The sequence below is a fragment of the Pseudorca crassidens genome, chromosome 1, assembly GCF_039906515.1.
Source record: "Pseudorca crassidens isolate mPseCra1 chromosome 1, mPseCra1.hap1, whole genome shotgun sequence".
Classification (NCBI taxonomy): Eukaryota; Metazoa; Chordata; class Mammalia; order Artiodactyla; family Delphinidae; genus Pseudorca; species Pseudorca crassidens.
This window is the reverse complement of record NC_090296.1, coordinates 127,811,524-127,872,471: the sequence shown is the minus strand read 5'-3', so window position 1 is coordinate 127,872,471 and position 60,948 is coordinate 127,811,524. Positions and strand designations below refer to the sequence as shown.

General features: G+C 37.9%; 2 protein-coding genes, 1 non-coding gene and 1 pseudogene across 3 annotated transcripts; 1 reads left to right on the top strand and 3 right to left on the bottom strand.

The window, feature by feature from the left end:
* Nucleotides 1–6,787: 6,787 nt before the first annotated feature.
* LOC137208095 (small nucleolar RNA SNORD107) lies at nt 6,788–6,861 on the bottom strand. The gene has a single exon (XR_010935457.1). It is a non-coding gene; the product is annotated as a small nucleolar RNA SNORD107 (small nucleolar RNA).
* Nucleotides 6,862–10,239: 3,378 nt separating this feature from the next.
* Nucleotides 10,240–16,140, bottom strand: SNRPN (small nuclear ribonucleoprotein polypeptide N). Its single transcript, XM_067755706.1, has 7 exons — nt 15,999–16,140; nt 14,565–14,716; nt 12,181–12,292; nt 11,576–11,728; nt 10,993–11,131; nt 10,513–10,638; nt 10,240–10,407 (listed from the first exon to the last, which is right to left on the bottom strand). The coding sequence occupies exons 1-7, from the start codon at nt 15,999–16,001 to the stop codon at nt 10,370–10,372; spliced, it is 723 nt and encodes a 240-aa protein (XP_067611807.1). The 5' UTR covers nt 16,002–16,140; the 3' UTR covers nt 10,240–10,369.
* Nucleotides 16,005–29,837, bottom strand: SNURF (SNRPN upstream open reading frame). The gene is made up of 4 exons (XM_067755713.1): nt 29,678–29,837; nt 24,970–25,065; nt 21,655–21,819; nt 16,005–16,144 (listed from the first exon to the last, which is right to left on the bottom strand). Exons 1-3 carry the CDS (start codon nt 29,689–29,691, stop codon nt 21,711–21,713), a joined length of 219 nt encoding a protein of 72 aa, XP_067611814.1. The 5' UTR covers nt 29,692–29,837; the 3' UTR covers nt 16,005–16,144; nt 21,655–21,710.
* An 11,468-nt stretch (nt 29,838–41,305) lies between these two features.
* Nucleotides 41,306–46,971, top strand: LOC137219792 (centromere protein K-like; annotated as a pseudogene).
* The last annotated feature ends 13,977 nt before the right edge of the window (nt 46,972–60,948 follow it).

Sequence of the window (60,948 nt, the reverse complement as noted above, 5' to 3'; positions counted from 1 at the left end):
TGCTCACTCTATCTATGATCAATGATTACAACTTTAACATTTAAGTGAAAAGGTATTTCCAAAATTGACAGAAATTATATATCCAAAATTATTTCATGAAATAACACGTATCTTCAATACAGAAAAGAAAGTAATAATACAATCCGGAGCAACCAAATATATCCCAAATAGACATGGTTTAGCAATTCAATTTACCAAAACAGTGTTTTCACCTTTGTCTATCAGTTTGGTACTCACAAAATATATGCCTACTCAGCAAATCCTAGGCAGATGCTATTTAAAAAAAAAACAACCAACATTTGTTTACCACATATCTAGCAGCCTCACAATATCCTCCAGCAACTAAATAGTTTATAAACTAAAACTTCCTATATCATCTGCCCTCAAGGCCAAATGGTAATTGTTTAGGCCAAAAAATAATTCCATTCTATGACTTTTAATATCACTAGTTTTATAAAAGACATACGTGCATGTATTCATGTGTGTGTATACGTATACATATGTATATGTTAAGAAATCCCTATAAATCGAGGACTAAAAGTTTAAAGCAAAACTATTATACATTCTAACTATTTTATTAACAACCATCTATAAAAACACCCCTTTAGCTGCCCAATTATTCACTAAGATAAGCTGACAGCGAGAATTTTCACTCTATATAGTTTAATATTTTACAAAATATGCAAAAATTATAGCTCATATGCCTAAAAACATGCAATAATGGTGTCTATTATATTCACATAGTACAAAAACATTCCTTTGGTCAGCCCACTATTTAATGAACTCAGGTGATATACCATCACTAACATCATCCATAAAAATTTACAAATTGCCTATACAACTAGAAATAAGCACTTTAAAACAACAATTCACTATTTTCATTAAAAGTCAAATTCTACTCACAAATGAAAACATTTTTAACCTATGCTATTTTACCACATGTGGAGCTTTCTTTAAGATGTACAAAGAGCTGTGTTCTATTTGTACACAAATATATCTGAAAACTATAAATAAAGGCAGTCCAGTGATGTTTTCACCATGATGAATCCTGTCATAAAACAATGATATATTTATATTAAATACTACACAATGTATTTCTCACAACCTAAAAATTGAGTCTAGTGATCCAATGAACACAATGAGAGGCTAAGTGGAACATTTTTTTTTGGCAAACAAAAATATTTCTATCCTATTAGGTTGGTATGTATTTACAATGATGTTTATACATGTAGAAAATTAGAGGTTAAAAAATGAAAAAGAAAATTAGCGGCTAAACAAGAAAACATTATAACACTGTTTATAACAAAGCGTTTAACAATTTCTACCAGAAATGAATACTGATAGGCAATTCCACTGGCAAAACGAAAAAAATTCTACCTGTGTTTAATATTAGAATATTCATAAAATATATGTAGATGCCCAACATATCTGAGCATGGAGTAAAGCCCGGATGCTGTTTAAGAACTGTCTCTGTGCATATGCATATAAACACACAACCCTCCAAAACCCCCTAATTCTCTATCTCCTAAATTCAGCTTTTATTTACCTAATACAAAGCGGTCTAGAAATTCCTCAGTAACCAACATTATATTCTAGTAACTGAAGTGCCCAAAATGCCACCCACCTCTATGCCTGATAGGATGGTACAGCACAGTAGTCTTTCTATTATATACAAAGCAATAAAAAAACACCCACTGAACCCTAATCATACAAGTGTTCATAGAGGCTCTTCTCCTGTGCAAAAATTCCATCATGATAAGGCAATCTCATACCATACAAATTGTAACATAAAAATCATTTACAGGATAACATCTACACCAGATAGAGCACCCTTAATAAAATTTCTTAGGTAACAACTGTATACAGAACAATCCCCCTCCCCAAAAAAACCCACCACAATAATCCAATCAAATGATTTCAAACATACATCATTCAGAGTTATTCTAACAATCCTTATTTCTATAATCATGTATTAAAAATAATTCTTCTACATATATTAGCAAACTCTTTGTTAGCATTTGCAATACATTAAGAAATATCACAAAGCAATTATATTTGGTTATTTCATACACAGTATTCTCAAAATGCATATAAATAGTAATTAGTGCTTTCTTTTGCTTTTATGATCGATGTATTAAACATTCCCATGTCCTTCTCTTTTCTGCCATCCATAAATAATACAGAATTGTGTATAGCTTACAAAATGTCCTCAGAATCCCTTTCTTAAGTCTTTTCCAGAAGACAATTTTACCAAACATGTTTTTAGAAACTTCCTTAGGAAACAAGCTGTATTATTACAACATTCATCTTAAAAAGTATCTAAAAATAATAGATTTGTTTATAAATGTAGGCCTCTGTACTTGAGTATTAGGTTCCAGAACATTAAGCAAAGAAAGAATAAAATACAATAAACTATTACATGTTGAATTTCATTCTCTTCATCTCCTAACATTCAATGAACAGTTCACACATATTCATCATTTACTGAGTATTTTAATTTCAATACCATTACCCAAACACAATTTTTCTAAGTATTTAAATAAATTCATAAGGTACATATATCCAGTTAATTAGTTAATGGGATTAGATTTCAAGTTGTTTTAAAATGCCGTGGGGGAAAATAAGGTTTATCACGTATGCATACAAATGCCACATATATAGGGGCTTTTTACTGGTAACTTTTGAAGGCAAGTTGATATTCCATGGCAAGGAAAATATTCCACCCCACCAATCCAAAGACTGCCAGTGAAATGCAAATATACAAGAGCCAAGATGAAGTACAGGCCAGTATAAATTTCTATTTTGTCTGTAATTTTAGAGCTGGTGAAGCTTCCAGCTAAACTCAAGATCTGTTGTCCTTCCCTTCCTATCCACATATTCTTACAGGGTTAGCTTATGTTCACTTGAGTTTGTACAGACTAGCCAATACTTCAAGTTTTACCCAGCTGAAATAATTTTCAATTCAGTAGATACCTTTCACACACTTGAATCTTGGGGAGAAACCTGGAATGAGAGATGCTGTCCTGATGCTGTTGGATCAGGCAAATCAATACAGATTAAAAGATCTAGAAAATGTCTCTACAGGAGAGCCCTGGCCAAAAACCCCTTAAATTGGTATGAGGTGTAGACTTCCGTAGCAGTCCGTAAGTACAATTGCTCAGGATACTCCAGAAAAATCTGTTCATCTATGTTAACAGAAAAACGGTTTGCAAAACTACCCTAAAATTATCCTGGGTTGCAATCACATTGTATCTTGCTGTGCAAATTTCTTGAGATTCTTATGGACCAAAGGGTAAGAGGAAAGGAGTGTCTGAATTTTATGAATCCAAATGTTCAGCCACTAGAACTGGAAAATTTCCAGTTTTGACAGTGGCAAAAGATGCTCTAAATATTATCAGTTTATATAATCTTTGTCCTCTTCTCTGATTATTGCTTATTTCTAACACTTTTAAAACATGTCAACTGCAGATTTATGAAGGACATGATGTGGTTTCGTCATCTTTCCCAAAGACTGCTATGGCAGACAGATCAATTAGAGAATCTGAAGCTAGAAGTAAGGGGACCAGTTAGAAGTTTCAATATGAAAGGTAGCTCCAAAACAGCCATATATATTGGAGTATCTATTGTGCAAAAAAGATTCTAAGTTTCTGGATGAAATCCTTTGTCCATCTTTCTTAGGCTCCATTCATGTCCATGAATGATAGCCAATCACCTTCTAGTTGACATCATATTTCAAATCTCTGTAAAATTGATAGTGAAATATATATTACACGATGATTTTAAAAGGATTTATGAATTAATTTGAGATATTTCCCATTTATTTGCCATTACTTTCTTTGAATTATCTGTACATGTGTTTGTCATTTCAAAAACAAGTATTCAGTCTTTTCTTTTACAATGAGTTGTAGTACAATGTTTAAGGTGCATTATAAAAACCAAGAGAATAAATAATCAATATATTTTGCCAACCTAAATAATATCACAGATGAATTTTCACATACTTTTATGTGGTCAAGTACTCTGTTAGCCACTAATAAGTAAACTCTGTTGTATATGCCTCAACAACTATGCCCTCTTGATTTCTAAGAGGTATGCTCTAGAAATAAATTCAAATAAAGACATGCCTTTTGTTTCTGTACATGAAGATTTATTCTCCAGTGAGCTACACTAAACAGGGAAAGGTGTCTTGTAAGAAGAGACAACAATTTCTCTTTCCAGCAAAGTCCCAAATCAAAATTTGGCACTCTCACATAAGTGAGTTGAAGGCAGTACCATTCAGGGAATTCCCTGGCGGCCCAGTGATTAGGACTCCACACTTTCACTACTGAGGGCCTGGTTTCAATCCCTGGTCTGGGAACTAAGATCCCATAAGCCACACAGTGCAGGCAGTGGGGCGGGGGAGAAAGTACCACCCAATTCCCTGCTTCCAGGCTGTGGCACAATAAACTTCCTTGTTTCTTGACTCAACACTTACAAAAAAAAAAAAAAAAAAATCAGAAAATAAAGGTTAAACGGAAAGCCAAATTTTGCCTATACTATAAAGCAAATTTCTTGTATCTTTTGTTCATTCACATGTTGATTCTACCAGTAATTAAGACAACAATGTAACAAAACTTACTATCCATCAAAAACCTACTAGATGCCAACTTTTATGACAGGCCTTGGAAAAAGAACAGTCATAATGACACCAACTCCTCTAGTGAACCATTAATGTTTCATTCTCCTATCTATGCACATTCTTGTAATCATTTTTCCAAAACTTGTCATGTTATAATCTTAGACAAACAAAACTATTATTCAGTAACTCAAGGCTTTTATAAAAGTTTCTTCTTCATTGTGACTTAAGCGATTTTAGGAGGTGGAATATTTGTACTGTTACTTTGACATCACTTAGGGCCATAATTCACTCTTTTAGTCGAGAAAACACCCTAAAATTCAAATCCAGTGTCTAGCCAAGTTCTCTAGAGAGGGGGTTACACATTATGCAAAAGATAATTAGAAAAATGCCTGAATTTTCTGCCATCCTACAAAAGAAAAATTGGTATCACTGCAATAACTTATTCTCATAGTAATCATATCACAATTTTTAAAAATCCTCTGTGATTTCTTATTTTATTCAGTCCAAGCCATGGAAATGAAGTCTCCTTGTTTCAAGTCTGGGTTCATTCTTCAGTTGCTATAGCATGGGGAGTGACTCTGTTTTGACTCATATTTTATATTCTTTACCACTTACAAACCTAGAGGAATCCCAACTAAAGTGACTAATTTTCAGATTTCATAAGTAAAGTGGACAGTTCATTACAACACTAACACTACAGAGAACCATCATTAGAAAACAGTACTAGATTTCAATAACCAATATGGCCAGAGTATTTATTTACTGCTAAGCTATAACATATTTGATGAAATTTCCCCAGAAAACAGGACACGTGGAAATCTATTGGTATTGCCAGTTTATGGTCCACTTAAAATGACCCAGAAGTGGATGCGTAAAATAAAATATATATGCCTAAATGCAAAGTAATTCAAGTTATGCATAGTTCAGTGACTAAAACAGAATATAAACTGGATAAACCTTACCCTAAAAGTATAAGTAATAGGTAGAAGTTACCACATCTAGGAAATCAACACACTATTCACTGAGATCATATCTACTCTTAGAAATATTTGTTAAAACATCTACGGCTTCCTAGAAATTTTTGTTTATTGGTCATTTTTATGACTGAAGGGCAGAAGTCTTATAGAAACAAGGTTTCTTCATCTACCATTTGCGAAGTTGAATGAAGAATCCTGTAGCAAAAACCCAGCAGCTCCCCTGTACTAACTGCTCCTATTCACTGCTGGCAAAGATGGACTGGCCATGTGAACACCTGAAGCTGTATATTAACATTCACATCTAGAACAAACATAACTGAATTTCAAATACTGCTCTTCTAGTAGGCCTTCACCATGTAACTAAACTGAAACAGCACTTTATTTCCACTTTCCAACAAAAGTGACTAAAATGTATCCCTATAAATACATTGTAAACTTCATGACAAAGTATTTAGCTTTTCTGAAACACATCCTGGTAATACACTAAATAGCTATTCCCAGATAAGGGTCAAACTGACTACTGAGACTATGGAGTATTAAGAGTATGAAATTAGATATCAGACAGCCCTAGATTCTAATTTCAGATATTTCACTAAAAGAAGTAACTGTAAAGTATCTAATAACATTTTAAAAAATCAGTAATGTCATATTTCTTAAACATTTACCCTGTGATAGGCTCTGAACGCACTGACCAACTGCAAGCAACTGAAGAAAAAAAAAAAAAAATTCCTTAAACACCAACATCCCTGTAAGGGCACTTACCACACTCATTGCGTTTCATATGTGTTCCATAAATATTCTTTCTGGACAACGCTTAGACACCTAGAGCTCTGTCATTCAATGTCTGATCCAAGAGGTGGCAGCTTCCTTTTTATATGTCTTTGTTTCCATCTCGCCACCTGTGTGCCTTCTGAGATCCAAGGGTGAGCTCCCATTTTTGCTTTGAACAGTGTGTGTGGGCACACACACACACACATATATACCCACACATATATGTATATATAAAAAAAAGAAAAAAGAGAAAATAATTAGCTCAGAAAAATCTATGAAAAGAAAAAAAAGGGATGTTTGAAAAACTGGCAAAGTGTACGACTACACCTGCCATTTCTAGCTATTCAGTTTTCACATGTCAAGCCAACATTTTCTGCCAAGAATAATGTCCTCTGAAAAGTCTATTGAGGCACAGTGACTGGATTTCAGAGTGTCCTTTTAAGCTCAAATTTTGAAATCATCATGTTCAGACAAGGTCCTGTGTCATCATAAACCTAGTCAAGGCCTCTGCAATACACTCCTACTTTTTTCTTTAAACAAGGTTATTTTACCTTGTGGTTTGGTCCACAAAAGGAGTGGTTTGTTTCTGTCCTAAAGGCAGCTAATACGACTTTTAGCCTTGTTGCAACACTACTGGGTAGGATCCACAATGACATTTCAGAAAATTCAGTGACCAGATTCTCTCTTCCTTTGGCACTGCATATGACTGAAAAAGTTTCAAGACCAAAAAAAAAAAAAAAAGATAACATGCATTGCTTTAAGAAAATACAAATAACTGAAAATTATTATATTTATGGCCAGTCCCAAGGGAATTAGAATGCAAAGATGAGTACAACAGAATCTGGCAATGTATTATAAACTGAAAACCATGTATCTGAAAATTTCATGATACAGTAGAGGCTTATAACGGACTATGTGCTGTAATCAGTAAAAGTTTTATTTGAAATTAATACAATAAAGTGTTTCTGATCTTCGTAAGATTTTGAAAATTCTAGACAAGTACTACCATTTTCACATAATTCCATAAATTACCTCTACCAGTAAAGACCTATAAAACAAAACATCAGTTTTGTTTACAAAAATTAAAGACTTCTGATCTCACTTATAATGTGGAATCTAAAAAATCTGAAGAATAGAATGGTGATTGCTTACAGGGGCTTAGGGGGTGGGGGAAATAGGGAGATGCTGATCAAAGGCAATAAACTTTCAATTATAAGATGAATAAGTTCTAGGGACCTAATGAACAGCATGTTGACTAGTTAACAGTATTACATTGTATACTAAAAATCTGCTAAGATGGTAGATCTTAAATATTCTCACACACACAAAAAAAGAAATGGTAACTATGTAAGGTAATAGACGTGCTATCTAAACTTACTGTGGTAATCTTCTCACTATATATACACATTACAAGACATCATGCTGCGTACCTTAAAATTATACAATGTTATTTATCACTTAGATATCAATGAAGTTGGAAAAAATTACAGGATTTTAAAATTTGACAGGATTACATGATTAAGTAACAATGAGTCTATGAAGGCAGGGAACTATGTCACATCTGACATGCTTTTACACCAAGTCCAGTTTACCTATCACATAAGCACAGAATACCACAAATAACTCAGAAACATGAAGGTTATTTAAGGTAGTATAACTATTATATCCCAGAATTCTTACTTCAGTTTTAAAACGTCCCAGAATTCTAACTGAAACTGTAAACCACACTGAAAATATGTATTGCTATGCAATGTGTATATATTTATGGAGTCACAGTTAATAAATGTGAACAGGAAATCAGGAAGTTGTTGTCCAACCATGTTTTAGATGAAACATGTATTCATCTAAATGCAGGAATGCAGGAAAAATTCTTAGGGACATCAAGTATTTACTTCCATGAATGTTTGCAAACTGAGTATACTGGTACATGACCCCAACGGAACTCTGCAGAAGCTTTGAATTAGCAATCCATAACAAAATACCCACACTTACCTTATACCCAACATGCAATTACATGCATATCTGTGTCCCAAGTTTTCTTAGTATATTTTCCACAATTAAGATCTCTCAAAAAAAATTCAAGGAAGCTCTAGGCAGAGAAGACTATTATCACCAAACAAAAACAGCCATTAGAAATAAGCATCTTGCAGAATATAGAGCTCTCATCACTCACCTCTCACTTGCAAAAAAGGTCATCTTTAGTTAAGAATATTAGAGAACACGCCTTCTTCAAATATGCCGTGTGACCACTCATGTCAAAATCTAAAGGCCATGCATGCCAGCAGATGTATACAAGGATGAATGTTTTCCCTCCAAAAACAGAAAAAGAGTACCACAAATTATTTGAAGTTGATCCAGTGAGGAGACCGCTCAGAAAATAAGGCTCCTTACATACTCTTGCTCTAAAAACTGAAGGTTGTATCTGTCATATATATCAGGGTCAATTTTATCCTAAGAGAATGGTTGGTTTTGTCTACAGTGATCCAGATGCCTGGGGCTCTGATAACCACAGTTCCTTTGTAACATTCACAAACTCTGAAAAAAGTATCACATATGTATTATAAAAACCTCCTAAACGAAGGAAGGCTTGGCTTCTTTTGTTCCTTACCTCATAGTGGCCATTGATCTTAAAAACTACTTTGGGATAGACCACATAAAGTTGGTGCCAGCAACTGTAGTCATTTTGAAGGCCCCTTTTCTTCCAGAGACTATTACTTGAAAGGTTATGATTTAAAAGCTAGAAAACGAAACACAAATACAACCTCTGCTGATAAACATCAAAGGAGAAGACACAATCAGTCTACCAGTCTTAAATTAATATTATTACTACCAATATCTAACTGTGGTATTTTACAAGCTAATTCCTACAATCAATAAGGACTCATTTATTGTCTAGTTGAAACCTTAGCCGTAAAGCTTAAAACCTCCTACCTCTTCCTTTTAAAAGTGATTTCATTGTTCCCTAACCAATTCTAACTGTATCTAGATATCTGGCCATTCCTTAACTATTTAACTGGAAGATAATGTCTACTTCACTGAACACTTCCCATACATCACTAACTGATGCAGCTGGATATAATCATAATTTGTACTTAGGAGTGTCAACTGTCCCTGGCGGTCCAGTGGTTAAGACTCTATGCTTTCAATGCAGGGGGCGCTGGTTCAATCCCTGGTCAGGGAACTAAGATCCTACATGCTGTGTGGCACGGCCAAAAAGTAAAAGAAAAAAGTGTCAACTGTATTTCAGAGTGTAAGTTATCTTTAAGTAACACAACTTGTCTCAAATATGCAGTCTCCCCAGCTCCCAAGACCCACGCTCTGCCATTCATTTAAAAATTTGTAAGTAAATACTCACTAGTAGGGAATGATGATTACTCCAGGATAGTGTCATCTCTCTGACCGCACAGGCACAGGGCACAGTAAAAAGCTCATCAACTGAGGTAAACTTTCAAGCAAAAGGAGTACCCTCCTATTCCAAATGCTTTCATTGAATGAACAAAGTCTAATTCAACACCACAGTTTCCTTCTATAGATGGCCTTACAAGGCCTTTCATCACATCCCTACTTTCCTTCAAGTATGTATGGCAGAGTAAAGTAGAGAGGGCTATGTGTGAATCTTACATGAACCACTTAACCCCCTGGATCCTTATGTGTAAAGTTATTACCTGACACCAGTCAGTGCACAAAGTCAAAGTTATGAAGCTGAAAAAAGTATCACGACCATTTTATCATAAGAATTAAAGAGAAAATTATTTAAAGGAGTTGGTTAACAGGATTTACCTAATCCAAAATAACTTCAAGACCAGAAAAATCCCAGTCTTCACCCTGACCTCAAAAATAAGAACAAAAGGCAAAAAAACGTACAACAGTAGCTCACAGTTTAATTTATGTATTTATTAGCTAATATTAATGCAGCAGAGAAGACAAAAGCTCACAAACACTCCACACATTTCACAAGACACATTGCAGGAAAAAAAAGTGACTAAGAAGGATCAATAGTATCCTAGGGTCTTGGTGGACGCATTCCTGGGGGAGGTGGACCTTGAAAAGAAAAAGCAAAATTCCATGAGATCATAAAATAATAGAAAAACATATAAATATTCAGGGGCCTGGATAGCACCACTGAGAATATGAATACCCACTAACCTCTTATTCCTGGTGGAGGGGGTCTCATTCCTGGAGGGGGCATGCCTATTGGCGTCCCTCGAGTAGGAGGAAGCCCAATTGGTGGGCCCATGGGTGGTCTCATACCAGGTGGAGGAGCCATAATTCCTAGAATGAAAAATGGCAGAAATAAAGGCCTCATAAATCAGCTAAGATGGGAGCATTAAACACAAGATAATATTTAAAGAAATAAGCCTGGTACTAAGTAGAGTTGAACAATTTCTCCTTGACCACTGCCATGCTGGCCATCCCAATTCAAAAGAGTCCATAGCCTTTCATTTAAAATCAGTTTCCAAAAGTGGAAAACATATTCCAAGTTCCTAGTTAGGTAGTTAGGCTGGGCCTTAATTCAGTATCTTCTTATTTTTCATCATCACTCCTCAAGATGATACAATTTTTTCACAGATCCACACCTATATCTAAGAATCAAATTCTTTTAGTTCTTGTCCATCAATTCCTTACCTGGAGGTGGAGTTGCTCGACCAACAGGTGTAGGTGCAGTCCCACGCCCTGGTGGATACTGAGTTGGGGCTCCAGCAATGCTCGCAGTAGCAGCAACTGCAGCAGCTGCGACAGTGCCTCTTCCCTGTGGGGTCATTACCTGAGAAGGAATGGTTAGAAAGACAGTAAAGGTAAGGCACTTCCTTGCATCATTCAAATACAGAAAATAAGCAGTTGATCACGGACTATTAAACAAAAAATTAAGGCAATTCTGCACTTCTCTTATTCTCATTTAAAAAAATCTTGGCACACTATCACATTCTCCTTTAAACTGAACATGCCCCCTTTTAACCTAATCAGCCCTTTTGCATTTTCTCAACTCCGGTTTATCCATCCATATTCCTCTTCACTCACCAACAGTGATGAGTTACTGTTATCATGGTGGCTTTAATCTACTGCCTTCCTAATGTACATCTGTACCTTTCTTCCCTCTACAGTATATGCTGCTTACATAGTATAGTACGTACGCTCAGCTTTTTCAGTCTCCTCAGCCTCAGGTTCTAGGCACTTTCTCCCAATAATATAAAAACTTGTGGTTCCTCACCTGTTGGGATGGCCCCCCAACCCCTCGGACAGGGCCCGCTAATCCAGCAGGAGCCTGGGGAATTGGAACACCAGCTGGAACACCTCTGCCGGCTGCCCTACCAACCCCAGGGCCTCCTGCAGCTCCAGCAAGTGGTACCCGAGCAATGCCAGTCTGAAACAAAAAAATTATAGCTTGAAATCAAATGATTTATGAAAGTTATCAATAATCTTATTCCTAAAAAGCTACCCCTTTCCCACCATTTTCCCATTATTACCTATCTCATATTAGTTCTGTATTCAAAATAGCATCACCGAAGGCATCCTACAGATTAAATTGTACATTTGTCAAACTGTGAGTCCATATATTTTCACAACCTTACCAAGAGGAAATAAATCACCAACTCCTACCCTTATCTAGGTTGCAGCCAGCAGGTAGACTAACCCATCAGAAAACCCTTAATCTCCCAGAATAGACAAGCAAGAACTTACATCAAGTGCCAGGCACGTGTTACCTGACAAAGGCACACTATACTGTGCCTCTGCTGTACCCTGATTTAGCAAATATTTCAAATAATGTGATGTCCTTCCACATTAATGTTCTGTCCTGTCCTACATCTTCCTTACATCTTTGGGGGGTGGTCCCTCCACAGTCATGGAAACCAAGTTCTCCCCACGCAGCAACACCAGACCCAAAACCCGCTTTTCTTCACGCTCTGGCTGCTTAGCATTCTTTGGCCTGTAAATCAGAAGAAAATTTTAGTATGATAAGTTATGGGTCACTCACTAACATTTTTATAGATAAGTATCAATGAAGACAATAATTAATGCTCAGATGCTCATGCTCAAACAGTTAATGAGTTATGACAAACAAAACTAGACTCAACTGATATATAAGGGTGAATGGCTCTTTTCCTATCATACTTCAATCTTCCAGAATGTTCCCTCAGTGTTATACTACAGCAAAACTAATTTCTTCTTTGTGAAACACAGATGCAAGTAACGCAGCTAGGACTGTTTTTTTAATAGTACTGATTGCAAAACTTGGAATTTTACTTTTTTCTTTCAGTTTTACTGAAATATAATTGACATACAGCACTGTGTAAGTTTAAGGTGTACAGCGTAATGACTTACATACATCATGAAATGATTACCACAATACGTTTAGTGGACATCCAACACGTCTTATAGATAAAAAAGAAAAAATGTTTTTCCTTGTGATGAAAACTCTTAGGATTTACTCTCATAACCACTTTCATATATAACATACAACAGTGTTAATCATACTCATCATGTTGTACATTACATCCCTTGTACCTAATTATCTTAAAACTGGAAGTTTGTACCTTTTGACCACTTTCATCCAACTCACCCTCCCCCATCCCCTACTCTGGTAGCCACAAATCTGATCTCTTTTTCTATGAGTTTGTTCTTGAAGTATAATTGACCTACAACACTATGTTAGTTTCTGATGCACAACACAGTAATTCAATATTTCTATACATTATAAAATGATCGCCACTGGCTAAGACTTTAAAGACAGGCAAAACTGAAACCTCAAGTTTTCATGTTAAGATGGGATTTAAATCATTTTTTAACTAAATACGTAAATACTGACGACAGACAACTGAAATAAAGGATGGGAACAGCAAGAGGCAATGACGCCATACCAAAAAGTTTTTAATAACAGACACCTGTTTATTCCTGGACTTACCACATACTATATAACCATGGGAAATTTTTTTGAAAACTTTCTTCTAATCTCTGTGATTCTAATTTCTTCATCTGTCAGCAGCAAAAATCATACATGCATGAGGCTTATACCACATACTACAGGTAATGCATTATTTAGGAGAGATTATTCCTGTAACTTACTGAAGAGTGAAACAGAAATTAAGAATATACCTAAAGCATTCATCAAATGTCTGTAGTATTCATCAACACTGTATTTTTAAAAATTCTTTTCAGTAAAAAGGCAGATTATTTAAACAAAAAATTAACATTGAAGCATTCACCATCCTAGAATTTCTGAAATAATCCAACTTTGTATGCAGGAAGACGACTAAGAATGAATAAAAAGGGAAGGACAGGAATATGTTACTAATTCTATTCAGATTTCAGAAGAACAGACTTATAGCAGTCAGGCAAAGGTCATCATCACCTTTCTCTTCATATCTGAAATCCCTAAATGAAGTGGTCAAATTAAATTTTTGGACAGTATATCGTTAACTGTGGAAACAGAAGAAATAAAGCCAATGGTCAAGGGTGATGCCTTGTAAATTCTGCCAAGAGCCTAAAACAAAGCCATCTTGAACATCTGGAGATATTACAAGCACTGACCCAAATACTCTGAATGAAAAGTCAACTGAATGGAAGTAGAATGTCCCTGGGATCTAGCAAGTGGCATGCTCTTATAGTTAAAGGAAGCTCCCCAATCACAGGTGCAAAGAGGGTGACCTCCTATGGTAAGGCACAAACATACAGACATTATTTCTGAAGAAACAGCATGGGCAAACCACAAAGATAAATAAGCAAGGGGATTAGGGATTGAGACCAAATCAACACTGACCATGAGGATTCAGACAAAACAAGGGGCATGCAAAGAGGCTGGCCAAACAATTGCTAGACACAGCCTGAATTATTCTATTCACATCTCAACTCCTCAACCATGAAGAGTAATTGTTATTCTTAAGATTCTCTCAATCTTGTTGAGGGAATGTTGCAGATTAATGTTACTGATCATTTCTCAATTTTCTAAATAAATATAACTTGTTATTTTGATCATACCATACAGTCTTATTCCCAGTTTAGTTCATAATTGTATTTCCAAAATTAAAACAGTAGTATGGATACAGCTGACTCTTAATACTGGGAGATTCATCCAATTCAGAGATGAGGCCAGGATATTAGACAAGAGACCAGTCCTGCCTTTACCCTACCTCCTTCAGTTACCCTCCCTACTGTTCAGCTTCTCCCTCAGTATCCCACTGCCCAAACCCAAATGGCCTTACTTGATCTTCCTGAACTCATCACAATCACAGAGGATCAAGTTCATATGTTTGTCAAAGGCCTTAAAGGTGCCAATGAAGATCCGGCCATCTTGCAAGATACATCTCATCCTATAGTCAATGTGCTGCAGCATCTTGCTGCTCTTTCCCACAGTCTGGAAGGAGTAAGAGAAGAGTTAGTCATCAGCTTGTCTGCAGCTACTTTCTAACCCTTTCCTGTTTCTTCCCCACTCCTATACCAATCCAAACCTGGCTTTCTTAACAAAAATATCATGCCTCCATTTCTTTTCTCCATACCTTTAAGATACTAGACCAAATTTGGACCCAGGACCATTTATACTTCCCTATGGAACGCTCTGCTTCTCAGAATCCCTCCCTATGCAGTCTTCCAGTACCCTAAATATATTTCCTCCCCAAGAGACTCCCAAACCCAGCTCTCCCTTCTAGTATTCCAATCATTTTAATCCCTGTCCTTTCCCCAATTCTAATCCCAAGCTCCACCCTCATACAGAATACTTTACGCTGTTAGCTATTTCTTTTCCTCTAGACACCTAGCCAAATGGTGGGAAACTCCTATCTCCATCAAATCTTTGCAACTCCCATCGACCCACTGCAAATACGATGTATCATTTTTCAGTTCCCTTTTAAAGATCTCTGTCCTGGTTCCACCACACCCCACATCCCATATAATTCAGAACTTTGATCAGTGTTCCTCAAACTCTTTTTCTTTCATTTTTGTCGCACTAAGGCACCTTTTTAAAAGATTTTCATCCTAATTGCCCACTCCAATGAAACTTTAATATGCAGAAATACTGTATCTATTTACATACTGTGGCCCTTTTGAAGACCACAAACCACTGTCAAATCTAACATTCTTCCCATTCCTCAAAAACTAATTTTCAGTCCCTTTGGATATCTTTCCAGTTAAGAATATATGTTCTTGATTAGCTAAACTTAAACAGAAACACAAAATGGATTAGGATGCTGTATTTCTCTCTACAGACAGCCTTCCTTTGTACCAATCAAGCCTCAAAGCCCCAAACCCCTCCATTTTTCTTTCCCTGTTGATTCTGCCAAGGCCTTTCCCCTGGCTGTGGTTTTGCTGGACCCTCCATTTTTAAAGTAGTCTTGTTATCTATTGAAATCTGACCTCAGAGTCCCCCATCTGCAGGACGGTCCCTTACCACTGTAATTATGACCAAAAACTCTCTTTTGTATTTCCTCACAATGCAAGATTCCTCTTAAGATGTTTCCCAAACCATTATACCACTGTAACAGGACAACAGACATAGGTCTTCACCAGTTGTTATTCCATGAATGAAGCGTCATCTCTATAGATTAATTCCATATTAAGAACCCCCAAACACCCCACACTCTGGAAATTATATTGGGCATTTACATTAGCTTCTCACCCCTCTGCCCTAATATACATCTTACCATGATTGCTGCTCCACCAAATCCAATGTCCACAGGCAAGTTTCAGGATCCTTAAGACCTAAGGGAAGGCTACAGATAAAGGTATGATGCACGTTCTCCTACAAACAATGCAAGCTGGGGCGGAAGCTTCGAATAGTAGATGGAGCCTGCAGAGGAAAGCATGATCTAGCTGCACTAAAATCTACCATGTTTTAAAACAGGTAGACAATTTTGCATGAAAAGCACTATAAAAGACATTCAAAAACATCCCCTCATACCCACCAAGTAAACACCAAATTTCACTATTCCATCACCTTAACTTCCACATTGTACACACCCAGAGTTAACAGGTGGTTAAATTTAATTTTACACAGAAATTTTTAAATGTTTCAAAAATAAGCTTCATTTTCCATTCCCAAAATGTATTATTTTCTCTTTCCATCCTTATTTAAGGTAGTGTTTCATTCTCTGGTCACAAATTAACACCAAGTCATCTCAACTTCAACATTTTGGTATCTTTAAGTTTCTCCATCTGAGTTAGTCCAAACTTTTGCTCCTTGGCTGAACTACCTAAATGTTTTCTACCTCAGTGTTCCCTTTCCCCAAGCCAAAGTCCCTTCAAAATAAGCTAGGAAATCTCCCTTCACCAAGAAGCTAATATATTATCATATACCTGCTTAAGATGTCCTTTGTTAAAAGGGGACATAAAACTACTAAATGTTTACACGGATATACAGTCAACTTTCTTAGTAATCAAAGAAACAGGCATTAGAACAATACTCTCATTTCCCCCCAATATACTTAAGAAAATGCTTTGAATAAGTATGAGAACCAAACCTAGCCAAAACTGGTAAAGGGTCTCAAACTGCTAATTATACCCATTTAAAAGGAAACACACAAATTGTTGTCTCCACTATGTCTCTATATTCAATAGAGAAAATTTCCAAACAGTAAACTGCTTAAGTACATTTAAAATCTATTTTAGGATGTGAAAATGAAATCATTTAAATAGTGGTTATGAACTATGGCAACATCAAAACAATAAAGTAAAAGAATGGTGAGGATACCATTATACATGTGGAAATATAACACTAGATTAGAAGAGATCATAATGATATAAAATAAATAATTCAGTAAGGATGGTAAAATGCAGAGGGGATGTTTCGCTATAATTACCAAAATCTGATGGCAGTTCAATACATTTTTATGAGAACTTGGGGGATATCAGGTTTTCTAATAAAATAAACTGATCATTACTCAGAATATCTCCCAAGCTTTGTTCTCCACATGTAAACCACCATGCATCCTTTGTGCAGCTTGTCCTGAAAGTCAATCCTCCCCCCAATAAATGTAGTTTCTAATCCAAATTCACATGAGAAGTTTAAGGCCTATAATTCAGATGTTCTGAATTCTGACAGGATTCTCTATAAAGCAGACGATAAATTCAGGAATACTTCGTATGTTTGAATTACTAGCAACTTCCACTTTTATGATAGCATATCTAAGATTTAAGATCTTCATCAACTTATGGAGACAGGAAGTAAATCAAGTGGTTATCTGAACTAGGGGTGGAAATGGGGAATGAATTAAATGGGCACGAGGGGATCTTACTTGGGTAATGGAAAATACTAAGAGTATATGTGGCAGTGACTGCAAAATTCTGTAAATTTACTAAAAAGCTCTTGTTTATAACTGGATAAATTCTATGGTATAGGAACTATACACCAAGAAAGCTGTTTTTAAAAAGTAAACTGTCTGGACTTTCAAATAATGGTCAAAGTTCATAGTAGGATTACTTTTTACACTGCCATTGGTGCCCTCAAAGAAAAATATCACAGCTAAACGTTCAACAAGACACTACTACTGGAGCTCACTCCCTTACCAACAATGGAGACATGCAACCAGACAATGAGCCACAAGACAGTGATTATTAGGGGAAAAAAAAGATGTAGCTGGATGTAGCTTTTGAAAACTTCATTTAAAGGAAAGAAATGTAATCACAAAAAGGTTTCAGATGTAAAGATTAATATAATGGAAACTAGTATCAAATGTGCATTTAAGGTGGGAATTTGTAGTAACCTCTCCAGTAAAAGTTTAAAATTCAGAGACAGGGCTTTTACCTTCAAGTGCCAAACAGATTTTAGAGTTGAGATTTCCCAATCCGACCTGTTTCAAATGTTTTATCCCGCTTGGCCTTTCAGTAAACACATACGTCATCAGCCCTAGTTCACAGAGTTTAGCTATTAAGAGATCAACAAATGCAAACAAGATTTCCTGGTATACTGGATCAGAACAAAAAAGGAAGGCCAGTCAGGCATGTGTCTGTCCATCTAACCTGTTTGAGGTTCCAAACCCCTCCCATACCCACTATCTTGTTACCCAGTTATCAAGTATAAAAATGCATCTGGTGATTTGAGTCATGGACTAAAGAACTGGAGACCTCAGAACTGAGGATGTAATATGTATAAAATAATTTGCATAATAGGATATACATTTCACTCAGAATAGGGGTTGACTGACTAGGGAGGTTAGGAAAGGCTTCCCTTAATAAGAGGGACTTAAAATTTAGGAACACTTATCTCTCGTCCCTAAATTTAGCACACCATAATCATGAACCCTTGTAAGGGAAAGGAGATATATCACTTTGTAGAATGATCAAATGTATCTCCACAGTAGAGGAGAACAAAATGCTTTATGAGGAAGAAGACAAGAGCAGCAATATCACACTGCATTAAGGAATTAGCAGTTACGGTGAATCTCCTGATGAAAGTGCACATAAGCAAATAAATGGCCCAGAAAGCCTGACCAAAAATATCCTGGGATTCCTCAGAGGAGGAAGTTCTCAAACTTTTGAAAAGTGTGGAGTTTGAAATGATTAAACTACGTAAATATGTAAAGCTTCCTTAAATCAAAGGATATGATGGTCAGACTTGGCCAAGCAACATGTAAGAAATGAGAAGTCACAGAATAATGGTAATGTATTAGTGTTCATTCTCTTGGTTAAATAACAGACCCTTCACAGAAAAAAAAAATGCAAAAAGTCTAACATGAGAAAACACAAATAAGTGGAAACTATTAATCCACAAAGCAATGCCATTTAAACCAGAGGAAAACAATGTTTCCCTTTTTGAAACTGTTTATTTATCAAAGGGAAAAAAAAAAGACAACAAAGGTGGTACTGAGAAATTATCACTCTAGTAAGTATTCTTGATGGCAAATCAACACTGCTTATGATGCTGTTAGAAAGCAACATAACAAAACATTTAAGAATCATACTAGTATTTATACCCTAAGCCCAAAATTGGATCCTTACCCTAATAAATTAAAAATACCAAATATATCTTAAAAATATAGCACTAATATTCATAACAGCATAGCAAACTAGGGAAAAAAAACACAGGTACAAATGAAAAGTAAATCATGAATGGATCATCATTTATTCATTACAAATAATAACTGTGAGGACTATGTAATAAAATGAAGGAACATTAATGATATACATTGGAATAGTTTAAAAGCATGATTACAATTAACTACATTTTCAAAAGAAAAGCAAAAGGGCAAAATGAAAGAAAATTCAACCTCATGCTGCTGCGGTTGAAACATGGGTATTTAAAGTCTGTGGTTTACTTTCCCATTTTTCTTGGCTATCACTCACATGATTTAGATTTTTTTAATGAAAAAGAAAACATATCAATTGTTAAAATGCCTTTATCCATTTACATGTATAGTAGACTTTAGCACTAGTCTTAGACCTGACCCTTATCCCAGAAATTCATCTGGTTCTCTACCGTGGAATATTTACTTCATATACTCTCCTTCTACAACCCCTTTCCCTTCACCACACTGTATATTATCACCACTTCCCTACTGGCCCCATCTTAGTGTTTTCATCTTTGAAAGTGGTTCTCTAAGAGAGAGATTAGCCAACTTTTTCTTTTAAAGGGAAAGATAATAAATATTGTAGGCTTTGCCTGCCATTCAATGTGTCACAAATACTCCCATCTGCCACTGTACTGCCAATAACAGCCACAGGCCATACGTAAATAAATAGACATGGCTGTGTGTCAATAAATTTACAAAAACAGGCAATAAATGGGCCAGATACTTTACCAACTCCTGCTCTATAACAATCCTAGTACCTAGTACTGTTTAGATGAAACGAGCACTTGAAACTCAGAAAACTGGATGGTCCTACTTACAGATAATGTATAATTTAAATAATACTTTACTCAGGAACTTACAAGAGTATGTAAACTGCACTGAGAAGCCAAAAAATTCTTGGTTAAAAATAGTCAATTATGCACACTTACTTATTTAAAAACGCCCTTACTCTGGGGAACAGCTGAGGACAATGATCAGATTCTACCCGCCCCCCGAAATCAATTCCACTGTCTTGCAATCAAATCCAATCAATTACTGCCGAATGCTGGGTAAAGGATTCAGCTGGGGAGGATTTTCCCTTTGCTTTAAAATTTGAAATGATGGCCATAAACAGGCCTAATTAATTTGAGTTGAGGGGTTATATTTCAAAATAGAAATAAAGAAAATCTAGAAGAAAACTCATCTATAAACCCCTTTCCTCTAGTAGTTTCTAAGAAGTATATATTTAAACCCTTTGGATTGAGATCTTAATTTTTTAAACGTCGGAAAGGAAAAATAAAGTATTAAATCAAAATTAATAGCGTTTTCCTAAAAATCTAAGCAACCAACACAAGACACACTGTAAATAAACCTACGTAACATTGAAAAATCATAGATTAATAGCTTTATTACACTGTCAGCTGATTCAAACACGTTGGTAAAAAAAGGTAAGAAAAAGATAAAACAAAAAAATTAGTAAATAAGCATGGGAAATACTTAGCTTCTCATTTGCTAATGGATGTGATATGTATTTATAATTCAATAGAAACAAATTATATATAATTAACATAAACAATGAAGATGAAAGTGTAACTGGCACTATATTTTTTCATGACAACAGACTAATGTAATAATTCATAATACAATTCAGAAAATGTACCTTAATTTCAAATTCCTTGACTCAATTTATTTTTACATCTGCATATCCAAGGAAATGATCCTATCTAAAGTTTTATGCAAAGCAATTCACTGAAGCTTTATTTCAAACTACCAGCAGAAAAAAAATGAAGTCTCTCACAAAAAGAAATTATAAAACATATTAGCAGGATATTCAGCAGCTATTTATAATGAAATATTTTTCATATGTTACGGTGAAAATCAGTACAAGTTAAATATGAATAAAAAAACTACCTAGGGCTTCCCTGGTGGCGCAGTGGTTGAGAGTCCACCTGCCGATGCAGGGGACATGGGTTCGTGCCCCGGTCCGGGAAGATCCCACACGCCACAGCAGCTAGGCCCGTGAGCCATGGCCGCTGAGAGGCCCATGTACCACAAAAAAAAAAAAAAAAAAAAAAAGAACTACCTAAAAAAGCAAGGACTATACAATGTCTGAAAAGTAATACATGACAAGCATCAGGGTAAAAGCATTAAGACCCTGCTTTTACTTTTTTAAACTTTCTGCTATGTGTTTATTTGTATGAAGCCTTTAAGAAAAAAAACTTCTTTGGACATAACCCAAATAATTAAATGACCTCCAAACACCCTACCCTTTAATTAGTTCTTTATTCTTGATCATGACTGCATCAGCTCTAACCTGTTTTATTTTGTTTTCTCTCTTGGAATCAGCTACCTGGGTGTTCCAATACTTCTTTAACCACCTCTTGGTGTCTCAGCTAAGAATGCCTGTCTCAGTTCCGCCTGGAAATCCACCACAGGTACTTGCTGCTGCTGCTGAGATCGCCTTGGATACAGGTGACACCTATGACAAGAACACAATACACATAAATGAAAAGACATTTTCCTATAAAGATAACAATGTGAAAGAAAACACAGAGACCCTTACATTTAAGGAGATCCTCATTTAGGGTCAGAGCATGCCATTACCTTATGAAGAAAGTATAAAACTGGAGACTCCACACAGAGTTACTGGGACTGAGGGATACTTACCCTCTTGGGGGATACTAGCAAGGAACTTAAAAAAAAAAAAAAAAGCTCTTTTTGTTTAAAATGCCCTGTGAAAAGTACCATCAGTATAATATCCATTACTTACTTTCCAATCTGGAAACAATTCTTTAACCCCCAAGGAGGGAGGTGGGCATTTGTTAAGGCATTTCCAGTGAGACATTAAGGCTGTCATTCATGCTGACAAGTCATTACCTGAAACAAAGAACTTCCAGGGCCCAGGCTATTTAAGCTCTTAAACTATGTAAACAACCATCTGTTAGTCATCAGAGAATTCTGGAAAAAAACGCTCAATATATTCCTACCTATCAGTCATCTGGCTGTGAATCTGATCCTGAGGATAAGAGATGCAGGAGGTTACACAGTTGCTGGCTAATAATACAAGCACGGAAAAAAAAAAAAATCACCAGCCAATTCTGCCCTTGTTGATAAGTATATATATATATGAAAATATTCAACAGCAGATGGATTTGAAAATGGGACTGTGATAAAAGGTTTTCCGCTATTTTCTGTAGTTTTTAAATAACATTTTTAACATTCTGTTATATAATAAAGAATTAGGCTGGAGGTAACCTCTAATCCTTTGAGTTTAACAAGTGATAGCAGTATCTTTGTTATTCATGGTGGGCCTCTGGGATCACACCAAAGTTAATGCTAACTAGATGACTCAGGATTAAAGCTGGGCTTAGAGAATATCAATACTGCTTACCTGTTCCTATAATCCACTCACAAAGTGGATAAAGGTGGCTGGGGAAATTACACTATTTTCCTAACTCAAAACTCCCCTCAGCTTCTTCCCGTAGTGCAGCACCCTCTAGTATTTTTACATAATATACATAACAGACATCAGGAAAATGAAGTTATTTCTTCTTCAAAAGCAACAAAATATTTCCATAGATATTGACAAACTAATGACACCTAAAGCAGTCTTTTACAAGATTAGGATATGATAATCTGTTATACTGGTCCACATTGATGCTGCACTGGATAAAGGCTCTAATAAAATATAACAAATATGATAGAACCTTCACCCACTAACAAAGATCCTCCCCCAAGAAATCCCCTCCACCCATACCTCCACCAATCTCTAAACTACCTCAAGATATTTCTAGAGACTCTGGGGAGGAAAAAATGGCACTTTTAAAAACTCTGAAGTTACAAGAGACTGAAGGGGAAAAATTACATTACTATATAAAAGAAAATAGGCAAATGCCTATTATAAAGGACAAACTATAAACTATTCACTCTTAAATATTCCTTTTCAAAGTAATTTCCAAAACGAAAATGTAACAAAGGAAAGAATAATGAACTATGAAGAATAAGTAAAATAAACATGGGAAAATGGAGAAATCTTTCGCCTCACCAATAGTTTTAAACGTGCAAATATACTGAAGTTTTTCCACATACAAAATGAACAAATAACAAAAATAAGACGCAAAATGTTATCTACTTTTTACAACAATTTCTGTAAAAAGCTTTCCATTTGAAGTGAAATAAAATACAAATAAATATTAATAACTACAGCTGACCCTTGAACATGGGTTTGAATTGCGTGGGTCTACTTATATGTTGAGTTTTTTTCCAATAAATATATTGGAAAAGTTTTTGGAGATTTGTGACAATTTGAAAAAACTTGCAGACAAACCACAGAGGATAAAAATATCGAAAAAAGAAAACGTTAGGTATGTCATGAATGCATAAAATATATGTAGGTATACATTTAACATAAAAATATGTGTTAATCAACTGTTTATGTTATCAGTAAGGCTTTTGGTCAACAGCAGGCGATTAGCAGTTAAATTCGGGGGAACTCAAAAGATATATGGGGATTTTTGCCTATGTGAGGGGTTGCGCCCCAACTCCCTTGTTATTCAAGGGACAACTGCAATATTAATTTTCAGATTGATTGCTCTTACCTTCATTGTAATAACTAAGAAAAGCAAGCAACCTAAATATCCATCAGTAAGCTAATGATAAATGTAACTATGTTATTACAACACCCATACTCTGCAATTTGTAAAATAAGGTAGATTTATATGCACTGACATGGAAAGATCCCCAAGGCACATTGTTACAGAATAAATCTCATGTATGTAAACAAACAAATCACAGAGATGCCTCCCCTCACCCCATGTGTGTACGCATGAATGCATAGGAAAAAGTTTGAAACAATAGAGATCGAAGTACCTGAGGATTATATCTGGAGAGAGAAGGGGAATGGAGTAGTGGTATACTGAAGGAGGCACTCACTTTTTATCTCAAAATTATGTGTTTTAAGAAGAAATCATATTCATATATTACTAATACTTATAATTTTGAAAAATAACAGCTTTAGGAAAGAAAAATGATGTTACCCACAGATACTGTCAAGATTTGTGGTAATGACAAAATGCACGTAACTGTAGACTCAATATATACCATGTCATTAGAAATGTTAATATATTTTTAATTGAAATGTCCCTTCTAGAAATACGTATGCATATCCTAAATAAATGAAGGGAAAAAATGTATACAAGTTTTTAACTGGGTAAATGTACTAACTAAAAATAAAATTCTAAATATTGCAGAGCAAGCATGAATACATAAATTAACATCTCTTCAAAGCACAGAACATTTTGCAAGCACAGAAAAAGTGACTTAGTAACAATATAAATACAGCAGAAATAATTTTAATATAAATATGTTGAAGGATGTAGAATTTTATCAAGATACCACTCACCCACACATATATGGAAAAAAGGGAAATACTTATCACTAAAATTTTAACAAAAGTTGAGTTAAGTTAGGATGGCATGGTTAAGGATGATTTAACTGCTTTTTTGCTATATCGATATAACATGCACAAGCTTCTTTCATTAATTAAATTCATTTCAAGCCCCTGATCACAGGATACTTTGTTCCAATTTGAAAATGCCCTAAATTGGTTCTCAACGCTGACTGTACTCACTCCTGGTTGCTCAGTGAGGCTGTTCTTCTCCGTTTGACTTGGACTTCTACCTCTGGTACGTGCTGTTCTGTGGTCCGTCTCAGGTGTAAACGGTCCCTGAAGCAGAAGGAGGATTTGTTTTATCCACTTCATCAATTTTTGAAATAACCATTTCTTTAAAGGTTATAGGGACTTCCCTGGTGGTCCAGTGGTTAAGAATTTGCCTTCCAATGCAGGGGACATGGGTTCAATCCCTGGTCGGGGAACTAAGATCCCACATGCCACAGGGCAACTAAGCCCGTTCACCACAACTACTGAGCCCACGCCACAACTAGAGAGCCTGCGCACTGTGACAAAAGACGCCGCATGCCGCAATGAAGATCCCATGTGCCGCAACTAAGACCCAAGGCAGCCAAATAAATAAGTAAAGATTATATTTAGAACTACATTTAGTATGATGGAGTTTTTAAACTCCATCTAATTAACCTAATTAAATCTAATTAAAACATGGTAGAGTGATGTATGTCAATTATATCTCAGTAAAACTGAAAAGAAAAAAAAGTAAAATTGAAATCTTAGAATATCTTTATCCACCAATAGTCAAAATCTATCCTAAAACCACTTTCTCCCTTTAGCATCCCTTTGACGTCAGAAAACTTGGGAGAAAAACTATCTAAAAATTAAGCAAAATTGTGTATTCCTACATATATTCACACATACAGATATAAAACTATACACTTACAGAGATACATTTATATACAGGCATACTACCCATACCTACATATCCCTGAAAAATAACGTTGATTCTAAAAATGGTTTGAAAAATATTTTACTATGATAGATCATTTTGTATAGTGGAATAAAGAATAAAATTTAAATTTCAAAATGTCTAAGCAACCTCTTGTGCAAATGCTTCTTAGGATTTGCAAAATAAGAAATTTTAAAACTGTATAAAAAAAAGAAACAGCCACTGACATTATAATCTTCAGAACAGCGCACAAAATGTCTGCTCAAAGGATCTGAACATGAAATCTACTTGGGTCAACCAGATTAGAAACTACAGGAACCACTCACGAAATTGAAATTCTAAAATGTCAAATCAGAAAGGAGAGAAAGGCATTTTACACAAGTCATGCAATGTAATATATCAAAGGCAGAATTCAAAGGACACATACCAAAAGATAATTCCCTAAACCTGTGCTTTTAGAATTCATGTTTAGATTATGCAAAGTAACCAAAATAGCTTACCAATAACCCCAAATTGTTTTCTTGCTTCAAAAACTTCAATGTTCTAATCAGGCAGTAGAAAAGACCATTTTTTAAGAAATCACATATCAGATTTTTAAATGGTAAAAGTACTGAATATACTTTGCTAATCTCCTTGACCTTTGATTAGGCAATGTGACAACACCTAAAGTACCTAATGAGAAAGAAATCCATAAATAGGATTTCATCAAAAGTGAACATTTCAGAAAATTAGCACTTAAGGAAATAAAATGTTATATGTACATAATGTTAATTTTTTGCTCCAAAATCACTTTCATTAAAAAAATACTAATCTGAAAATGCACTGAAGAAAATGTGATGAGATCACACAATATTTTTCCTAACGGCCTAATATTCTATCAAATATTTAGGATGCCTTACACCTCTCCCCTCAAAAAAAACTCAATTATAAACTCAACGACTAGGACCTCAAGAATGAGAAATAAAAAAACACAAAGATAATGTGAGGTAATCCCAGTCTGTGATCTTCCAACAAACATAAGACGATCAGTGCCTCCAAAACAAACGCTATAGAATCATCAAGAATTCTGAGCCACCCAGCATTCAGGAACCAGAAAATAAACTTCTCTGCCAAACCTTTATTAGTGAAGGATGCGGCCTTAACCATCAACAACCCTTGCTCAATGTACCTTGCTTTAGAAAACAACACACAGTCCTTCGACTAAGTGTCCTTGCTCTAAACTTCAGAAAGCGTTCACACTCCCTCCCCATTCTCAAAAAGCCGTGGTACTATACCAAATATTCACAAGGCAGGAGAGAGACCTTCAAACTTCACCTCTTTCCACAGGGTCCGCCATATTGAAGTCCTGAGCCCGAGGGCATGACTACAAAATGGCGGACCAGGAATGATGCACACTCATCTTGCAAAGGGCCAAATGATCAGAAGTTCATATTTGAAGCACTATCTTCCTACAAGCAGAAAAAAGTAGGTGCAAATCATATAAGTATCGCAAAATACCAGACTCCTGCTATTTTTCAAACTACTGGAAAATAATTCCAGAACAAAGCTTCCCAGGCTTCTGAATTTGTATTTTCCTTAATTACATTCTAACTCAGCACACAACCAGGCGTACTGTTTATGATGCACGAGGAAAAAAAGAAAAAAGGCAAGCACATCAAAATCCTGCAAAGAAAGTCCTTAAAAATATCCCCCCAAAAGTCAAAGTAGTGGAATACATAATACAGGAATAGTTACTTTGTTAATTATCCTTTCTCAGCAAATATTCACAGCAGCTCCAACTTCAAAAATGATGGAACGAAACCATTAATTTAAAAATTCGATTAAGGGCAAGAATTCACTAATCCCACATACACCCACATTCTACTTTTCTCTCTCCAGTTCTCCTTGAGCAAGCACAACTCAGCCCTCAGTTCCTAGGAGCTCTGGAGGAGCTGCGACCCCCTGATTTAAGGAAAGTATCTATAAAGATGACATCATCAATGGAATATCCAGCGATTAAGAAATACGACAGACACTTAAAAGAGATGCAGTTGTGGAATCATATAACCTGGAAAGTTGAAATCAGAGGTTATAGGAACGGGAATTGTCTAAAGGGATACTGAAGCCACCTGAATGTGGCGAACAATTAAGACTGTTCACAATACAACCTAGGGAGAATCTACAAAAATGGAAAAGCTCCTGCACCGGTGATGGAGGCTGTCTTAAGTAGCACAGTAAATCCCGGAATGCCCTCACCTCTCTTGGCCTCCAGGCCCTTAAGCGTAACAGAAAACCCGGGGCACAGTGCAGCTGCCCTGCCATTCCAGGCAGGCAAAGAATGTACAAATTGCCCCCTGTATAAATCTCTGATCTCCCCACCTTCCCCACTCCACTGCGGCACTGCAAGGAAATGGTGGAACGCCAGGCAGTGGCTGAGCAAACCTGTCTCCTTCCTCCCCTCCCCCTACCCCCACTGCAGCACAGTAGGGAAGAAAACAGGGATTGGGTACACAGGTGAAGGAGGTGGCTGGCCACCCCACACAGCAAAGACTGCGCAAACCCCTTCCCCCGAAGCATGCCCCACCGCAGGGGGGAAGTGGTGTCGTCGCTGCTACGCCTGCGCACCCTAAACCCACACCTTCCCTACTGCGGCATTAGGACGCGGCAGCCGCCCACCCAGGCCCGCCTCCTCTACCTAGCACGTCGCTTTGCAGAGGGTGCGGCTGACACCCCTGCCAGGCAGAAGCGGCACAGCTGACCCTCCCACACTGCGGCACTGAGGGGAGGGGCAGCACCCCCCCCCACACACACACACACACACACACACACACCCCTCGCGCCTGCGCAGACCCATACAGCTGCGGCAGCAGCCATCTTCGCGGAGCTGCACAATGGCAGTTACGCGACACCGATCCCCGCGCACTCCCGGGCTGGCCTTAGAAATTCTCATTCCAAACGCAGGGAAAACCTACGCGAACGAGAGACACCCCTACATGTCACATCCCAGAACCTGGCAGGTCCCCCGCAAGATGCACTAAACAGGCTGTGGACATCATATCCCTCATCTTACACCAAACCCACAAATGTGAGAAAAATAAAGGACTTAAGTATATAAGGACCGGACATTTCTGCAGCCACCCCTTCAGCTGAGGCGCAGGGTAGGAGTTTCGCCACAGTATTCAAATTCTAAGAGCACCACTAGTCACAGAAAATTGAACGTTTTCTTTTCTTCAAACGAATGGCCTCCTCCAACTGCCCACCCCCGCCCCTGCCCCTCCCCCTCAACCCCCTCTACCACTGCCCAGAGAGCGACTCCGCGAGACCCCCAGTCCTGTCACGGCCCCACCGCCACCCTGCGGCCCCCATCATCGCTGTCACCCCGCCGTCCCCACACCGTGGCAACACAGGCCACCCCGCCACACTCCTGCCGCCCCCTCCAATCACCCCCGCCACAGGCACCGCGGTCACCCCGCCGCGCCCTCCAATCATCCCCGCCACAGCCACTGCGGACACCCCGCCACCTCCTTCATATCAGTGCCACGGGAACCACCCCAACCACCCCCTCCCACTACTGCCACACACCAGTGCCTCCGCGGACACAGCACCTGCTGCCCCCTGGCCAGTACTGCAGCCCCACTGACCCCACCCTTTGTACCCTCCCCCACTTAACACACCACAGTGGCCACCGCGATGTACCCTCGCCACCCGCGGTCACGGCCTTGGACCTCAAGGACAAAGGGCCACCCTAGAGAGGGTCTGAGGGGACGCGACAGGATGGTGCAGACGCGCCAAGACCTGACAAGACGCGGACAGAATACCCCCGAGGAGGGCCAGCCCAGCCCCAAGCCTCCAGAAGGTGCCCTATCCGGCCTCCGGACAAAGAACTTGAGGGCCCAGATCCCCAGTAAATACTGAAATATTTCTAGTTCTGGAAGCCTGGGATATCATGCAAACAAAAATGTTTCCCATGCTGCCTCTGAGGGAAGACACCACACGGCTGACCTGGCCCGCTCCATCGCGCCGCTGGCCGCTCCTCAGAACACACCGTTAGGCATCTCCGGCAGCAGCTCCACTCTACGCGGCCTTTGCCGGGGCGGCACCAAGAAATACGCCGGCTTTGCCTGCGCGTGCGCGGCAACCCCCTCACCACCGGGCCTTGGGCACGCATGCGCGTCTGTTTGCCGCAGTAGCGGTGCCGCAGCCCTGCAGGTGCCCCGGCGCCCTACCTGACAGGAAGAACTGGGGGATGGTATCTTCCGGACCCCAGGTGATCAAAGCACGGGGGCCTTAGGGGTGGGGGGAATCCAGGAGCCACCACCAGCCTGCAGTTAATGGCTCTCAGAGTCGCACTAAATGTTACAGTGGTACTTCCACCCAGGGGAGTGGGAATTGAGTATTTATTTTTTGTGAACTTTATAAAGTCCGTACCTTTTTCAGATTTCCTTAGGTTTTTCCCCAGTGTCCTTTTCCTGTTGAAAGGTAACATAAATATTATGTTCAGTAGTCATGTTTCTTTAAAACTCCTCTTGGTTGTGACGGTTTAGATTTTTTTTGGTTTTGTTTTTTAACTTTCACCATGTTTATATTTTTACAGTGATCATTAATTACTTTCACAATTAAAAATTAAGGTAAAACAAAATTAAACTTCACTCTAAGATCTAATGTACTTGACTGTCAGTTTCCTGACTCTTCTTCACCCTTTTCTAGCCTGCTTTTTCTGAAACGTCTGACTACTCTACTAATTTCTTGACTGCTCTACAGTATTCAGAAGCTGCCTTTGGATGCCGGGGAAGGCATGATAGGATCCCTGACCTTACAGATGATCTAGAGACAGCAGCCATTTTGGCTCACTCATTTATTGAAAGCGGATATTTTAAATCAGTTTATAGGCCTGGTGAGCATATCCTGCAATTTGGTAATGAATATACAGAAAAGGAGACTTCCCAGCAAGCTATAAGGACTGTGCAGCTAGAACCTGATGTCTCCCAACCATTCCTTTTTGTAAAAAAAAAAAAAAGTCGAGACATCCCAGTTCAAACACTCAAAGATATGAGCTTAAAGAACATAAAATCTGGACTAAAACTATTCTGTATACAACTGAAGCTGAAGTCTGCAAAAACCGATCTGAACTACATTACACCGTATTCAAAAATTAACTCAAAATGGATCAAAGACTTAAATGTAAGAGTAAAATGTTAATCTCTTAGAGGAAACATAAATGTAAATTTGTGACCTCGACTTAAGCAATGCTTTCTTAGATATGACATCAAATTTACAAGCAACCACACAAAAAAAAGATAAATTGGACTTCATCCCAAGTACATTAAAGTTTTTGCTTCAAAGATCACTATTAAGAAAATGAAAAGACAACCAGCATAATAGTAAAATATTTGCAAATCATATACTAGCTGATAAAAGAAGACTTACAATTCAACACTAAAAAGACAAAACAAAATTTTAATGGGCAAAGGATTTGAATTGGATAATTCACCCAAAACTGGCAAACAAATGGCCAATCAGCACATGAAAAGATGCTCAGCATCATCAGTCTTTAGCGAAATGCAAATGAATAGCTCCTTGAGATACTACTTCACACTCACCAGGAGGGCTATAATCAAGAAGACAATAACACATGTTAAGGAGGATGTGGAGAAATTGGAACCTTCTAACACTGCTCATAGGAATGTAAAGTAGTGTAGTTCAGGAAAAGAGTTTGGGAGTACCTAAAAATTTAACCATAAAGTTACCCTATGACCCCCCACAGTTCTACTCCTAAGTATATAACCCAAAATAAATGCATACATCTGTGCAAAAACTTGTAAATGAATTTTCATAGCAACCATGCTATAACAGTCAAAAGTGGAAACAACTGAAATGTCTATCAACTGATGAATGGATAAACAAAATATGTGGTATGGCATAAATGTACAATGGAATAGCGTTTGTCCATTAAAAGGAATGAAGTATTGATTCACGCTACAAAATGGATGAACCCTGAATATGCTAAGTGAAAGACCATATTTTTTATGAGCCCATTAAATGAATTGTTCAAAATAGGCAAATCCATAGAGTCAGAAAGCTGATTAGCGATTGTCAGGAAATGCGAGAAGGGCAAATGGAGATTGACTGCTAATGGTTACAATGTTTCTTTACAGAATGATGAAATGTTCTGGAATTAGATAGTAGGGATGGTTGTAAAACATTGGGAATATATTAAAAAGCACTGAATTGTGCATTTTTTAAAAAGTAGGTTTTCTGGTATGTGCATTATAAATCATTTTTTTTTTTAATCCCAATTGAGGGACATTCTACAAAATACCTGACTAGTAATCCCCATAACTGTCAAGGGCATCAAAAACAAAGGCTGAGAAACTTTCTGAGTCTTGTCACAACCAAGAGCCTTGAGACAGAAGTACTAAATGTATTATCCTGAATGAGATCCTGGACATTATGGAGAAACTGAGGACATGAATAAAGTATGAACTTCTGTTAATAATAATGTACCAATATTGGTTCATTATTGTAACAAATGTACGATACTAATGTAAGAAAGACATTGATAATAGGGGAATATATGTATGAGGTACAGGGGAACTCTCTGTACTACCTTCAAAATAATTATGTAAATATAAAACTACTCTGAAATTAACGTTGATTAAGGTAATAAAACTGATCAGAAAATGATATACAAAAATATCCTAACATGGCCGCCTATAAAGGAGAAGAAGGCGCACAGACAAGAGTAGAAGGGAGACATCCCACTGAAAAATTCTGTAATTCTAATTTAAAAGATTTTTTCCTGTAATTCAAATTTATGAACTGTATGAAATAAAAAGTAAAGGGTACAGAAAAAAGTTGTTCAAGGAAACTTGTCTGGCAAAAGACACAATAAACAAAGTTAAAAGAAAAAAAGACAAGAGAACTCATTTGCTATATACTTAGATAATGAATTAATTATCTACCCACTACATTAAGAACTTATAGAAATCAATAAGGAAAAGAGAACCTCAAAGAAAAAAAGTGCAAGTATGCCCAGTCATTATGAAGTACTTTAACACTAGTCCAAATAACAACCATATAAGTTATCTCCAATCTCCAACCCTTTTACAGATTAGGAAACAGACCCAGAGCAGTGAAGAACCACACTCAAAAGTCACACAGGTCACAGGTGGTTGAACCCAGAGTCAAGCCCAGCACCCTGGTTCCTGTGCCTCTGCTCTTAACCACTACTGTATGCTGTAATGACTGTCTCGTAGGGGTAATGGCTCTCTTCCCTATAATTTTTATTCCACAAAGGATGTGACAAATCCACATATATGAACCTCAAGCCCAAGCAGAGAGCTGGGCGAAAAGAGAAAACAGCACAAAAGCCCAAAAACTGCCCCCTTAGGCTCCTTAAGGCACTGGGTGGCAGTCTTTCACTACATGCACAATTGGTTCACAAGAAAGCTGAATAGGAGAGAGAAATCTTTGGTGCAGGATCCCTCCCTGACCCTGGGAACTGCAGGAGGAAGATTATCCTATTAGCAGCCTTCTTGGAAAATCCCAGGACCAACTCAGGAAGAGGCTGAACAGAGGAACAAAGTACCTACTCCTCTAGAAAATGGTCAAACAGGACACAAGCAATAAAAAGACACTCTTCCACCCACAGATTTTGCACAAATTCTCACTGTGTCTCCAGGCTTTGGGACAAGAATTCTCTAGACTGTCAGATAACTACATCAAATCCCACCTACAGCCTATGCATTTTTTAAACAGTTGGGAGGGAATCAAAAGAAAGACTATTTTGTGACACATGAAAATTATATGAAGTTCAAATTTCAGTATCCAGGAATACAGTGCATGCAGAACGTGCCTGAATAGAAAAACCCAGGCACGGGCTTCCCTGGTGGCACAGTGGTTAAGAATCGCCTGGCAAAAAAAAAAAAAAAAAAAAATCGCCTGGCACTGCAGGAGACACGGGTTCGAGCCCTGGTACAGGAAGATCCCACATGCCGAGAAGCAACTAAGCCCCTGTGCCACAGCTACCAAGCCTGCGCTCTAGAACCCGCGAACCACAACTACTGAGCCCGTGTGCCACAGCTACTGAAGCCCGCGCGCCTAGAGTCCGTGCTCCACAACAAGAGAAGCCACCACAATAAGTCTTCACACCGCTACGAAGAGTAGCCCCCGCTCGCCGCACCGAGAGAAAGGCTGCGTGCAGCAACAAAGACCCAATGCAGCCAAAAATAAATGAATAAATAAATAAAAAGAAAAACCCAGGCTTTCCCTGAGTAGGGATAAATCCAGGTCCCTAACTCCTGTGTGTTTCTCCTTTAGCCTTACACAATTACCAGACTCGCATACAATACTTCACTCCTGACACTTTTGTCACCAAACGTGTGTGGGGTTTTCTCTACAACAAGCAGTTATCCATTACGCCAGCTGGGTGTCTTACAATTTAACTCAATTCTAACACTAACCACCTCGATATAGTGTGATCCCACAGGTCAGATCCCACAGTTCAGTCCCACAAGACTGCTCCCACCCCACATCAGATTCCAAATGCAAGAAACATGTCCCCAGGTTACCCATAACTTCTGTGGACAGAGAATGTAGACTGCCATATTAGTAAACAAAGGATGTTGCCACCATGAAGCCATCAGCCACAGCAGCCGCCCCCAACTGTGCACCCTGAGGGGATTCAGGATGGAGAAAAACAGGATGCCATCCCCTAGATGGTTAAGGTGCATATCAAAGGAATGATTTCAATGAGCCCAGACTCTTGCATCTTCCCAAACAAAGAAAAGTGTTAAATTCATTAACTTGAGATAGCTGGTTTTTCTTTAATTAACAGTAATCTTTTAAATATTCCCACTACCTGGTTTTGGGGGAGTTTTTGTTTGTTTGTTTTTTGCAAAAATTTCTATATATCCTGGCTCCTCCTTTACCTCTGGGGAACAGTCCTTCAGAACTATCTGAGGGGCTGTCTTCTGGGCTTAAGTCCTCAGAAAATCTGCTGAATAAAACATAATTCTCAACTTTTAGGTTGTGCTTTTTTTTTTTTTTCCAGTTGATGCTTCTGTCTGGCTTGGCTACAAATTGGAGGTTCCTATAACCTCCTCCCACTTCAGGTTCAATTAATTTGCTAGAGCAACTCACAGAACTTAGGGAAAATTTTACTTACATTTGATGGTTTATTAGAGGATATGATAAATGATACAGCTGAATAGTCTGATGAAGAGATACTTACGGTGAGGTCTGGGAGGGTCCCAAGCATAGGAGGTTTTGTCCCATGAACCTGGGGTGCATTACCCTCCCAGTACATTGATATGTTCACCAACCTAGAAGCTCTTGGAACACTGTACTTTGGGGATTTTTATGGTAGCTTCCTCACGTAGGCATGGTCAATTATTAAGGAGAGGTGCAGGGTGGGGCTGAACAATTCTAAGCTTCTAAGCATGGCTTTGTCTTTCTGATGACCAGGAGCCACCCAGGAGCCCACCCAGAGTCACCTCATTAGAATAGAAGATGCTCCAAGTGTTCTTATCATGTAGGAACTTACAAGAGATTTAGGAGCCCTGTGACAAGGATGAGGTCAAAGACCAAATATTAGAAAAAGAGATGCTCCTAGTGTTCTTATTACTTAGGAAATTTAAAAGGTTTTAGGAGCTCTATGCCAGGACCTGGGAGCAGAGACTGATATATATTTTTTTCTATTATCCCCCAGCAGCTTTGTACATTTGTTTACATATTAGCTATGGCTACAGCTGCACAGTTGAGTAGTTACAACTGATGGGGTTAAGGGCATACTACCCCAACATACGGCACCTTGGCATATTGAATATTTTAAGCTCAAGGTGTTTGAGAAAATGGCAGAAGCAGGAAGGTCACTTTGATCTTCTCCCAACCCTCTTCCTCTGAAACAAGTCATAAAAGACTCATGTGAGATGTGCCCTCCCTATACCCTGGGGGAAGGATCATCCTTATTTCCAAAGACAAAAGGATGCCAAGAAGAATCAGAACAAACAGGTTTTAATAAATTTTCCCCAGTTTTTTACACTAACCTCATCCTCTCTGACTTATCATATTTCTATACAACTGCCTATTCCTCATCAAACCTAGCATAAAAATACTCAAGGTCTGTTTCTACAGGTATTAATTTCCTTAGAAATGAAGGCTCCCGTGTCACACAAAACTCACATTAAATAAATTTGCATGGGGAATTCCCTGGCAGTCCAGTAGTTAGGACTCCATGCTTTCACCGCCGAGGATCCGGGGTTCCATCCCGGGTCAGGGCACTAGGATCCTGCAAGTCCCGCGGTGCTGCCAAAAAAATTTTTTAAGTCATAAATAAATTTGCATGCCTTTTTCAGTTTAATTTTCAGACCTAGCCAGGGGGAAGACTGAGGAAAGCTTTTTCCTCCCCTACACAGCAGAAACTATTTGGTCCACAAAGCCAAAAATATTTACTATCTGACTGTGTGGGTAATTTTATGTGTCAAATTGACTAGGACACAGTACCCAGATATTTGGTCAAACACTACCTGTACACATACACTACCTGTATGTTGCTGTGAAAATATTCTTCAGATGGGATTAACATTTAAATCAGTAGACTTAGAGTAAAGCTGATTATCCTCCATAATGTAGATAAGTCTCATTAAATCAGCTGAAGGTCTTAAGCAAAAGCAGATTGAGGTACCCTAAGAAAGACAGAATTCTGCCAGCAGATGGCCTTTGGACTCAAGCTGTAACATCAACCCTTCCCTGGGTCTCCAACCTGCTAGTTTACCCTGCAGATATTGGATTTGCCAGCCTCCACAATCACATGAGTCAATTTCTTAAAATAAATCTCTGTCTCTCCAATAAATTGGCCCTTTAGAGAAAAAGTTTGCTGATCTCTATGTTAGTCACCTGACTTACATCACAAAAGTTGTCAGGGATTCCTAGTCAGAATAGTGTAATTAACAATCTTCCTTTCAGGGACTTCTCTGGTGGTCCAGTGGTTAACACGCCATGCTCCCAATGCAGAGGGTCTAGGTTCATCCCTGATCAGGGAGCTAGATCCCGCATGCCGCAACAAATATCCCGCATGCCGCAACAAATATCCCGCATGCTGCAACTAAGACCCAGAACAGCCAAATAAATAAATAAATTTTTTTTTAAATCTTCGTTTCACAATATATGTAAATGAAACCATCATGCTATAACATCTTAAACTTATAAAGAGATGTCTGGAAATTATTTCTGAATACAACTTGAAAAAATCTTTCCCGCTGTATTTATTCCTATATGCTGTACTAGGAATGCTGATTTTGAAATGTAAAGCCTAAAAAATATTTTTAAAGAAGAATGCAAACCATATAGACCAATGGAATAGAGAGCCAAGAAATAAACCTTTGCATATAGGTCAAATTATTTCAACAAGGGTGTAAAGTCCATTCAATAGGAAAAGGACAGTCTTTTCAACACATGGTGCAGGGAAAATTGGAAATCCACATGCAAAAACAAAAAAAAATGAAGTTGGGCCCTTACCTTACATCATACACAAAAATTAACTCATAATGGATCAAAGACCTAAACTTAGAAGCTAAAACTATAAATCTCTTAGAAAGCATTGAGAAATGCTTTGTAATATTAGATTTGACAACAATTTCTTGAATATGACACCAAAAGCACAGGAAACAAAAGAAAAATAGATTAACTTGAGTATATCAAAATTAAAAACTTCTGTGTACCAAATCAACAGAGTGAAAAAAGCAACCCACAGAAGAAAATATTTGCAATCTTATAAACTGATATCCAAAATATATAAAGAACTCCTACAACTCAACAAAGCAATCTGATTAAGAAATGGGGAAATAACTTGAACAGACATTTCTCCAAAGAAGATATACCAATCAGTAAAAATCAGTATACAACAAGATACCACTTTACACCCATTAGGATAACTATTGTATTAATAATAATAATAATAAAAATGGGCTTCCCTGGTGACACAGTGGTTGGGAGTCAGCCTGCCGATGCAGGGGACGCGGGTTTGTGCCCTGGTCCGGGAAGATCCCACATGCCACAGAGTGGCTGGGCCCGTGAGCCATGGCCGCTGAGCCTGCGCGTCCGGAGCCTGTGCTCCGCAACGGGAGAGCCCGCAGCAGTGAGAGGCCCGCGCACAGCAAAAAAAAAAAAAAAAAAAAAAAGTGTTGGCAAGGATGTAGAGAAACTGGAACTCTTGTGCCTTGCCCTTGGGAAGGTAAAATGGTGCATCTGTTATGGATTCATCTCTATGTTATTTCTGGGGGAAAAAAACAAAAGAAAACAGAAATACCATATGTGGTATGTACATGTGGTATGTACATACCAGGGAATATTATTCAACCTTGGAAAGGAAGAAAATTCTGACACATAGCTACAACATGGATGAAATGTTAGGCCATTATGTGAGTGAAATATACCAGACAGCAAAGAACAAATATTGTATGATTCTACTTATATGAGATACCTAGAGTAGTCAGATTCATAGAGACAGAAAGCAGAATGGTCATTGCTAGGGGCTGGGAATAGGGAGTAATGGGGAATTGTGTTTAGTGGGTACCATTTCAGTTTTGCAAGAGTTCTGGAGATGTATGGTTGATGATTGCAGAACAAGGTGACACACAATGCCACTGAGCTGTACATTTAAATGGTAAATTTTATTTAACATGAATTTTACCACAATAAAAAATAATAGTGCCTAGCATTATGATGAGTAAGCAAATTATTAGATTCATGAAAAGCAAGACCAGATGCAAATTTTTTAAAAACAAAAAAAGTCAGTATTATACCTTTAGAGGGAAATTGTTTTGGTTCTATCAATTGCTTTATAAGTTATTGGTAAAATATATTTAATTAACATTTGTATCAACAATAAATTCTGTTGATAATTTAAAATAAGTAAAATATTTCTTTGGTCCCCACTACCCTGGCCCCAACCATCATTAGTCCGTTGGTCCAAAGGTGCACTATGATCAAAATCCGTCTCCCCTCCACTGAGACTCTGATTCCCAACACCTTCACATTTCAGCACCACCCTTCTTACCAGATATCAGGAATCTGGGTTCCCTGAAAGTTTATAAGACACCAATCTTGGCCTCCCAGATCTTGATGCCAAAGGGCATGTTAAGCTGTCCCTGATTCTTAAAGACAAGTTTTACACAAAATCATGGAATATAAGTAAGTGTATATTTCAGCAAGAGGTTCATTAATTACACAATTCAGAGGCCACTCATGGGAATCTTCAGTGGGAAGGAGCAGGAAGAGTGCAAAAAGGAGAAAGAATATAAGCCACACAATTTATAATACTTCTCTGCCATAGTCCCAAAGAGTGAACACCCAGAGTTCACTTTTCTCAAAAGCAGGAAGAGCTTTCTAATACCTAACCTTATTTGAGGGCAACTTTTCAGATACCGTTGCACTGAAAGCTCTCCTGTTTAGAACCTCCCTTAATTGTGTTTACTCCAAATAGGCCACGCATGCTAGAAATGACATGTTTAGAGCAAAGCGATCTCCAATCTAGAGGACTTGGCATGGATCATTCTCCTTGGGATCCTTCAATGTCTCCTCTCCCTTCCCTACCCTGTTCCAAAAATGCTTTCCACTTCACAAACAAGACAAGAAATGTTACCAAGGCTGTTGCCCAAGAATCACACCCCTGCCACTCTCTCAAATGGAAACCAATTACACTTAATCTAAGTTTCAGGAGGAAGCTGCATAGACAAAAAAAGACAAGAACTGGTTGGAACCAACTAGGCCCAAGATAGCAGAAGATTCAACCTCCAGTAGACCTTGAGCCTCATTATACACTCACAGTAACACATTAGCTAAATGACACACCCACCAGCGCCAGAACAGCTGATGATTGCCACAACAACCAGAAAATTCCACACAAGGACTAAAAAGGAGAGTTGCATCAGTTTTGGGTCCAAACCACTCATCTGTCTCAGATAACTCATGAATATCCCTCCCACTCTTTCCAAAACCCTCCCTTTTATTTCGACTCTCCTATATATTTGGTGTCTCTGCCTGAATTGGGTTGAGAAGTTGAGTTGTGAACTAGGTTCCTGCTTCTCCATTCTTTGGCCACTGCTGTTCCAGTCTCAGCATCAGTTTCATTATTGACTGCATGGATCCGATCAGAAAAAGAACCTCCCTGGCTGAAACAAGGGGTCTCAGCCAGGCTAGGACCCCAGCATGGGTTCTGTTGACGAACCTGGTAACAGAAACACTCCCCATTCCTCCATGGTCCTTTCACATCCGAATTTCAGACTCTTGCCTCTGGCCTCTAACCTCTCTCCATCCTTGTCTCAGTTTGGACAGCATTACCTTCAGGAAGTCTCTCAGGAGGTTATCAGAGGCAGAGATGCCATAACATAATTCATATTCCATATGCCAGTATTTCTATCTAGATTTCAAATAAACCCACCTATTAAGTAAAATTTAACTTCCACCAAAATGGAAGCTCTAAAATGAAAGGGGTCTTGTATTCTTAACTTGTGATCCCCTACAACATATACATGAATAACTGATAGCCTGCCTTGACATGGGCATTCAACAAAATTAGTTTAATTCTGTAAACTACAGGTTAGTAATCCTTTTCTGTAAAGAGCTGTAAATATTTTAAGCCTTAAGAGATATAGGTCTCTGTAGCAACTACTCAACTTTGCTATTGTAGTGTGAAAGCAGCCATAGACAATCTGTAAACAAACTTGCACGACTGTATTCCAATAAAACTTTACTATGGACACTGAAATTTGAAGAAATAGTACTCTGATTTTTCTCAACTACTTAAAAATATAAAAACCAATTTTATTTCACAAGCCTTATACATACAAGGCAGAGGTCTGGATTTGACTACAGGTTGTACTTTGCTGACCCTCAGTATAAATGAATACAGTTTGAATCATTCCCAAATGTATCTCTATGATCCCATTCTTTCTGTTTCTCCAATTATCCTGTAGACTTATCCCTATCTCACCAGAGAACAACACTGATAAAAATCCTTCAATGAATGCCATGTTCCCTCTACTCTATGGGGCCCATATACATGTTAAATCCCAAACTTTTGCTCTCCCTTCTCTCTCCATATGTTTGTGAGGCAGGTCTTTTGCTTTTTGGCAATGCCTCTGATGTGTTCAGTTTCCTTGTCTGTGAACTTCCATCAAATCCCTCTATTTCCAAACCACAGGCTCACCCCTGAGCCCAACCCAATTAATGACTTTCCTAAGAATCTCTTCCTGATCACCCTCCACTAGGCTCCTAAACACCAGGCACTTAGCTCATTGTCCTCTTGTAGACAGCAAGTTGTCTGATTGTTTGCCCTGTCTCTTTTCCAAACTAGCTCACCACAAGAGTCATAGCTGTTTTGTCAACAATTCCACAAATGGGCTGACAAAGAGTAAACATTCAATCAACATTACGGAATCAATGACTCTCACCGCTGGGAGGCACAGTATAATTAACAAAGAAGACTGAAATAAGCTAGAAACCATTTAGTATATCTGGCATCATTGCTAGTATAAACAGGGGCTTAGTAGAGGAGGGCCAACAGGCAAAACTAAAAAACAGAAGCAGTGGCTCTGTGGTGGTAAGTGATGGGCTGAGGAGAGTACCATAATGGTTGCAACTTGCCACTGGGGCTGCCTGGCATTTCACAGGATATGGAGCCCCAGCCCTGAAGGAGAGACCCCTTACTGCTGGTAAGATAGGAAGGGGGCAAGGCACAACCTTTAAAAGAATGATAGCCATTGAGGACATGACATAAACTAGTTAGAACCAACTAGGTCAAAGATGGTGGATGATTGACTTCCACTAGACCTTGAGTCTCAGTATATGCTCATTGTAATATATCAGCTAAAGGACACACCCACAGGCACCAAGACAGTTCTGAGGCCAATGACTATAAAAGGCCAAAACGCAGGTGGTAGCCCAATTCCTAGAAATCCCCGCCCCCTTCCCCAAAATAGTTGGAATAATCCTCCCATTCATTAGCCTATGAAATTACCCACCCCTGTAAAAACTGACAACCCTGTATCCTAGTGCCTCTCCCCTTCTGAGATGGCCCACACTCTATGGAGTATCTATCTCCCTAAATAAACCTTCTTTCAACTTACTATGGCTCGCTCTTGAATTCTTTCCTGTGTGAAGCCAAGAACCCACACTCGGTAGCTATCCCAGGGACTTGGATGTGACCTGGGATGTTACCATTCTCTCTGGCCCCACTTTCTTTCCTGCAACACTTGGGAGCTGGATACCTGTGATACTGCAACTTAGAATAAGAAATATATATTTGGTCCCCCTTTCTGGCACAGAGTTCCTAAAACCCTTGGAATTTCTGGTGCTGAGATTGAAAAAGGTATCTTTTGTTATGTTAATACGGTGGCTTTGGAAGGTCGGGAAGGGTGAGGGCTGGCTTGGTTGCCAAGATAACCAATTGATAAGAGAGCTGGAACTTTCAGTCCCATCCCCAGACCTCTGAGGAGGGGAGAGGGGCTGAAATTAAAATCAATCTCCAGTGGCCAATGATTTAATCAACCATGCCTATATAATGAAGACTCCATAAAAAAACAAAAGGATGGGGTTTCTAAAACTTCCAGGTTTGTGAACTAGAACACTTCCATTCGCCACAGTGCTGGACCCAAACTCCATGGGGACAGAAGTTCCTTTGTTCAGGACCTTACTCTAGGTATCTGTTCCTATTGCTGCTGATTCCTAACTTTTAATATCCTTTGTAATAAACTGATAATCTAGTGAGTAAATTGGTTTTCTAAGTCTTGTGAGCCATTCTAGCAAATTAATTGAACCCAAGGAGGGGATCGTAGGAACCTCTGATTTTTAGCCAGTTGATCAGAGACACAGGTGACAACCTAAACTTGTGATTGATATCTGAAGCAGAAGGGGGCAGTTTTGTGGGACTGAGTCCTTAACCTGTGGAATCTGATGCTATCACTGGATAGATAATGTCAGAATTGAGTTGAATTGCAGAACACCTAGAGAATTGCTTGGTGGTGTGGGGGAAAACTTCCCATGTGCTGGAATTGGGAATTGCCCAAAGTCCAGCCAGGCCTCAAGTGCCACTCTTATCTAGCTCCTGCACCAATGACAGCTCCAAAAACCCACCTGTTAGGAGGGAAAGACAAAGTGGTAGGGAACTGAGGAAACTGATTAACTTGAGGGCTTCCCTTCAAGTACTCCTTTATTCTCTAGCACATTCTCTGAATAGAGTGATAAGGAAACTCATGCACAGATAGTATAAGGCAGGGGTCCCCAATCCCTGGGCTGTGGACTGGTACCGGTCCACGGCGTGTTAGGAACTGGGCCACACAGCAGGACAAGAGTGGCGGGTGAGCCAGCGAAGCTTCATGTGCTGCTCCCCATCTCTCACATTACCGCCTGAACCATCCTCCCCACCACCCTGGTCTGTGGAAAAACTTTCTTCCATGAAACCAGTCCCTGGTGCCAAAATGTTGGGGACCACTGGTTTAAGGGATTGCCCAAGGTCCTAAAACTTTTTAAATTATCATAAGGCTAAGAAAATTATAAGCGTGAGTCACTGAATCAGCAAGATACAGTGTACTACAGATGTGGAAGACACTAGAGATGCTGAAGAAGAACTTACCAAAGAAGGTGAAGAAATATGAAATGATGTGGAAGAATGTCAGAATAAAACATTGCTTGCTGGAACTGAGACATTCACTGATTCAAATGCTCAGTTATCATTAATTATGTCAGTGAAATGTTTAACCACCACTGGAATTAGTCAATGGCAGAAAGAAACTCCTAAATTAATCCCACTGAATGAAGATGTTCTGGTAACATTAGGAAAAGAAGAGTTCCAAAAATTAAGACATGATCTACAAATGGTACTGTCTAGAATGGTAATGTCAAAGAATGAAAAGATAAAGAAAAAATAGTGGCTGGATGAACAGCAACAGATACTGGAATCTCTTAAATATAGTAAACAATGAAACATCACATAGTGACATTTTTTTCTGAATTGAGAACCTTTAATAAGCTGAAAACAAAAATGCTTAATATAAAAGAACTAAGGGTGTGGAGAAAAGGGAACCCTCTCGCACTGTTGGTTGGAATGTAAATTGATAGAGCCACTACGGAGAACAGTATGGAGGTTCCTTAAAAAACTAAAAATAGAACTATCATATAACCCAGCAATCCCACTACTGGGCATATACCCTAAGAAAACCATAATTCAAAATGAGTCATGTATCACAATTTTCACTGCAGCACTATTTACAGTAGCCAGGACATGGAAGCAACCTAAGTGTCCATTGACAGATGAATGGGTAAAGAAGATGTGGCACATATATACAATGGAATATTACTCAGCCATAAAAAGAAACGAAATTGAGATATTTGTAGTGAGGAGGATGGACCTAGAGTCTGTCATACAGAGTGAAGTAAGTCAGAAAGAGAAAAAAGATACCGTATGCTAACACATACATATAGAATCTTTAAAAAAAAAAAAAGGTTCTGAACCTAGGGGCAGGACAGGAATAAAGATGCAGATGTAGAGAATGGACTTGAGGACACGGGGAGGGGGAACGGTAAGCTGGGATGAAGTGAGAGAGTAGCACTGACATATATACACTACCAAATGTAAAACAGATAGCTAGTGGGAAGCAGCCACATAGCACAGGGAGATCAGCTCAGTGCTTTGTGACCACTTAGAGGGGTGGGATAGGAAGGGTGGGAGGGAGACACAAGAGGGAGGGGATATGGGGATATATGTATATATATAGCTGATTCACTTTATTATACAGCTGAAACTAACACAACATTGTAAAGCAATTATACTTCAATAAAGATGTTTAAAAAAAGAATTTAAGGAGAAACTCTTGATTACCTTGGGTGAGTTTTGAGAAGACCATTTTCCTGTAACTGATAGAAAATTGAAAAAGAAAAACATTGTCTATTCTTGCCTCCTTTGTTGTAGATTAATTGAGCATAAGCACCTGGGTTTAGTTCTGGGCTTTCTATTCTGTTCCATTGACCTGTGTGTCTGTTTTTATGCCAGTACCATACCATTTTGATTACCGTAGCTTTGTGTATAGCCTGAAGTCAGGGAGCCTGATTCTTCCAAAAGTGTCCTTTCTCAAGATTGTTTTGGCTATTTGGGGCCTTTTGCATTTCCATATAAATTTTAAAATTATTTGTTCTAGTTCTGTGAAAAATATCCATGGCATTTTTTTTTTTTTTTTTTTTTTTTTGCGGTACATGGGCCTCTCACCGCTGTGCCCTCTCCCGTTGCGGAGCATAGGCTCTGGATGCTCAGGCTCAGCGGCCATGGCTCACAGGCCCAGCTGCTCCGCGGCATGTGGGATCTTCCTGGACAGGGACACAAACCCGTGTCCCCTGCATCAGCAGGCGGACTCTCAACCACTGCGCCACCAGGGAAGCCCCCATGGCATTTTAAAAAAAATAGTTATTAATTTATTTATTTGGCTATGCCAGGCCTTAGTTGCAGCAGGAAGACTCTTCACTGTGGCGTGCTGGATTCTTAGTTGTGGCATGCAGGATCATTTTAGTTGCAGCATGCAGGCCCTTAATTGTGGCATGTGGGATCTAGTTCCCTGACCAGGGATCTAACCTGGGCACCCTGCATTGAAAGCACGGAGTCTTAACTGCTGGACCACCAGGGAAGTCCCACCCATGGTATTTTGATAGAGATTTCATTGAATCTGTAGATTTCCTTGGGTAATATGGTCATTTTAACAATATTGATTCTTCCACTCCAATCACACAGTATATCTTTCCATCTGTTTGTGTTGTCTTCAATTTCTTTCATCAGTGTCTTATAGTTTTCCAAGTACAGGTATTTTGATCCCTTAGGTAGGCTTATTTTTAGGTATTTTATTCTTTTTGATGTGATGGTAAATGGGATTGCTTTCTTAATTTCTCCTTCTGATTAAAAAATGGGCAGAAGACCTGAATAGACATTTTTCCAAAGAGGACATACAGATGGCCAACAGGCAAGTGAAAAGATACTCAACATGGCTAATCATTAGGGAAATGCAAGTCAAAAGCACAATGAGGTATCACCTCATATCTGTCAGAATGGCTATCATCAAAAATAGCACAAATAAGGGAGTTCCCTGGTGGCCTAGTGGTTAGGATTTGGCACTTTCACTGCAGAGGTCTGGGTTCAATCCCTTGTTGGGGAACCATCCTGCATGCCGTGTGGTGCAGCCAAAATACAAAAAAAAAAAAAAAAAAAACCCACAAATAATAAATGTTAGCCAGGACTTGAAAAAGAGAACCCTCATACGATGCCAGTATGAATGTAAATTGGTACAGCCACTGTGAAAAACAGTTTGGAGGTGTCTCAAAAAAAACTAAAAATAGTGCTAACATATGTCCCAGCAATTCCACTCCAGGGTATATATCCATAAAAAACAAAAACACTAATTAAAAAAGATACATGCACCGCAATGTTCATAGCAGCATTACTTAAAACAGTCAAGATATAGAAGCAACCTAAGTGTCCATCAACAAATGAATGGATAAAGAGGCTGAGTAACATTCCATTTTATGTATATATGGAACATATATTTTGCTCCATATATACATGGACAAGAACAAAAATTTGCCATTTGCAGCAACATGGATAGACTTGGAAGGTATTATGGTAAGTGAAATTAGTCAGAGAAAGACAAATACTGTATGATATCACTTATATGTGGAACCTAAAAATACAATAAGTTATTGAATATAACAACAACAAAAAAAGCATCAGACTCACAGCTATAGAGAACAAACTAGTGATTACCAGTGGGGAGAATGAAGGGCAGAGGGGCAATATAGGGGTATCAGATTAAGAGGCACAAACTATTATTGATAAAATAAGCTACAAGGATATATTGCACAACACAGGGAATATAGCCAATATTTTATAACCATAAATAAGGCATAACATTTAAAAACTGTGAATCACTATATTGTACACCTGTAACATACAGCTTTATACAGCAAATAAACTTCAAAAATTTTTTTGAAAATAAATTAATTAAAAAGAAATTTTTAAATGATAACAAAAATATAGAGGAAAAAAGAAAAACATTAAAAAATCAACTGCATAACTGATAGCATTACATGAAATGTTAGAGATTCATATAAATAGATTTTTTGATGTCCCACATGATCCATATGTCAAAATTAGTGATTACTTTTGGCCACCTTATAATGAACTGCTATTACTTAAAGGAATTGCCTTGAGACATCTAGACGATTCAATCCAAATAAGATTAGAATTCTTCTATGAGTAAAAAGGTGGTCTTTTTTTCCCACACAGTACTTAAAGAATCCTTTTTGTTATTCAAAGATAACAGAAACACTGAAGACTACTTGAATGGAGAACATAAAATCAAAGCACTTAGTCCATCTTTCTTTTATTCTTAAAATGGCATATGCTGCAATCTTATTCGTTTTAATATAGTCCTCTTTCATTCAAGTCAGTGCTTTAGTGTTTTAAACTATGTGAACAAGAATGCAAGTAAAAAAAAAAAAAAAAATGCAAGTAAAAAATATTCTAGACCTAATCATTACAAAACATTTAATGTACCTTACTTCATGCAATACTCTTTAAAAATTCTTTGTTAATTTATGATATTGCTAATGCAATATTTTCCATTAAAATTTTATGAGTTTCTTTTACGTATTTTGATGTCCATTTGATGCTTAACTCATTCATTTAGGAATTATAATGGACAGACTGTTTTATTTGAAGATGGTTCTAAAATTAAAGTAGTATCTGATACAGAAGATAGCAAGATTTTAAAATATTTATCAAATCTGTTTCATGTATACTGCCTTAGTTTTAGATTTGTTTAAAAAAAGGAATATAAAATACTAATGGATAGAGTTAGCATGAAAACTAATGGATAAACTTATAAACTTTCATAAAACGAAAACTATTTTAATGTGTATTATATACCAAATGATATTATATATTAAACTACTCTTGATTCTGTTAATTATTACCAACAAAATTGTGTTCATAAAATTGTATTAATCCTTTTCTGGACTTTTCTGTAATCCTTTCCCGTGACTTTTCTGTAAATAAAACACTTTAATTTAAAAACAAAAACAGGGAATTCCCTGGCAGTCCAGTGGTTAGGACTCAGTGCTTTCACCACAGGGGCCTGGGTTCAATCCCCAGTCGAGGAACTAAGATCCCACAAGCCACGTGGCACAGCCAATAGATAGACAGACAGATAAATTAATTAATTTAAAAACTAAGCAAAAAAGTGGAAGCAAAACTAATTGTGAAGTTCCTGGTAATCAAAGACTATGCAATTGTAATTAAAATAACTAAAAATAAATTTTAAAAAATTAGCTTGTAGCAATGTACTTTCAATTACAAAACAGCTTTTAAAATTGTTAAAACTCAGTTCCAATAATGTATAGCTATAACAGGACATAGATTCATAGATTTATGAAGATAGTAATCTATCTTCTAAGAATTTAAACTAAGGACATGGGCACAATAAAAGAAAAATATTTATGCATAAAATATCCTTCCCTCTCTTTCATAAAGCAATATAATTGTCCATTCCACCAAGGAAACTTTAAAAACCAATAAATCACCTATTCAACATTTACTCAGAGACCTCCTTACTCAGAACCCCGAAGTTCAATCTTAAAGAAGTAGGTTTTTCATTCTCTTCTTTAGGCAAACTTGAAATTTGGTTACTTAACTTTACTTGAAAAATATGATTTTTCTCCTGTTGCAGAGTCTGATACTGACAGAAGAATCACTGCTTGAACCCAGACCTCGTGTTCACTATCCAACAGAAAAAGAAATGTTGGACATAGCTTGGAAGAAAATGTCAATATGACTTTCATAGGAAACTGTGTGGCAGCATCAAGGAAGGTTGGCTGGGACTCAGCCCAGGGTCTGAGGCTTCTTCTGCCACGCAAGGCTCAGACAAATACGAGGGTGGTACAGGGTCCCTGCAGCTGCTCCTGAGCCAAGGTCACTCGAGGCTCTGAGTGCCTACAATTATTCCTCTTCCTCTTGGATCAAGCCCTTCTCACTTTCCAGAAGCCTGTTTTCATTTTCTGTGACATTTTCTAAAGTTTGATATTAAATCTTTGATGCCTGCATTGTGCTCCTCCAGCTTGACAACCAATGGGAGGGAAGGGGAATGGAGAAGAGGAAAGGAAGGGGAGAAAGAGGAGGAGAGAAGACAACTTTGGGAGACAGGGTTGTCAATGTGGAAGGAAGTGATACAAATAGGGAATGGAAGAAGGCAAGGAAAAATCCTGTGTGACTGAATTGGGATTGAACACATTATAAATACTTGAAAAAAATACACAACCCCATACAGATTTTATATGTCTATATATACTTATATACAACTACATATAGTTATATATACTATATATAGTTATAGTTATATACATAGCTATGTCTATATATCTGAAAGGACCTAAAAGCAATAATCTATTAGTAGCACTGAGACTTTAGCTTCTAAATACCTTTCCACATTGTAAGAAATGAGTGGGGGGCAAGATGGGAGGATGGGGGAGAAAAGTCCTTTCTTATAGAATGTCAACTACAAAATACTGAAGGAATGATGTAGTTATAAAACATCATTTTGGACTATGATAGTAAAAAATTGTTTCTTGCAAACCAAAAAGGCATCATGATTGCAACCTAAATAAAGCTTGGCAACTTTTTTTTTTTAATCATTACAAGGCAAAAATTTAATGAAAATTAGTCAGTGGGTATGTAATAATCCAAAGGGCTAAACAGTTACATGGAACTGTATTAGAAATTTAAAATAGAAGTAAATGAAGTAACTGTTACATGTTATCATCATCTGATTCATTTCTTCCTTCAAAGATTCCCTGGCGTATTTCTTTGCTAAGATGACACAGTCTTGAAGACATTTCAGACAGACCTACACAGAGGGCATTCTATAAAATACCTGGCTTGTATGCTTCAAAAATAATAACCACATGAAAATCAAAGAAGGCTAAGGAACCATTCCAGATTAAAGATAATCTTAAAAAGCCATGGCAAGCTGTGACAGGGCGAGAGAGAGTCATGGACATATACACACTAACAAACGTAGTAAGGTAGATAGCTAGTTGGAAGCAGCCGTATGGCACAGGGATATTGGCTTGGTGCTTTGTGACAGCCTGGAGGGGTGGGATAGGGAGGGTGGGAGGGAGGGAGACACAAGAGGGAAGAGATATGGAAACATATGTATATGTATAACTGATTCACTTTGTTATAAAGCAGAAACTAACACACCATTGTAAAGCAATTATACCCCAATAAAGATGTTAAAAAAAAAAAAAAAGCCATGGCAGCTTGATTGGATCTATAGTCCTGAACTAGATTTGTAACAGAAAAAAAAATGCTATAAAGAAAATTATTGGGATAGCTGAAGGAACTGGAATATAGACTGTAGATTAGATAAAAGAATTGCATAAATGTTAAAGTTCCTGAATTAATAACTGTACTGTGGGTATCTAAATGTACATCCCTGTTCTTAGGAAGTATATATGCATACGTGGCATAATGTCTGCAACAGTCTCTCAAATTGGCCAGAACAAACAAAAAAGTTTATACATAGTGGGAAAGAGGGACATGACAAACAAAATGTGGCAAAATATTTAAAATTAGTGAATCTGGGTAAAGGGTAAGTTAGAGTTCTTAATAATATTCTTGTAATTTCTATAATTTTAAGGTTGTTTCCAAATAAAAGTAAAATAAAAATAGTACGGTTAGAGTATACCCATGTATTTAATACATGTGTTGCCCAAGTGAGCACTTATACCCATTTGTTTAAAAAATTTAAAATACATAGAATATGTATGTATTAGTTATGTAAGTATAAAAGTATTTGTATAAAAAGTTTTTCTATTGTGAGAAAATGTTAGGTTCTGAAACAAGTATAGATATTTAGATTTACACTTTTTGAGTACTCATAGAACAGATCTACCTAATTCTCTTAACTCTAAGGATATTCCAATAATTCTACCAGTTCCTGATGCTTATTATTTTTATGAATATTTAAGTGGTTCCTTATCTAATTATGTTATTTTTATGTATTTGAATAGCTAATATGTTCACATAGTTTAAAAAGATCAAATGTGAGACTTCCCTGGTGGTCCAGTGGGTAAGACTCCATGCTCCCAATGCAGGGGGCCCAGGTTCAATCCCTGGTTGGGGAACTAGATCCCTCATGCATGAGCAACTAAGAAGTCCGCATGCCGCAACAAGACGCATTGCAGCCAAAGTAAATAAATAAATATATTTTTAAAAAATCAAATGCACAAAACGACATACAGTGATAAGTCTGCTTTTAACCTCTGTTGACCATATATCTCTATCTGCCTCGTAAAGGCTCAGTTTACAACCGTTATCCTGGAATGATTATGAATAGCCCCTTCTTTCAGAATTATGTTAGTTTGAATGATACTTAGATCCCTGTTCCTTTACCAGACTGCCACACCAAGACTTACATCAACACCTGTGTTAACAGTGTCTGTGTATACTCCTGGAGGAATTCTACTAATATATAAGTTTACATAAATTTTATCTTTTTAAATTTTAAACAAATGGGTATACCCATGCTATTATTTAACTTTCATTTTGAAACAATCTTAAACACATGGAAATTGCAAGAATATTAAAAAGAATTCTCATTTACTCTTTACCCAGATTCACTAATTTTAAATATTTTGCCACATTTGGTTTATCATGCTGAGGCACCATTACTTTCACATGGATTACAGTTTCTAGCCCCACTCCTCTCTCAAACGTCCTTCTAAATGATTTGGAAAAATTAATACAGAAAGGAAGACTCCAAGAGTACAATATTGAAAGCTTCATAGAGTACATTTGCAGAAATGGTAGCAGAGGAAAGGGGGTGTGCAGCCAGTAGACTGTGGAAGGTACACAAGGGGAGCTAGCAATGCTAATTTTGAGAATCGAAGAATTACAAAATCTATAGGCATACAGATACTTCTTCTGTGATTTACATAAAACACTGGAAACTGTCTTTCCCCCAAGAGCCCTTTATAGACAAATAACTAACATGTGTACCATATGCTTAGAGGCATAGATGAAAAGAAAAAAGAGGTCGAAATTTTAGCTTTTCCTGCCTCAATCCTGAATAACTTCAGTATTTCACACACACAATCCTGTTTAAGTCAACAAAGAAAATAATCATATGGATTTTGCCATTATTGTTTTCACAGTCTAATAAAGAGATAGATGGAACTAATGGAATTTGTATTTAAGTAGCCAGAAAATCACCATAACTAAACCAGAGGCCTCAATCCTCACCAAAACCTCCTGCTGGACATATAGGTATCTATTAACAATCATCATTTGTCAGTTTTCACATTGCTAAGTGAACGTGTCTGGTCTACTCTTACATTTAAGTGCTAGGGTCTAAGGATACACATACTTAGATATTCATGGCAGCAGTGTTGGTGAAAACTGCAGACTTCATGTGACCTAAACAATAGTCAGGTATAGAAGGGGCACATCTACTCTGGGATATAGATATAATGGTATCATTCATACATATATACATATATTTAACATTACTATGTACACACAAATATTCATAAGTATATATGTATATATACACATCTATATATATATAGTGGTATGAGATATAGATATAGTGGTGATAGATACAGATGGATAATGATAGAATACTATCTGGAGATGAAAACGAACAACTGTAGTTACAAGTAAATGGATGAATACTGAAAACATAATATTAAGTGAAAAAAAATATATACAGTTAAGAGCAGGCAAAACTATATCAACTGTATTCCTATAGCTTAAATATGTAATCACAGGGATAAAATTATAAAGAACAGCATGGAGGATTTATCTCTGTTGGAAGAGGAGGTCAAGATTGGGAAGGGATACCCAGTAGTTTTAGGAGAGCCATGCATCTTCTATTTCTTCACTTGCGTGTAGGCCTGAATAAGGCACTTAGCCTCTTTGTATGACTTTTTTTTTTTTTTGGCCACACTGTGCGGAGTGTGGGATCTTAGTTCCCCAACCAGGGATTGAACCCAGGCCCCCTGCAGTGGAAGCATGGAGTCCCAACCACTGAACCGCCAGGGAATTCCCTGTATGACATTTTTATCATCTGTAAAATGGAATATTCCATGGAGAGCAAGAACAAGTGACCAATATAGAGCAAGTACTCAATAGATGTTGGCTGGTACTGGTTCCATTCACATCCTCTGTTGTACTCAAACCCCAATAATCCTAGGTTCTGCTCAAAAGTACAACGGTTTTAATGTGCCAAGGAGGACCACTGTGAGTTGGTCTGGATGGCTGTGCCCACCTTCTTATCAGCCTTGGTCGCTTGACCAGAAAATGGAAGCAGGTTCTGAGTTCTGACATGATCACAGGCCCAGGGCTGAACATACATGTCTTTTACCAAGCCCTGGGCTACTCACTTCCCTAGGAGTTCAGCTCATCTCTCTGGCTGGAGCCCCTTAACTACAGGATGACTTGGAAAAACTGATCCTGCACGTCATCTGTATTACAATTAAACCCCATGCTTTAGGATTCTGCATCACTGTTGCTTACCTGAATAATCAGTCGGGCTCTCCTTAGACTAATAGAAGGAAGTCTCTTCTTGAGTGCAAACAGAAAATGATTCCCAGCTTATTCTGCAGCAACATTCTCCAGGAGGGTCTACAACTCCTTCAGGACATGTGTTTTTCAAGCATATTAAAGCATGCACCTGTTTCCTTACTGATTCCTGAGTAAGCCTCAGGTCAAACTCGGTTCACCTGCTTGATGTCAATTTTCTTAAATCTGGGTGCTTCAGAATCCTTCACAAATACAACTTGCAGTGCTAGTTCCGGTTCCATCGGCTTTGGGTCAGAACCAGTCATGCATGAAGGTGATGCTGTCAGAAGAGCCTTGCACAGTTGGGATATCGTAACCGTCTTTGGATTTACACCACTCCCAGAATTTGTGACTGTCCCCACCAGGCAAATCATGGGATGTCTCTGCCCTGTCAGTTGGAAAGTGTCCTGAGGTAGAAAGAGAAGATACTATACCTCTAGGGCTTTACACCCCTGTCTATTTGAAAGGGTCCCACACCTGGGTAACTCTCCAAACCAAATCTTAAACAGCAGCTGACTTAGAACATAACTACAAAGCCATCCAAATGCTCTCTGGGCTTAACTCTGCTTCTGGGACTTGAGATTTGGGAGGCAGTTTAAGTCTGGTGAGCATAGGATTCACCAGAGAGCTTGTTACCCTGTGAGTTGTGATTCAGTAAGCCTGGGGTGGGAGCTGAGATCTGCATTCCTAACAAGATCCCAGGTGATGCCAATGCTGCTGGTTCACAAACCTCACTTTGAGTAACAAAGGTCTAGCATATTGCTTAAGGGCTTACTTGCCAGGGAGACAGATTAGATAGACTCCTAATTTTAACTAAACTGCTGGGGGATCTTGAACAACTCCTTTGCCTCCAGAATTGAGTTTATGACTAAAACCCCTCCCCCCTTTGCCTTAAGAAAGTTTGAGTATGTAAAGCATACTCATTTTTTTCAACAGAAATGCCATACTTTATTCTTTTGTTTAAAAAAGGCATCCTTATGTAAAAAAATGTTTTCTAAGAAGAAATATATTATTTCAGGTCATAAATACTCAGCAAACATACAACTGCTGACAACAACAAAAACCGACACTGGTGTTTTCCATTAGTGCTGAAAACAAACCTGCTTAGGATATATTTACAGGATATTACACTACTCAACCACAAAAATTGAGATATTTGGGTCTTCTAGGGGTAGACACTGATATTTGTAAAGGCAGAACACCTATACAAAATTAAAAATAAAGTATATTTTCACACGTGTTGTCATAACAGTAATACTGGGAGGTATGTTAAGCACAAAGTTTCTTCAAAATACAAGGACAAGCAAAAAGAAACTGGCTTACATGCTGAGTCCAATATTAAACTAGGCTTCAGCTCTGCACTCTCAGACTTGGTGCACTTTAGTGATTTTCTCCACCCCGTTAGTGAACCCCAGTCCCACTGTTTGAACTATTCTCTCAAAGTGTGGTCCTCAGATCAACCCTGGCACTTGTTAGAAATATGAATCCTCAGGCCCCAAACCAGACCAAGTGAATTAGAAAAACCTGGGTGGGGGTTTGCACTCTGTTTTAACAAGCTCTCAGTTGATGCTGATGCACACTCAAGTGGGGAAATCACTGCCTTGCCAGAGATACAGAAGACTCAAGCAGAACTGCAGAAAAAAAAAAAAAAGCAAATATCTAAAAATGAGGAAAGGGCTAAACAGTGTGATTAAATTTTAAGTGAAATGATGATTGCTTTAGCAATATGAAAAATGTTTCTAAGATTAAGAAAAGTTTTCTAAGCATCCATAACAAACAGAGGAGGTGGTGGACTAGACAGGGTGTGCATGGAAGTGGAGGGTAATCAGTGAGAGGCCAGAGATATGTAAGATTTCTACTTACATAAGAGAAAGTACCACCCATGACTGGAAAAAGGGGCAGCAAAACATCCAGAGGAAATTCAGCTTCATTTTACTGAAGTTGAGAATTACAAAGAGAAAATCTATCAGTTCATTCAAAATACAAGTGTATAAATCTGAAATTATGTAAAAATGTGCTTTGTGTTCATTGGAAAGGGGAGATACAGATAGGAGGAAACTATAGAAGTTCAATTTCCTCCATTCTCTCTCTCTCTCTCTCTCTCTCTCTCTCTCTCTCTCTCTCTCTCTCTCTGTCACACACACACACGAAAGTGAAACAAACTATATACTGATCTGCAAAACCTGTATGAGCTTTAAAGGTAAAGCAAATGATACTGTGGCAATTATCTTTAAGAAGCCCTTGTCTCTGCTGTATGTATGCAGGAATACTTCCTTAGAAAAGTGACTGGTAGAATCAGAAGAAAACTCTGAATACTTCTTTTTCTTTTAAATAAAAGGAGTCTCATTAAAATAAAAAAAACAAAAGAATGAACTCAACCATCAACTTTACCGAAATACATTTAAAACATTTTTTCATATATTAAAAACAGCACAAAATAATATTTTAAAAGGAAGGCACACATATTTGCCCACAGATGATTTCTATAGCCATAGAATCAATGCAAAATATTTTCATATCGTTCTGTATAAAATCCAAAGCTCTCTTTAAACCACATTTTGTAATGTCAAAACTAAAGGAAGAAAATAAGAGATAAAAAGGGGAAATGAGGTCTTTTAAAATCTGTATTATATAGGGTACATTTCTTTTTTTTTTTTTTTTTTTTGCGGTACGCGGGCCTCTCACGGCTGTGGCCTCTCCCGTTGCGGAGCACAGGCTCTGGACGGGGCCAGCCGCTGCGCGGCATGTGGGTTCTTCCCGGACCGGGGCACGAACCTGTGTCCCCTGAATCGGCAGGCGGACTCCCAACCACTGCGCCACCAGGGAAGCCCTAGAGTACATTTCTAAGTGTGTAGGTGCGAATCCATGTTTTAAAAAACTAAATCCTGAACATAATAACGAAGGAACAAAAAACCCAATTATGAAACGTGTTGGTTTCCCTGGGCAGTGGAAATGAAGACAGAGAAGTGCAGCGACACCTACCGCAGCGACATCCCGCGCCACACCGTGCAGACATAGACAAGACACACCCCCGCGGTCACCCCTCACTCCATTAGGTACGTCACCTTCCCAGAGTGCCCCGCGGGCAAGCCAGCCGCGCCGGGTAATAACGTATTTCCTCTGGGCTGCGGTGCTGGTTGGTCTTGCTGGTAAAGACTGGCACGGGAAGGGCTTAGTAAGCGCGTATCTTCGAGTGAAACATTTCTAATGGTTTTAGTTTTCTAAGCAGGCTACGTTGGCCAGAAAATTTTTTTTTTCAGAATTACTAATTACTTAAGTTCATCAAGTAATGAGTAATTTCCCCTCAGAAGGGTCCAAAAATACAAGTTTTAAAGAATTAATACAGCATAACACCACTGTAAAACATATGCCCCTTTAAGAAGTGTTTGATTCAGAAGGAATTGAATCATTGACACCCCCCCAACAAAAAAAGGCAACATATAAGGAAATTTTCCTCTCTTTAGTTATATTACAAACTTGGCATATTCCTGAACAAATACATTCTGCTACCAGCTAATTTAACACTGTTGCCACTGAATGAACTGTATAATACACATGTATACAATGAAGCATACATAGAAACATTCAATGAGGGCATCTCATAAGTGTAGATCTGAGCAGAAGGAAACCAAAATTCAGATGCTGCAAGGTTTACCTGTACAACTTAGAAGGCTGAGGTGGACTTTCATTTCCTAATTTTTGAATTGGTTATTCTTTCAATTTGTAACATTAGCACTCCTTAAAATAAAGTCTACATGGTGAAAAAAATACATACATACAGCCAACATGTCTCTGATTATTAAAAAAAAAAAAGGACTGGAAATATTTGAAGATCATTCCTAACTATGACACTAGTAGTTTTACTGCATTGGAATTTTTCCTTGCCTCCCCCTTAATTTTCCAGTAGTCCTAATGTTTTCAATCATTACTTAAAAAAATTTTAAGGTCACCCTCCAAATAATTAACATTAAGGAAATAAGGAATTCATAATTTTTGTAGTAGTTTGAAGTATTGACTTATTTATGTAGTGGAATGCGACATACTAAAGTTTCTGCCATATTTTTGTAAAATGCAATGAAGCTGGAAGGAGAACAGCAGTGGAGAAACGGGTCCATTGGGCAATGATGTTGAGGCAGCAAAATGTGCTCCACTGCAAGCTGGTGAGAGGAAGGAAAGGGAGTGGTGATGCATACAGTAGGGGTGAAGATAAACGAAGATCAGTAGTTACTTTGGAAAGAACTCTGACTTATTTATTTCAAAAGTTGACAAAACACACAAAACATGTCAAAGAACATTTTTAATTATCAAAATTCACATTTTTCACATAAATCTTGAAACTCAGCTGAAATTTTTTCCCATCCAGGCAAATTTTCTTGAGTTAGTTTATGGAATTTTTTAAAAAGGAAATACCCAAGAATGCAAGACAAAACCTAAAATTAGCTTTGTTAAAGTGGTATGCCCATTGAAAATGCAGACCAGTTAAATTAGATAAAAGAGAAATGAAAACAATATTACAAATAAGTTTATAAGCAACTTTTTACAGACCATAATTATAAAATAAAAGTATATGGATATAAAAATAGCACTTTATTTTTCTAAGTAAAGACTGATTATATGCTAAAATTCTAAATTCACAACACAAGAATTCCCCCCCTCCTTCCTCCCAGGAGAGAACCAGTAGGGGAGTTAGGCGAGCACTATTGGTGATCACTGATGGAAATTCCCCAAACTGAAGGATCCTACAGAAGCTTGGAAGACAGAGGCTGGGAGGCTGAGGGATGTCCCACCTGGCTCTGCCCCCCAGCTCGAGTTTATTCCCGGGATGGTACCTTGCGGAACGCAGTCCTCCTGGCCAGTCCCTGGACCTTCTCAGGTGCCGAGTGACCCAGCTTGCAGACAAGTTATGCTTTTCTTGCTGGCAACAGTGCCAGGCGGGATCGTTGATGGAATGGAGACCACAGCCCCTGACCTTTAGGTTTTGGGACAGTGGCCACATAGTCTCTGGTTTCCCACTATCCGATATCCTGCAGATGGTTCAGAAATAAGAATTTCAAATTAACACTTAATTCAAAAGCGAGGTACCATAAAACTGACTCTTCCAAAAAAGCATTATAAATTAAAACTTATTATGTACCAACATACTGAAAGAAAAGCACAGACTTCAAGAAGATTTTGTCCTCTTTTAAGTTTTCAGATGCTGTGCAAATTGGCTTAAAATGAACAGATTTCAATTAAAGTCTTAACTAAATCTCAGCATAATAAACCTAATCGGTTGGCTTGGGGGAAAATACTCAAGACATTTCTAAGAGCATAAAATGGCAAAGTTAAATCAAATGTTACAATTTCAATACAAAGAAAGTATCTTAACTTCAGACTTAAGAGTACCTTTTCAAGCATGATAGGAAATCTGATAATTTGGACTCTATTACAAAGTTTTCAAAGAGCTATAGAGAAAAAGTGGATAGAGAAAAGCCTGGAAAAATAAAATGCTAACAAAACTTCAGTTGTTAGAAAGAATAGAAGAATTCAAATTTAGTAACTAGACCCCTTCCGATGAAAAATTAGCAAAAGAAGAAAAACAGTCATGAGAATATAATTCACTTAGAGAACCTCCAGCAAGGTGAAAATAAAGTCATTTTTTTTTTCTCACTCAGGTTGGAAAACTTTTTTAAAAACAATCTACCAAGGATTTAGGCTATGAAATTACATTCATCTTATGAACCATCTTGCAACTTTTGTGGAAAATGACATGCATACATACACACACTTATGGAAGGATGAATTTAACACAGGACAAACACAACTGCACAGGTTTTATAATAAAATATGAACTATGGAAGCACGCTCCTGTATGCCCATGTTTGTAAATGAAATCAGTCAGCCTAATAGGGTTCACAATAATGTTAACAACAGTTAACTATAGAAAGTAGCATTAATAAATGGATATGGAGCCAGGCTTCCCTGAATTTTTTACTGTGATTAATTCTGAATTGTGTTTTTTCTTCAATTTTAAAATAAAAATTAAAAAGAAGAAAGATTCTTGCTCAAATGAACACAGTTATTTTTGGTTCTTGTGCCCATCTTTTCCTTGTTTTGACTTTTCCTTCTTTCAGCATTCTGAGACTTTATGCCTTCCACCATGACTCAGCATTATCCCCAGCAGCTACTGATAACCCTCTGTGAGCTTTTCAATGAGGCTGACTTTGGCCTCTAATTTTATTGCTGCCAGATGGCACTGCAACCCTGAATCCTATAAACCAAGTGAAGTTTCCATTTCTGAAATGATGAAGGCACTGAAGTAACTTGTAGTACATGGGATATTCACGAACTAATTTGGGATCCTGCACAGGAAAGTCTAAGTGAATGAAGAGAATGGTGCAAGCTATAGACCATAATTCCTTGTGACCTCTCCCTTGGCCCTTAGGATTTTTTTTTCCTCTGTCAAACCCTCTACCTCTTTGTCTGTACAGACTCTTTCTCTAAAACCAAGGGTTTGCTTTAACAACATTTGAGACACCAAGAAACCAAAATATTTCAATTTACATTCACACCAGTGGCATTCCTACTAGGAAGATGCCAAATGTAGCTAATGAATGCATAAGAAAAAAACAACATAAAATCAATTAATTGAAGTGTCATTCTCAAAATCTAGCCCCAGCATATGTATTCAACTTGTTAGGTTTCATACAGATGTCATATTTCATACAGATGAAATATGCTCTACCTACAGTACCTCAAATATTTTTGTCATTTTTTATAGCCTGTTACCTACCTTGAACAGGAATCCCATTTTTGTCTTCCCTATTCTACTTTCCTTAAGTTTCTACTAATTATCCTTTATGTCTCTTGTCATATGTCTCTTCCTCTAGGAAGCCTTCCCATACCACTTAAGTCTAGACTGCATGCCCATACACACTTTGAAATCCTCCAGTGCTGTGCACAATCAAAATCACAGCATTCCTACTGAAGGGGAGGGAAAAAAACCTTTTTCCTTCTACCCTGCTAGTTTCTCAGCAGGGTCTCTGTAACAAAAGACTGATTAACAAGACAAAAGTATACAAATTAATTTGTTTTACATGATACAGGAGGCTTCATAAGGAAATGAGGATGCATAGAAATGGTTAAACCTGAGTGTTTTTACAGGTGGTTTGATGAAGAATGGAAAATCATGGGCAAATGTGATAGGACAAAAGGATATGAGCTAAGTGTAGTAAACAATTGGAAATTTATCAAGGCCTATTCATTCCGCTTGGTGTTCCTCCTTCTTCAGAGATAAGAATGTTCCTTTCCTCCAAGTGTGGGGAGGGACCTCTCACTTGACCCTTCTTTTTTTTTTATTTTTCATTATTTTTTTAAACATCTTTATTGGAGTATAATTGCTTTACAATGGCATGTTAGTTTCTGCTTTATAACAAAGTGAATCAGTTATACATATACATATGTTCCCATATCTCTTCCTTCTTGTGTCTCCCTCCCTCCCACCCTCCCTATCCCACCCCTCTAGGTGGTCACAAAGCACAGATCTGATCTCCCTGTGCTATGCGGCTGCTTCCCACTAGCTATCTATTTTACGTTTGGTAGTGTAAATATGTCCATGCCACTCTCTCACTTTGTCACA

Excerpts from the sequence above, each read along its gene's own strand:
- SNRPN (XM_067755706.1), bottom strand. Across the intron at positions 11,729-12,180 it reads AGGGACCACCCCCCAAAGAT|ACTGGCATTGCTCGGGTACC; the intron begins GTAAGGAAGATG and ends TTTTTGTTTCAG. Across the intron at positions 10,639-10,992 it reads TCGAGCAACTCCACCTCCAG|GAATTATGGCTCCTCCACCT; the intron begins GTAAGGAATTGA and ends TTTTCATTCTAG.
- SNURF (XM_067755713.1), bottom strand. Across the intron at positions 21,820-24,969 it reads GCCTCACTGAGCAACCAGGA|GTGTCACCTGTATCCAAGGC; the intron begins GTGAGTACAGTC and ends TTCTTGTCATAG.